At 42.9% G+C, this 72,089-nt stretch overlaps 1 protein-coding gene across 1 annotated transcript; it reads right to left on the bottom strand.

Moving 5' to 3' along the window:
* Nucleotides 1-20,307: 20,307 nt before the first annotated feature.
* PCSK1 (proprotein convertase subtilisin/kexin type 1) lies at nt 20,308-52,156 on the bottom strand. The gene is made up of 14 exons (XM_052778647.1): nt 51,975-52,156; nt 49,234-49,338; nt 45,692-45,802; nt 43,303-43,449; nt 42,763-42,839; nt 40,587-40,675; nt 36,412-36,584; nt 33,897-34,109; nt 32,606-32,706; nt 31,383-31,616; nt 29,710-29,867; nt 27,005-27,138; nt 25,008-25,169; nt 20,308-23,487 (listed from the first exon to the last, which is right to left on the bottom strand). Exons 1-14 carry the CDS (start codon nt 52,152-52,154, stop codon nt 23,125-23,127), a joined length of 2,247 nt encoding a protein of 748 aa, XP_052634607.1. The 5' UTR covers nt 52,155-52,156; the 3' UTR covers nt 20,308-23,124.
* Between the last annotated feature and the right edge of the window lie 19,933 nt (nt 52,157-72,089).

Genomic DNA, 72,089 nt, shown 5'->3' with positions numbered 1-72,089 from the left:
AAACTTGCTTTAATGCCTGGACCTCCATCTCCTGAGATTTAGAAACAAAATCCCAGTGCTTCACCTGCTTGTTGCCTTCTGCCAGCTGTGGAGCAAAAAACTCACATCTGTATCACAGAGAAACAACGCAGACTACTTTTAATGAAATTATTTGTCTTTTTTCTGTGCCAAAGTCAGGACTGTGTCTAGAAACAGAGATATGGCATGAAGATACTGTTTGAAGCCTTCTTGATAGTGCTTCTCCCCAGCTACAAGTTGGACACAGCAATGGGGGGTGTGAAGAGGAAGGTCTGTTAAAAAGAAGAGGCCAACATTTCATTTTCCATTGAACTTAGAAAAACCCTGGTCAGGCAGGAGTCTCTTCTTTAATGATACTGTAGAAGTAACTGCTGGCAGTTTGAATTGAGGGCCTGGGTACTTACATATAAAGAAAACAATACAAAAGAGGAATGGTTCCCCTCCAGCAGATTCCAATTGCAACTTTCTTTGGAGCTGGTCCTGCCTACACCCAGCTCAAGAGGCATCTCCTCTTCTGCCGGCCAAGACATAGACGTCTGGCATGTGCTGCGTGAGAGGGCAAGGGGGTGGGAGGGCACACACGGAGGTGGATGGTGTCTCAGCTATGGGCAGCCATCCACCCTAAAGACTGCTCCTGCAGCTGATCACTTTTCCTTCGTTAGCACACATCTCCACTAATGCAAAATCGGTTTTAGTCACAAAAGTCGTAACTGCAAATACAGCTTTGGCTGTACTTTTGACGACGCTGGGTGCCCACGGGGAGCTGAAGTCTTTCAGGAGAAAGGACTAACGCTGCCTCAGCAGTGGGGAATCTCCCCAGACATCCCAGATGGAGCAGTGCAGTTTTAAACGACAAGTTTTGCAGCCAAGGAGTTCTCTCCACCAATGTCGACAAACGTGGCGGTACTCTAGGAGCACGGTGCCCTCTAGAGCATTTGGACTGAAATAGGAGTTTAGTTCGGATCAAGGGTTTGTGTCTGGCAGGCACCCCTCACTGACCACATTCACACCGAGTGTGTGATTGAAGGTAAAAAGTAATTTACCTGTTGGCAATGTATCTGAGGCTTCTGCACATCAATCACACTGGCCTGCCGAGCCAGTTCATTTTGGAGTTTGCACATTGGCACTGGGTTTTGCGGGGGTCTCTGTTAAAACTGGCTGTCAGGTGCAGATACTTGCACTCTGGGGTTGGCTTGATGGAGTTGAAGCAGGGATTGCATCCAGCCCATGAAAACCTGACAGACAGCAGAGAGGTGGCCTGGCTTGTCAGCTCCCTGCAAGGTCAGCCAGCTTGCCCACCACCTCTTGTGGCTGAGAAAGTGGCTATTAAGAATTTGCCCCTCCACAGAGGATTTAGTACACCAGTTCTGCTGTGTCAGCTGATCATTAAGAGCATCTTGGAAAGGGTCCAGCTGGCTGTTCAGTGAGGGCTTTATTTAGTGCTTGGTCTGTAGCCATACACATCTATATGACATGACAAAATGAGAGCTTTGCTTTCAGAGAGCCCGTGAGCTTTGGTGTGTGAACTTTGTTCCAGCATCTCCTCCAAAATCTGTGTTCTCAAAGGCCCTTGTACCCAGGGAACTGCAGCCAGATGCTGCCAGCTAGATCTGTCCTATGCATTTGCCATGAATCCATTTTTCCATTTATAACCCTTGGCTTCTGCATCCTTGTCAGTGCTGTAGAGGGATGGCTTTCTTTTTCTTTCTTTCTTTTTTTTTTTTTTTTTTTTTTGTAAATAGCTTAGTATGGATTTGTTTAAAGGTTCCATAAAAGAACTACAACCTTTTTAGCTTGACTGTGCTTTAACAATAGGTACTCACCTTGAGATATTGTCTGTCCAGAGGATTAAATTACATATTTTTTTTCCAGCACAGAGTTTCTTTACTGTGGCCATAATGTCCCCAGGTCAGCATTACTCACCACTAGTTTTGTGTTTCTGTCCTGAATATCAACTCAGTTATTTACACCTCTTTTCATCAAAAGATTTCTTATTTCTAGAGTGGGAAGAATTAACAGACAAACTTCCAGCACATGAAGGTATGTCTGTCAGTAACTCCAATGTGGACATTTAAGATCGGTTCAATAGCACCTGCACTGCATTTATCAAAGCGTTAAAAAGTAATAGTACTAAAAAGTGTGACCATTAAAAAGTATGTCCGTATCTCTGACAGCCTGGTTCAGCTCCAGATGCCGAAGAGGTTTGATGGACCTCCGTCAGCATCCCTGGCCAGTGGCCGCTGTTCGTGGCCAGCATCCACGAGGTGGAGCTCCAAACGTTACGATGAGCCCTGTAAGGACACTTCATCTTGCCCGTTACACTCGGATTTTCCCTCTTCCCTCCCGCAGAACTGCAGAGCTGTGGGTGTGTAATCCATTTTCTTATTAAACGAGTGCTTATTTTAAAAGTAAGCTTGAGGGTTTTCTCTTCTGTCTGATTTCACCTAATACCGGTTCGCTCTCTTGTTCAATCACGGGACCTCTTAGATGCCAAATACAAACCCAAGTATCTTAGCAGAAAATGGGGCACAGTTGTGAACAAACAGCGTTAGGCCAGCTTCACTTTCCTCTCACGTTGAAAGCTCCAGAAGGCAGAGATCATCAGTAAATTCAGGTGGTAGATAATGACAGTTAATGGTAATTGACACAGGCAGAACCATGTTCAAGAATTTCAAGTGTTTTGCTGAAAATTTTTAAGTAGTCTCACCTAGCCAATTACTGTAACTGTGGCAGGAATGTAAATGTCTTTCCTGCAGCCCTGGCACAAACAGGTCATGGTAACTTTAGAGGATTTGTAATAAAATTAATAATTAGGGTAATCTTTCCCACCTTTAAAAGGGACGGTTTGTTCAGGAGATTTTTACTTGTTTTTGTCATAAGGTTGAGAGTGGCAGTGCTGATGTCACCTGAGGCAAGCCAGAAAGTTTTCTTTCTTACTGCAGATTACTGAAAAATTCCAGTGTTTCTATGAGCAATATTATGTGTCCTCTCTGTCCCTGTCTAACCTTTGAGACTCAGCCCTGTGAGCATGAGGCAGATGTGCTCCATTTATCAGTGCCTGCCAGGCCTTCTGGGTGGGCTTTGCACCCAGTGCCCCAGCCCTTCGGCATCAGTTCGGAGAGGGGATGCACGTCTGTGTCAACACACTGAACCTGGACCCTGGTAGGTTTTGGGTCAGAAGCTGCCAACTCCAGCTGGGTCTACCCCAAATGTCAGCATTTTAGCAGCATTCTATTGCTCGGTCAAACACCACTGAGCCAAAATCCTCAACTCTTAGCATGTTGCTTTTCCTGACAACTATAATTAAACAAAATAGGAGCCAGTGTGATTAGAGGTTGTTTGAAATCTGGTGGGTAACCACCCATCCTGCTCAGCTCCATCACCCCTTGCAAACCCATACTAAAAGCAGGTGATTTGGAGGAAGCCCCTTGCAGGCTGCTGGGCTGTGGATGCGGGGATGTTCAGTGCCAGTCCGATGCCCTGGGATGCTGGTAGGGACTTGTCCCCCCCAAGGGGGGCCACAGCAGGAGCAAGACCCCTGCTTCTTGCAACAGCCCCGCATGCTGGCGTACCGCCCCACCAGAAGTGCCTAAGTTCCTCTGCTGCTGTTCGGACAGAGGTGATGGTTTTCCTATCACTTTTTGATGAGTTGACTCCTTCAGCTGGAACAGCCACCGCGCTTCTGTCACCCAGCTTTGACCTCCTGTTATGGGAGCAGTGACTCACCGAAGGACAGCAATGCGGTAACACGTGAGACCACGGCGTTACCAGCAGGGTAATGTCCCCATCAGGGCTCATCAATTAGGGTGCTAATTCACTTCCATTTTCAACTGCTTGAAAACATGAAAATTTATTTCAGCCTGTGCAGGAGGGCAGGTTTTTCCCTCTGGACAAGACCTGCTGCCTCTCATGCCCTGGCTCCTCGTCATACCTAATGACCTCTGCTCCTCCGCTGGTGTTTCAGCTCTCATCCGAGTCCTGCCATGTGGTCCAGACCACCTCACTGGCCACTATTTCACCCTGACGCCCATCATCACTCATGGTAGACCTTTGACATCTCCTGTGCCCACTTCCAGGTGCTTTGCTCTCAAGGGTTGGTTTCTGGCCAGAGAATAATAACTCACACCTCGACGGCTCCTGCTGAAGCCCTCCAGCTAAGCCAGTCCTCAGGGACCCAATTCACTCACTGCTGGAGCCTAGCTTCTGGTGTGGTTTTTGGACCCTGGCTAGATGTACTCAGCAGGAGGTGTTCAGGCATCTCAGTAGTGCAAGCTCACCCATACAGGTGCAGGACAAGGTGGAGCATTTCGGGAAGCAAAGCACTGGAGACTTGTGCCTCTGACCTACCAGAGCTGCTCAGAGCATAACTACAAAACTAAGGAAAGGACTGAAAAAGCCTCCACTGAAACCCAAAATAAAATCGGCTAGATGGGACATTAGAGAAGGAAGGCAAAAACTAAAAGCATGGGCATAAGAGATACCCATGTCTCTCACACCTGTATTTTTAATCCTACATCTTATAAGATACATACGATGAAAGAGATGAAATATTTTCTAAATAAGAAGTTACACTATGTGCTTACATCTGAAAAAAAGGTTCCTTGAATTTCAGTAGTGGTCAGTGACATTTAAGCAATGGTACTGAAAAGCTGCCTCTGGCTGCTGTGACCAAAACTGATGGCACCTTCCCCTCCCATACTGGTACCCATGATGTTGATGAGGGCAGGTAGGGCATGTTTTAGCACAGAAAACAGCTCTTTCCCCACATGCACCAGGGATATTGAAGTTGGGGTTAAATGCTCCTAAGACCTTGCTCCTTGCAATGCTCCTTGGTTGCAGCCAAGGTTTAATTGCCACGAGCACAATCAAAGTGCACTTGGACAAGCTGGGGGGCAGGGTCCCTAAGGGGGCCAGGACAGAATAAGTTTTTTTTTCCCCCACCCCAGGCACACACCTCTGCTTTGTACCTCAGGCTGGACCAAGCTGATCCCGCCCCAAGCTGACTCACCCGCAATATTGACAGCAATATTTGGAGCTGCCCCCACACCAGGTGAGGCTCTCGGAGAGGAGGGAGGGAGGGACGAGAGTTTGGATGGTTGAGTGGAGACATCTTGCTTTCTCACAGCTGAAGCTACGCCACCTCGGAGGAGTCACTATTGTCGTTTTTTAGTTCAAGTTTCGGTGTCTCAGCCCCCGGGTTGAGAAGAGGAGGCAGCGCTGACTAGACCCCTCGAGAGCTGAGCTGCCGAAGAGATGGACAGCCTGTTCTGCCTCCAAAGGACCAGCTTGTGCCCCTCGCTGTGACTCTCAGCAGCAGCTCGCTGAGCTACAATTTTGGGCCTGGCTCAACCCATTTGCTGCACGCAACAGCATCTGCCTGTGCACAGGAGCCGGTGCTGGTGCAGCTCTTCTCACACCCAAAATTTGCTCAGGTGACATTAAAAGCACGGCAGGAACAGCAGCAGTTCCTGGCTTTGAGCATAAATACAGAGCGAGGGGTTGTCAGCTTTTCGGGGAATATTTGCTTATTGCTTTGTGTTAACGTGTGTTTTGCGAGGAGGATTCATGCTCTGGTGTGGGAACTTCGCAGTGCCAAGTCCCAGAGTTTCTGACCAGCACCAGGCACCTTCCTCTAGATCAGGATTAAGCGGCTTTGCTCCCTGGCAGCAGGATTTAAGGCTAAACCCTCTCCATGACTTTCTGCTCGGTGTAACAACCCTAAGACGTCCATCCTCTCTGCCCTGATTATCCTCCCGTCTCTAATTTGACGCTGTGGTTTTTGGCTCAGGAGCTGGCTGATGGAGAGTAAGCTGCTGAGCATTTCAACGTGCAGATTCCTAGGATCCAGCTCTAATTTGTCCGATTTATAACTGCCTTGTTTTCATCAGGATTTCTCCTCCTACCAGCTAACTAAGAACAAAACAAATCATTATTTTTCCTACAGAATTCAGAGCAGCACAGCCCTCTGGAAGAAGATGGTTTTTTCTGGAGTGGTTTTTTTGAAAGGTGTATTCAGTGTGATAGTCAGGGCATGTCATTGCTGAGCTCCAGCTTAAAGGTGAACCACCACAAACAGAACTATTAACTTTCAAATTCTCAATAACTGGGTCTTGCTATGGAAACAAAATCTCATGCATTTTGTAGGCAACGGTGGCTATCAATTTTCTGTTTGTTTTGTTCCTGGTTGTTTGCAGTTGTGCTGCAAAATAGCAGCATTTTTTACCTAACTCCATGTATGGAAAACTTCCATAAAATTCTAATTCTCCTTACTTATGAACCTATTTTTGATATACCAAGATGAAGTTTTGAAAGGATAATCTAATAATAGTTGAAGAGATCACTTGTTTAGGAAGAACAGGTTACAGGGCAGAGATAAGAAGTTATTAGTACTGTCTTCATACCTGCCATATTAGTCAGTAAAACAAAGGTTTGATCCAATAAAAGTATGTTAATACATGCAGGGACAAATTTTTTTGCACTCAGAAAATCCTGCTCCAAGGATGAGCACACTTTGTGTGTAACATATACACACAATAGTTCCTTCATAGCCCATTATCCAACCAAATTTTTCCTCTCTCTCATGCAAATAGGATTTCATTTTAACTGCGGTCTGATTAGTTAAAGCATTTGAGAGTTTAGCACATACACAACGAAATAATTGCAAATAAATACGGACTTCTGGTATTGATTCAAATGTACTTTCACACTTTCTTTCACAGTAATGCTAAGAAAAAAGCACCCCTAAGTCCCTATCCTGCAAGTTTTATATCAATTTTACTATTATATGACAAGGAAGCTTTAAATAGCATGGTTTTAGGAATGGGGCACCACAACCCAAGGTAAAGGGAAAAATGTTCCAGCCGGTGGGACACTTGTTGGCTATAGAGAAGTATGGAAGGATTGAATAAATCATGGTATTTATGCACCTAAGGAAGTCAGGAGGAACAGTTATTGCAGCTAATGACAAGGCGGCAGTCATCCTCATTGCGAGGTCATGCTTTAATGAGAAACAAAACATACGGTCTTGGAGAGTGAAAGGAAAATGTGCAATGTTACACAGCAATTCTTTCCAAATGTCACAAGGTGATATGAAAATTAAAAAATAATTTTGCAATTCTTCACAGTAATACTGTTTTTTTTCCTCCATTTAACTGATGGCAAAATCGAGACTACCATTGAACTTGTATGCTGTAATTATTACATCAATAGATAAGATGATTTAGTAAATAAAAAGAGCAAGAGGTTTTCAGGCTATTAGGACTTTATCATTGACTATTTCAAGCTTTTATCAAGTAGTGGTAATCAACCTTTATTTGCTTAATAAATTCTTATCCCAAAGTGTTGATTTTATCAAAATTACCTTCTCGGTAAAGGGTGTAATTTTCCGGTGGTAAAATGAAGGATGTTCTCAATACTGGTAATTGTGCAATTATTTTGTACAATTTTTATGTTTTAACAAGCTCAGTGAGTTTCAAGGCAGCCTGAACACTATGCATGGTTTGTAAGCATGCTAAATAGGAAAGCACCTGGCAGCGTTTTAATTATATACAGCCTTCTTGCTAACTGGGAAAATAAGATCTGAGCACGTTTTTTCTTGCTGAGTGTGAAAAAGACATCCCATTTTCACACACCAGAACACAAAACAAACATTATTCAATTCACTTTCCCCTCCAAAAACCATGTAATTTATTAGTGCCTACCAGAGCACAAAATGAAACACAGTGAAAAGAGCTCCACATAGTTCAGTGGGGACACCAAAAATACGATGATACAGGGCGCAAAGTTAAAACTGGACGCATGGTACCCCTTATATATCATATACATGTGTATCCACAAATATATGCTCTGCTGATGGAGACATCTACCCCTGGGAAGGCTGGTGTTCCCCTGGAGTGGGAGGAAGAAGACTCATACCTTGCTTACAGCATGGTCACTCCCATCAGATTAGCTGCTGGCAAGTACAACAGCAGAAGGAGGAGAAGGGAAAGGGTTGGTAACAGTGAGCTGCGATGCACAAGGCAACACGTAACACCAGCAGCACTAGCAAAAGCTTCACAAAACCTGAGCTGTGAGCACTGGGATGTCCAAGTGCAGAGACAAAACCTTCCTGCATTTATCTGCTCATTCCCAGTCACGTTTCCAGCCTTCCCTTCTCCATTCCCGCCCCAGCTTTTTTTGCATTGTTACCTGGAAATGCGAAGAACATGCGTAAGGGTTTGCAGCTGAACATGATGAAAAATGAACAGCTGTACAAAAAACATGTTGTCCTCTACTCCCATGCTTCTGTGAAATTATTACGTCTGCAGTAGGTTGTGCGTAAGAAACAATACACTGTACCAGATAATCGTACCAGATGATCTTTGTCACTGGAAAGACTAGCTGAATCTTAGCACAGAAGTGTAACACAGATTACGCACGGTGATTTGTACTGCCAGTAATTTAGATGGCCAAAAAGCCCTGAGCAAGGAGAAACAAGCATTGCCTGACAATATTATTGATTTTCTTATTTTGAAAGAGTCACCAAATTAGCACTAGAGGGCAAGGTTGAAGGAGAGCAAAAAACAACTAGATTTGGACTGCAGTGAAACCCTTGACACACTAATGAAATTTCCTTCTGATAAATTAATGTAAATTGGGCTTGGAAGGAACAGTCTCATTTTAAAGTTGGCTGAAAGACCATAAACTAAGTGCTAAGTGACAACATAGCAAACTGGGAAGGGTTTGTTTAATACGATGGAAAAGGGATAGGTGTCAAGGCTCATTCTATTTAACATCCTCATTAATGATCCAGAAGAAGAAACAAGCAGCATGTAATGAGCTTTGACACTTGGGAGGATTAGTTAGCACTGGTGAGAGCTGCAAATTAATGCAAAGCAACAGACACCAGAATCATGGGCAGAGAACAACAAAAGGCAGAAAGCATGTGGGTGGAAAACAATTTTCATAAAGAGAAACCTGAGGAAATTGGAGCCAGAGGAAACATCAGTTCAGTAAGAGGAAACCTAGGAAGCAGTAACATGGGAAGCAATTTCAGCAGGAGAGCAGATGAGTTATCACGCACCAGGCTGCGCTGTGAAGGTGCTGCAGCGAAAGCCAGGGACGTGTAAGGCTTCATCGCCTGGCAGGGAGCTCAGCCGCCTCCACATCTTGGCACCGTTTTGGAGAGCACCATCATGCTCAGCTGCTCCATCCTTCACATCTCTGCCACTGCTAGACTTCAGAAAAGAGCAGTAAAACTGGTGGCGAAGGACCTGGGCAGCTCATTCACGGGGAAAAGCCTGGAGGTGCTGCAGCGTTGCTGCTGTAGCACAGCTTGGAAAGGACGGGGGGCACAGCCGTCACCTACGACTGACGAGGCATGGGAAGGCAAAATGCAGCTCAGAGCACTGAAACCACAGCTTTGCCTGTCAAGCAAGGAAGATGCGACTCCTTCCAAATTATTTGGGCTGTAGCATATATGGAAATTCCCACATCTGAGAATATAAGAGCAATCTGACTAAATTCTAATGAAGGCGAAAACCTATGAAATCTTACATAGTTAGCAAGATGGCAATGATGCAACATTAATACCTGCTTGAAAAAAATCAGCCTTACACAAATAAGGCTTCTAATTCATTTGGGCTCAGACAGGCAGAATGACAGCATGGAAAGAATATTTCTAAGATGGTTACAGACTCTCGTCATACAGCTCGAGTAATGCAAGAGGCATAGTTAATGCCTTCAGATGCCTCGGAGGCAGACTGCAGCCTCCTGCCACACCAGATGAGCAGCTTTTCATTAGCCAGCACTTGCTGAATCCCCTGGAAAACCTGAATCCTCTAGAAAACCTACAAAGGGAGCAGCCCCCTGTAACACGGGTGCTGTTCTTCAGCTTGTCTGCCACCATCTTTTGCAGGGTCAGACCATACTTATCTGCAGGTGATGGCATCCCTCAATGCAGTCTCGTGCTTTGCATGCTGGTTTTCACAAGCACACAGAGAGCAGCAGAGTTTTGACGAGCAGTAAAAGGAAGGGCATTTGGGATCCAAGACCTCATGGGCAATTTGCTGGTTCAGCATTTGAGCCGAAGCAAGAATTAGGTGTTGTTTTCCCATTTTATTAGCCCTAGCCCCTCGTGAAGAACTTTAAAAAAAATCCTGGACAAATTCAGTAACTCCGTCTTGACAGCGCTGTCAGATAATTCAGGTGTATCACAAATTCATTTCCAGTACACCCACCTCTACTTACCCTGCTCTGAATTTCAGCAGGGCCATAGCAGTACAGCAGCATGAAGGGAGTGTCTTTCCAGGTACCCCACGTGTCCATGCAGCTGCAGCAAGACTTTTAAAATTCTTAAAAACTCAGAAAAGAAGGCAGAAAGCCCACAGGGTATTTTTTTTATCTCAACGGAGCCATGTAGAATGGAAAGTGAAGCCCATAAGAAGTAATCTGGTCAAGTTCACAGGAAACTTAGGTACCGCAAAGTGTTATTTCCTCCACATACTATGGGCAAGTAGGAATCCTCTGGTGCTGTAGGCTATTTGTAATGTCAGAAACACATGCCTGACAGTCGCCTGTCCCGAGGCTCAGCTCCCACCAGGACCAACTGGGAAGCTCGGGAGTGATGCCAGCGTGCAGCCTGACCCTCTCCCAGGCTGGATCAGGCTGAGCCCCGTCAGGAGCAGAGCTGCTGTGGCAGAAGCCCAGGTAGCTCAGCAGACCTAATGGATGCTCACCCATCCCTCTGCTTCTCGGTTCAAACTCCCTTCCTTGCTTTCCAGAAGGGAGCAGGAGGCTTGCTGCCTGGGGCAATGCACGTTGGCCCTGCAGCGGCTGCACTTTGGGGAGGTGAGCTGTTGCCTGTCTGGCAACAGTTGTAGGGAGGCTCCTGGGTCTTCTCCAGCTTTGCCACAAGGACTAGGGCTCAATGCAAGCCAGGTCCTCATGGTCACCCAGCTGTGGCAAAACCACGGCTCTGGTGGGCTCTGGGGAAGCAAACACCGTGCTACCATCTTCTTCTTCCCCACTTTACTCTCTCTGTGGGAAACGCTGGAATCCCTTTGTCCATAAGAGGTGCTGCACAGTGTTGGCAAGAAGTGCTTCCTACAGGTGGTCAGAAACCTTCAGCTGTTTCCACGTGTCCTTTTTCAGAGGATCTCTGGAAGTCAAGAAGGGACTCAGGCAGACCTGCTGGCAGAGGGAGCTGCCCATCCAGGACTGCCAACCCTGCAAGGCAGAGCCTGCCCTAGCAGAGGAGCAGCAAAGGTAGTGAGGATCTCTCTGTGTCTGGACGCCAGTGGGATATGGGTTTCTTTGCCTGTCCTGAGCAGAAAGCAGAGCTGTGTTGAGGAAGGGACTGAGCAGCATCCAGGGAGCGGGAGCTTGCAGTCTTTCTGTTTTCAGCAGAAGCAAGCAAGTCACTCTTGCCAAGAAAATTCCTGAGGCTGATTGTGATTCTTCAGAAAAGAAAAACATTTTCTTTGCATGTGAAGGATCACGACAAGAGTGCCAAACATGAATGCCATAATCACAGGTGTGGTCTTTGCCACTCCAAACCATAAAGAACAGCTGTTGAGTAACCAGAGACGAGGAGTTGTGATTAATACAATTACTGTCAGACTGGCTGGATCTATATGCACAGAGAAGTCTCTGCCAAAGCATCCCACCGTTGTCTGACACCCATATCCTGCCTTCACCCTTCATCTCACTGCATTCTGCTCCATCTCCAATCTGCTTGGAGTAGGGACTGTCCTACACAGCCTGTCTGCTAGCTGTCTCATACAGCACAGCTTCATCTTGGTCAGGTTGTGTTTGTCTTGATGAAGCCAGAATATTAAGCAGAGAAAAGCATTGCTGTGGATTCATATATCACCTAAACCTAAAAATAGCATAAATAACATTTTAATCTGGCTGAGGGGCTTCCGAGCAACCAATTTGTCAGTGGCAGTAGTTAGGGCATGCCAAGAATAACCCCAAATCGGAAGGTTTTTGAACGGCAGTCACACAGATGGCACAGCAAGCTACTGAACATGCGATGTGTCTGAAGATGACTCAGCCTTCCCCTCTTTCAGGGTAAACAAAAGGTGATCTTGCCTCTCCTGTGTTACTTTTCGGTTAGCTGAAGTGCTAGAGCTCATCTTTCTCCTGGCCATCTGCAGGCTGGAAAAAATTAAAACCTAGGACAACTGGTGGAACAAGGCAGCTGTGGCACTCTGCTCTCCAGTTGCTGTCTACAAAGGAGCGTGAAACATTGTCACTGAAGGAAAACTGATGCTACCCAAGAGAGGAGTTAACGGTGCTTATCTTTATAAGGTTTATAGTGTTTTATATAGAGAGATACATGCATGCTTGTATGTGTATGTTGTCAGTAATTCTAGAGGAGAATGACCATTATCTTCAGGCTGCGTAGTTCTGTTTCACATCTCACAGCTCTTGGCTAATTTACAGCTCCCTAGTCCTGAAGATGCCCTTATTTCAGGTTGGTTACAATCTGGAGTCTGCTTTGGTACCTATGAAGGAACCAATAAATTCCCACGTATTACTAGACCTGCAAAGCTTGCACACAGTGTGTAGATCCTATTGATGGTAACGAGAATTAAATGCATGAGATACTGTGTTTTGTCGTTAATTTCACTCCACCAAAAATGCACTGGAATCCAAACCACATTTTAAAAATGCACTGGAATCCAGACCACATTTTTTCATGTTTTAAAAGACAAGAAATGTTTGGACTGTTAGAATGTCTTGGTGAAAGCATACTAGAAAAACAAGTGCTTTTCTGGTCTAATGTTTTCTGTTTGGAGAATCAATATGAACTACACTGGCAGCATCATTGTTTTGCTGATAATAACTGCACCTGGACAAGCCATACCAGAAAACACTGCCCAGCACAGATGAAATCTTAGCTGACTGTAGGTAGGGTGGAGATCAGCAGGCAGAAATGACCTTTTATTTGGGCATTTTGGCAGGAGACTTTAGGCTGGGCAGGGCTGAGATGGACCCAGTTGAAATACCAGCCTGCTTCTGTCAGAATTACTCCGGGTTTCACAGGTTATTCAAGCTTTCCCAGGTTAGGGAAAAAGATGTATTTTTGCTAAGCTTTTGTACATCGTGTGATCAGTTCTGTGCAAGTAGCCTCTCATGGAAAATCACCTTCAGCCATTCCCTCAGGGTCAAGGGCAAGGAGGATGCATCCTTGAAGCAAAAAGATCATTCTTTTTTAATCGTATAAAGCCTATGAGGCTGTTAACTCTTTTTTGTGATTTGGTTCTTTGAACAGACTGAGTGACAGCAGTACTGCCTGATGAACATGAGTAGATCAGTTCCATTTGTGCCTCAGGAAAAGACAAGCTGATCAGGCCCTGTAAGAAGACAAGGTGAGCTAGACGTTGGCCTTTTTTATGTGCAAGGTGCAATGCAGTACATTAAATTTCTTCCTCTTCAACTGTTATTTCCACCCGTGCAAAGAAACTAATTGTATGACCGCACACTGCAGATGCAGGCGAACAGAAGACATTTGCAGGCTGAGCCTCGGCTTTGTGCTAACAGAGAATGATTATACCCAGTTTAGTGCATAAACCCCCAGCTACACTTCACCATCCATGCAGGCATATTTTGTTCCAGAGAGGTGCATTATGTGCTGGGGTTTAAAAATATCCTAAGGGATTTAGGTCCTCAGATGCCATTGAAAGGTAAAGGAAGTTGGGCCTCTACTTCTTTCTGTTTCCTTTTAAAATTTCAGCAATGACATGCTCCTTTATCAACAAGCCTTTGCAAGAATAATGTGTTGTGGTCATGCTTCAAATAGGTGTGTGTAGGCTTTTTGAGTAGGGCAACAAGCTGAGCTGACACAACTGCCATTAGCTTTGCTGAGAAGAGTAAACACCGAGCACCTCTAAAGGTAAGCGCATGTTGATGAATGTTCCTAAAAATGGATCATGGCTTATACTCTCAGTTAGTTTAAAATTACAGGGGCAAAGTCAAGAACTGAGCTGATTAACACAAACTGCAGAGCTGATGAACCTTGAATATCTGGAAATGCTGGGCTTTGGATTTTATAATTAGAATTCTGGAAGGAAAGGGAGACATGAGAGATCAAGAAAGCAATGAATTTTGTTACAAAACAAACCATATCTGACTCATCAGCATAAGCAGCAGAAAGATCTTTAAAATTTGTCCTTTGAAGCCAGGGTAATGCAACTGAGAACTGCTTGAATAAAGAGAATGGAAAAGCACAATGTTCACTCTTTCTTGTCTGGGTCTGTTTCCAATATGCCATCTCTTTCTTTTCCTTTCCGCTGCTATAGCATAACACCCGACTCAAGTTATTTTCAGCTAGTTTCATTTCTCAGGTACGTGAGAACATTCAGAGTGAGCCTATAAGGACAGCAGAGTTAGGCAAGATTTACGTCAAAGCAAGTAACAGCACATCTGTCTTCAGACTGTTCTTCAATCCCAATGCATTTCTACAGCACTGCAATATGAAACTAAATTAATTATTGTATTATGCTATGGTCTAGCTGCTTATTAAAGGGATAGCATTCTCTGAATTTCATAAGAAGACTAATGTCACACTGGTTCCAAATGTCCGAACATTTGAAATGTTTAGTACGAACGTGAAGTTAACCTGTATGGAAGTAAGGTCTCCCAAAGTACAGGGCTTGCCTGGGGCTCTTAAGTGTTGTTTCCCTGATGAAGAAGGGCTTGTATGCACTTCCCTGAGGGAAAGTGATTCACCATACCAGGTTGAGACCCAGTACACTGCAGTGTAAGCAACTCATGAAACTCAGTTACACAGTGTATGGAAATCCAGGCATGACTCACGACACTTAATACAGAACTGCAAGCAGACATTTGTAGTAACTGTGCAGAATTTTAACATCACATCCCCTTACTCAGGTGCAGAGTTACCCTGGAGGAGCAATCCTTTCGGGTTCAGTCAAGTCCTCAGTCAGGAACTTGATTCCATACATATGCTTGGACAGGACAGGAGACTGATTTAAGCAAGGGGGTAAGATTAAGCACACCTTTAACAGTTTTACATCAGCTGCAGCATGTGCTTAAATGACTTGCTGAACTGAAGAATGCCCATTGCTTTCTGAGCTGGTTTTCCTCAAGCCTGGGGTGTTATACATGGTCTTCATAGAGAACAATTCTGGACAGAAATGGGAAACCCTGGTAAATTTTCTGTAGAGAACACTGGCCTGGAGACCCCCATTGTCTGAACCGATGCTTAACAGCTTCAGCCTCACTTTTCAAAAGCGCTGAGCAGCTGCACCCAGGTGTGCTCAGCACGGCTTAGCACCAGGCTGGAGCAAGAGGGGGAAAGAGATGAGGACAACATTCACACTAACTTTAGACATGTAAATTAAGCACCTGAATTAGGTGTGTGATTCAGAAGTGAGCTGCTATGTACCCATGAGACAGTCTCCTCCATAGTGTGATTCAGAATAATCTCTGAATCCTATTGATGCTCTGAAGGAGACTATTTCTATTAATTTTAAAGGAAATCTAAAGAAATATTCAGAGTACTAGGAATACCCTTCCCTAAAGAATTTCAAATTCGATGCTCAAAGCCATAAAGGAATTTTGACTGCAGTGTTTTCACAAGAGACCCAAGATAAAGCATTTAAAGAGCCTGATACAATACTTGCCTGTTGTCTTACAAAGCCAGCATTACTTAACTGTCTAAACCATTCAAAACTCCCTACAGAGTTATGGCTATTTTTTGCATAATAAGAGTAGCATTATTTTTCTATTAGTGCAACTGCAGAAATACAGAATTCTTTGGCAAAATGTACCTCAGCTGTTAAAAGGACTGTCAAATGAACAAATGTCCCTTCCTCCTCTGCTGCCCACCAAAACCACCTGCATTATCAATACTACTTTGATGCAAAATCTGAGCTGAAATTTACCTTCAAACTCTGTTCTAGCAAATTAGTGCTGCAGCTCCTTTCTTGCTGTTCCTGCTAAGAGTTGCTATGTTCTGCCATTGAAGAGAGCTTACATGGAGCCACGTAAACATGTATCTACATTTTTTTCACGTAAAAGTATAAACAGTGAATTGCATTGACTTCAGACAGCCTGATGTAAGTCGCTGTTTAAGCCGTGTGTTTAATATCCACATGAGACGGGGAACCAAAGGAACCTTAGTAGATGTAGTAGATATATGAATGTAGATAGGAATTGTTTAATAATTATCTAGCTTATAATGAAATTAAAGAAGTTTCAATAGAGGTAGACATGGCCCAAGGGGATGAGAAGTGATGTTTAACGTTTCCATTGTTGAGGCTGACTGAGACAGGAGATAGTCCCTGATAAGAATCAACAGTGACTCCAAGAACCAGCCAAGACCGACCTTGTGATTTGGACAAATGCCAAGGGACAACTGAGTCTGCGCAGGGACAGAAGGTTAAGAGTTCACTGTGAAGAAGACATACAGCCTTCATCTTCACGACCACCAGACGACCACCATAAGGAGGCACTGCGCAAGCGCAGTTGAAAGGAAACTATGGAAATGACTTCCTAGAGCTAATTATAATATGAAGCGGGGATAGGTAATGCCTATGTATAGGCGTATTGCGAAACTCTATGTATATGTAACACTTGACTGTATAAATTTGGGGTGAACTGCCAAAATCGGGCGCACACGACTTTGGTGGGACTACCCCCCATGCTGCCCAGCGCTGAATGAACATACCTACTTTACAATCTCACTGATTGTGGAGTCTGTTTTCCGCACGTCACACAGGTATTTTCAGAAAAGTTTCATTCAAGTGTGGTGCACCACTCTAAAGTGGGGTAACTGAAATGCAGTGTAAAAGAGGAGAAACTCATGGCTACGAGTTTTTTCTAAATCCTCAGTTTTTAATATGTCCCTCACAAACTGTGAATTAGCATGAAGGTAATCGAGTTCCTTGTTGAACTGTGGTACTGAGCATTGCCTTGACTTCCTGGATGTTTGTGATGCTCTGCACCACACCATCACTATTCTTAAGCACAGGACTAATTCGCTAGGTCTAATGGAGCTGGCATATGGGTCTCCTCTTTGCCTAACCTTTATAGGTCTGTTTCACGCGAGCACTTTGTGCATCAGCGTATGCAAAGCTGCACGTCCTTAGTTCTAAGTGCATTGCCTTATCAGAATACATGGCACTGCATTATGCTGCATGTTTATGATGTGAAACACCAACTGATAATGCGGGCATAGTCAAACGAAATGGTACATGTAACAGCAACCAATTCATTTGTTTTAGGGAAAGAATATGACATCAGAAAGAAAGAGATATATGCTCAGTTACATTTGATTGGAGGTAGTCAAATAGCTGAAATGATATAACCATTAAGATATATTTTCCTGATAACTACCCATATTCACATATTATCTATTTATTTTTTTCTGGTATCTTCGTGGAACTTGGAACATATTTGACCTATTTTTTTTCCAGTGGGCATTTACTGCATTGCTGGAAGCAAAATTTCTCATTCTTTTTGGTTACATCATCATCATAAATTGCAATAAGAGAAGCGATATTTTTAATGAGTACTTGTGTCATTAAATGGAAAAATGTTTACAGAAATTATCTCTATTAGTGCCTAGTAGGGTTGGAATTTGAACCTTTTCAGTCTGCAGTCAGAAATATTAGCTAGCCAAGTAATTGATTCAGAGCAAAATACACATTTCTAGAGTTGTCCCATTCTAAAATGCTGTTGTGAATGGCATGGTTCCTAGGAGCTCTGGAAATGGACTTCCTGAAGGGAAAGATTTGATCAAAGAGAAAGGTTTTAGGCTGTGCAGATATTCTGTATCTGTACAAACACAAATGTGGTGTTGCATAATAATGACCAGTTTTTTTCCTGTAATTTTTAAACTATAATTATTTTCAGAGCTTTCGTGGTTTAATCGCAGCCAGCAACTAAGCACCACACAGCCACTCTATCACTCCCCCTCCTTAACTGGACAGGGGAGAGAAAATATAACGAAGGGCTCGTGGTTCAAGATAAGGACAGGGAGAGATAACTCACCAATTACCGTCACGGGCAAAACAGACTTGACTTAGGGAAAATTAACTTAATTTTTTGTCAATCAACCAGAGTAGGGTAATGAGAAGTAAAACCAAACATTAAAACACCTTCCCCCACCTCTCCCTTCTTCCCGGGCACAGCTTCACTCCCGGATTCTCTACCTACCCCTCCAATGGCACAGGGGAATGAGGAATGGGGGTTGCTCTCAGTTCATCACACATTGCCTCTGCTGCTCCTTCCCCCCCACTCTCTTCCTCTGCTCCAGCATGGGATATCTGCTCCAGGTGGAGAACTGCTCCCCTGTGGACCTCCCTGGGCTGCAGGGGGACAACCTGCCTCACCATGGTCTTCCCCACGGGCTACAGGGGAATCTCTGCTCCAGCGCCTGGAGCATCTCCTCCCCCTCCTTCTGCACTGACCTGGGGGTCTGCAGGGTTGTTTCTCTTACATGTTCTCACTCCTCTGTCCAGCTGCAGTTTCTGTGCCCCAGCAACTTTTTTCCCTTCTTAAATATGTTATCACAGATGCGCTACCACTGTCACTGATGGACTCAGCACTAGCCAGCGGCGGGTCCGTCTTGGAGCTGGCTGGCGTTGGCTCCACTGGACGTGGGGGAGGCTTCTAGCAGCTTCTCACAGAAGCCACCGCTGTAGCCCCCCCCCCACTACCCAAACCTTGCCATGCAAACCCAATACAAGAACAGAACTAATTATTTTCAGAACTGAACTTCCCTTAGGTTTGTAATGTTTGAAGAATTGCAGTGGTAGACATTGGTTTGCTGTTGCAGAAGGAGTCTCTCAGGGGCAGCGCTGCTCCTCCTGTTGCTCTGATGCACATGGCGTTAAGTGTGTGATCTGCATGTAAGATAATCGTAAGGGCTCATAAGCAACACTCAGATGTTTCCCCTTCCCATGAATGTGCTCTTTTCATAAATAGATTAGATTCATTCCTAATTTCAAGGAGATAATTTTAAAGCCAGTATTGTATTTGTAAAGTTCCATTTTCTCTCTTAAAATAGCTTTCTTTTTACTGAAAATGCTTATGATTGTTTTCAGATTGAAGTGACTTTGGGAGAGATAAGAAAGAGGACACTTCTTTTGAAAACTAAATTTCCAAGCTTGGAGCTACAAGATATGACTGATTAGAAACTCTGCTTGAGTAACTCAAAACAGTTAAAGCTAGAAAGTTCAAATGCAGCATGACATTTAAAAACCCAGCCAACTTGAGAGAAAAGCCATTGTTTAGTGTGCAAGCTAGTTAATATTGCTCAAATGTAGACTTAGAATTCTTTCCTTTTTTATGCTACTTCAGAAATCTGTTTTCTATGCACATTTACTACAAGTGTTTCTGCTATGGAAATGTAAATTATTGAAAGCACAGAAAATGTTTTCATTAACCTTAGAACATCTGACAATGCAGGTTTTGTTAATTGAGCAGTAGTTAGTTGAGACTTGAGGAGCAAACTAAATCTAAGTATGATCCATAAGTCCGCAAGAAGTTAAAGCTTTGGAAAGCAGACTGGTTCACCTCTGCACAGTGTTTGCTCAAACATGATGTCCTTTCAGCCTAACAGTAGGAGAAGAGGGTTCCACAGAGACAGCTGCATCTTTCTGTCACATCTGGGCATCAGCATAGGTTAGAGCAGCCCAGGGAACACCCCAAATTGTGCACATGGCTACATGGTCCCCACAGAGCCTGCTCCTCAGTACTGAAAAGCAAACCCTAAAAAGCAGTTCTACACAACCACTTCCAGTCTATAGGGTGGTGTATGTACGTGTGCGTGTATATATATATATATACACACATATATATTCCAGGGTATATAAGGGCTTGTTTCTCTCCTGGCTTGCAATGTGAGTAGTGTGTGAGGAGGGGGGAAACAATAAATATTTTAACTGTTTGCATGCAAGGAAGGGAAGACTTGCATATTTATTTGCCCCCCTGACTCATTCAGCTGTATTATTTCATCATAGTGCTTCTGACACGCATGTCTGCATGTGAAATGGGCAGAATTTTGTAATTCAGAGCCACTGGCTCTGACACTGATGTCCACAGCAAATCTTACTTCAGCTGCAGCTGTGAAAAGTAAGCACTCCAGTGTTCCTGGTGAAGAAATCCTCTGCAAGTCTTCATTTTCAATAAATTACATATTTTGTCCACCCAACCCCTGGTTATTTCCTCAAGCCATTATTTTTAATTCTAAACTGTATTTCCCGGGCCTTTTAAGTCAAAAGCTTGACTTTATCTTACTGTTTTCTTTACAAATGTTAAGACCACACACTGAGCTCTGCTAACACACTGTATTATGCTACTAGTAGACAAATTTTAACATCACATCACATACATGTTGTGGTTGCTGTTGGAACATGCCTTTTAAAAAATAGCTTTATTGGATGAAATTGTCTCTTTCCCAAGAAAATTCTGGTTCTTCAATATAATTTATTATGCCTTTTAAAATTCTGTCTGTTCAATAAAATCTTTGCTATATTATAAATACCTGTAACGAAAATATAATTCAAAATTCTGAGAGAAAACTTTTTTTTTTTCCTTTTACATTTTTCACAAAACCCACACAGGCACCAAGGCAAGACTAACAATAAAAATAATTTACTCCTGTACAATCTACCCTGGGTTGGAAACATTCAAAAGAGAGAGTTTAAACTTGTCCTCTGAGGAAACTTTGGCTACAACATGGGAACTGATCTTAAAACAAAGGAGGGTCCTATGTTTTCCACCCATTTAGTCTGAAAACTTCTTTCAAGGGCTGATTGAGTGTTGCTAGTACTTTCCTTGCAGTAACATACCTGAACGAGGACTGGCTAAAATCGCTGTTATCTGAGGGAACCAGCCTCTGAGCTTCATCGCACAGGACTAAAAGTGGTCCTACCTCACCAGATAGGAATACTTGTTGTGGAGATTAACTCCCAGTTCTGAAAATTAAACATTAGTGGAAATAAGTTAGTGCTCTCACTCTGCAATAGCAGCCATCAGAAACTTTTACGTTTTGCTTGTTCAGTAGTGATATATCGCCAGACAGCTTGTGTGTTGAAGGGACAGCACAGGAAAGCTTTGATTTGGACCACTTGAAGGGGTTTTTTTAACCACTTCTCATTCTAAGCAAATTTATTAGTAAAGAGGGAGCGATTCAGTATAAGAGACATTCAATGGTGGAGTTGTCATCTTTGAAGTATGGACTAGAAATATGGAAGAATTCTTCAAATCAACTAAGCCCAATCTATTTAAAGCTGGCAAAAAAGCAGACTAAGCCCAAGATAGACATGAAACCATCACAAAGAATGAATAAGCAGAGATTTTTAAATTTTAAGTTTGGTAAGACAATTTTCAAAGCTGCCTTTAAGCAGTCCTTTTTTCCATCCATGAAGACTTAAGTACTGTTACAGAAAATAGATTTACCTTTAAATTACAGAATTTAGTGTGCAGTTTGAAAAATCTCTATCCAAACTGATGAATTATGAGCAAAATGCTGAATTCCTGCCTTAGAGACACTTGCATAATTTTAAGGAATAGGCAGTGAAGGAGAATAAAATATTTCTAGAATGTCTGGAAAACACATTTCAATAGTAGATGAGAGAGAAAAAGTAAAAGCCAGTCAGCACTTGTTTGGACTATCTTTAGCACTGCAATGAGATAACTATCCCCTGGGAATCTTCATTCCCTTGTTCTAGATCCCATTCAATTTCTGAGCATCCAACACTGCATTATTTTTTTTAAATTATGAAGTAATATGTTGGTCTTGGCTCTGACTTTAAAGATGTATGTGTGGAAAACTGTTTGTCTAGTACACTGCTAATGTTAGGGAGCCACCCACCCTTGCTGCTTTCTGACAGCCACCTCAGTTTCCTCCTCTTCTGCCTTCTCCTTCCTTCTATTCCTCTCCCTCCTCCACATTCCATGTGTTCTTTCCCTCCATTTCTGAGTCCCTTCTCGTGGTATTTTTTTTCTCTCACACCTGTTCCCATCCATTTTGCCTTAACTTCCTAGGTATTTGGGAAACGTTACAATCTACCACAGACACTCCACGATCCAGTCTTTAAGTGGACTTTTCTGGCACAGTTATCCTTTCTTTTCCACTTTGGTCACAGTCAAGGAAAAGACAAATTGATCCCAGCTTTGTTGTCCTGACTACTGCAGATGTAGGGATCTCAGAAGGCATTTATACTACTTAACTTTAGAAATCGCACTGAGGCTCCGTAGGTTGGAGGTTGGTCCCCCAAGCTCATAGAGTCAATACAAATAGATCAGGACTCCATCAGGTAATTCAGAACCAAGGACTAGCCAATTGCTCTGAAGTAGTATCTATAGGAGACTCTGTCTTCATTAACTACGTATAGCCTAGAAAGACTAGGCTCATAATTCAGGCACTTCGCTTAGGTAGTTAAAGTTAGGCGGCGAGAATGCCATCCCATGGTCTGGGATGCCTCATTTGGGGCTCTTTTACGTTAGTGTATGTCTGTCTGCAGTCTAAATTGTGAATAACTTCATCAGTGTTCACTGATGCTCCAGTCTAACTCCAGCCTCCCAGCTGCTCCTTTACAGGAGAACAGAAGGGTAAGGTAGCATTGCTGTTTGGAGAAGGAACAAAAAACCTATGACAGAAGCAGTACTGGCTGCAAGTGTTAAATCTGGAATAAGTGCCAAATATAAGACTGCAATATTCATTACAAATCCAGGGATGAGAGTATCTCCCCATAGCTTTGGCAGTTCGGTTCAAAACTGCTTGGTAATTCAGGTTTTGATTCCTACTGCATGCTAAGTGAATAGGGTGGAAGAGTAAGTAATGTGAGAATTGTTTAAAATAGAACATTAGGTTTTTCAAGGGAATACTATTACATTTCATGCCTGAGGGGGCAAAACTACTCTGTTGATAATGAAGAAAGGCTTTGAAAAAAGCTATTACTAAAAAGCATCAGTTTACTGCCTTATCCTCCCACACCTGTTTTTTCCCTTCCTTGATATTTGTATTAAATATGAAGCAATCAAAGCAGCAATCACACAACTACAGCATACAACAGACTTCTGAAAAAAACCTACAGGTGGGGTGGGGAGAATGAATATTTCCAACTCAGTGCGATACCCTATAGTTTAGTTTCCTTCATTTATAATATCAACCAAGGCTTGCAGCAGTCTATCATCTCTATGCTTGTATGGTTTGGCATTGTAAAAAAGATCGACGTAGTCACTGTACAGACTTTCTTCTGAGTCTCTCAACTGGGAGGGCTTGTTTAATTTTTCGAGGGCTTGATAGAAGTGTTCATATGGAATATTTAACTTCTCACTTGCAGTCTTCTTTGGCAGTCGCTTCTGAGCCATCTGTCTGCTAAAAGCACTTTGCAGCAAATGTAGCATGGCCTCTGATGGGATTTTATCTTCTGCTTTGTCACTGCTACTACTGGTACCTTCTGTGACTTTGGGTTTTTCACTCAGGTTCTCATGTGTGGTATGGTCCTAGAATACAGATTAGCATAAAAAAGGTTAGGTGTCAATGAAAAACTGACTGGATTAAGATTTGCTCTGATTAGTGATTTCCATCTATGTGTGGGTAGATGCTATTTTTTCATTCAGGAGCCACTTAGCATCTAGAAAAGAATTGGACCATTATACACCAAAACAGACTATCATCAAAAGGACTATATTGTATAAAATATCAAATCCGCACACAATGTAGGAAGTTATAAATTCAGACTCCACATTGGCAGGATACAACATGTCATTTTATAGCAGGATTTGTCCCAGTCTTAAGTGATATTTCTTGTTTTACTATGGGAGACAACTCCACAGCAGTCTAACTGAAGGAAGTATATGCAGTGGTGATGGCAGCTCTGGTTGTGCCACACACCCTTGTGAAAAGGACTGAACCGCTCCTTCCGTATAACCTTCTCTGTAGATGCTCTCACCTGAGAAAAGATGGTGAAGTATGGCTAACGGGTGGCCATGACATGTATCTTGGAAACTTTGGAAGACTAATGCCAGATAAGAAGTACAGAGAAGTCAGTGAGAAGCATGACCTTGTTTCAGCAGTGCCTATTATGCCTTCCATACTGACACATAGCTTCCTCATTTACACTAGGATTGTCTTTCTAACTGAATACTCATTTTATCTTCATCTGTTTTTTACTATGTCCACCAATCTTCTCCCACAGTAACTCCTGAACCCAGTTTTACTTTCTTCCAATTTATTTTCTTGCACGTGGCTGCCACACCTGCAGACACTTATCCAATGTATTTAAAGACCATAACCATGTCTCCCTCACTCTTCTCCTTCATAACTTGGCTGAGGAAGGCTAATCTCTCTGTACTTCATGGATGTCCCAATTACTTAATGGGGAGACAAATTGATGTGATGTGATTAATAAAGTATTCCAAAGATGTTGACATAATCAAGCATTGTGAAAATGTACAATACTACCACCCCATGCACCCAGAAAACCCCTGTCACTCTCAGAAGTCTGGAGTATGTTTAGAGCACACTACCTGAAAGATAAAGAAGGGGTGACAAAGGAGCTAGCAGCAACAGATCCACCTAACCAAACCTTTTGAATCAGTCAGTCCCTGACTTTTGTCATGTCTTTCGTTACTAACTTCCTTCCAAAATCCCTGGAAGCATTCCAGCAGGCATAGCTCCTTTTGGATGCGACACTTGTTCTCACTAGAATTACATAAATTTAATGTCTCTGTCAGAGGTGTCTTCCTCCCTCCTTGTACTACTCAACTGCATTAGCTATTGAGATCACTGCTTTAGTAGCAATATCCTCTTATCATCCCAAAACCCTTAGATGTTGGCATATGGAAACAGAGACTAAGAAAAATATAAGTTGTTGACATGGACAAAATTACAATACCCAACTCAAAAGTGGTCAGGGGCTAGATGAAATGAATACAGAATGAATATGTCTTCTTACTAGGAAAAAATATCATTTTCTTATGAATTGAAAAATATGTAAGGAAAAAAATTAATGTAACACTACCTCTACAAAGTCCGTCATTTTCTCCACTCCTCTTCTGTCATTTTGCACAGCATTGTAGGATGTGTATACACGTGGCTGCTTCATATGTTCAGGCTGTGTAGCAGTCCCATGCAAAATCAATTTCCAATTTACAATCCTTCCTTCATTTTGTATTCTTCTGGACTAAAAGACAAGCATGGCACTAGCTTAGGTTCTCAGGACATAAGAAGAGGAAACAGGACACTTGATTGTAAAGTCAACAGAAGTGACTAAAATAAATGATAAGGCTTTCAGTATCTAAATTTAGACAATGATTTATAAGCACAAACAGACTGATATATTAGAGACAGGGTATATCAGAAAGTGGGATTTGATATAACGGCTTAACTACTCCAAATATTCACATTTTGATGCAACATAACTATTAATTAATCATGTAAGCATCAATGGAATTTTGTGATAACATAGAATACTAAAAATAACAGAAGTAGTATTTTGTGTTATTTGTATTTCTTCACTAAGCCACTCCTTGGCAATTTCCTCACAAAAGTTACCAGTGGAATAGTAATTTGGAATAATATTCTATGGTGGTGCACAACAGCAATCTGAAACACAGCACGTGGAAGTGAGCAATAAATGCTTTGTCCATTAGTTTTGGCGGTAGTATTTAAAGAGAAGAAAGTGGAAGAGACAAGTACAGACAACACCGAAACTTTATTTCACCAAACCTTTTTTCAGAATTTTTTACTCAGTCATTTAGTGACTGAAGATAGCTGCTGAATCTCTTCTTTTCTAACAGAAGCCTACACCAAAGTTTACATACACAACTTACAGGACAACTAAATTATGAGTAACTCTGCACGGGAATCTGTGATTTCAGTCAGGGTCATTAATATGAAAACTTATTTCAGGAATCACAAAACCCTACAAGCTGAGGAAAGAGTGCATTACCTCTTGAGGACAAAAAGCTTGGTTTATTGTAAGTTTCAGGAACCTCTCACTTGAAAAGGGAAAATGAGAGATAATTACAAAGAAAATGCTGCTCTCAACTTCATTCCAAAAAATGCATTATATTAATTACAAAGAGCAGGCTATCTGTAACCATGGGGTTATCTATAAGCCTGCAGTATTAATACTGCACTGTTGATAATAATATTTACTTCTACTGCCTTGTCCATCTGCTTAGTACTTGACATTATCCTCCTGTTTACAATTTGAGGCCCATAGGGTTGGAGGCTCAGTGTCTGAGAGGAAGCATTCCATTTCTGGCAGGATCTGACCCCTAATGACAAGCTTATTAACAGACAACTTCAATTAAATTCTCTAGAGATGAGTGTGCTTGATCACTCTCTCTTTGAAGAGAATGATTTTTCAGTTGCCTATCAAGCAGCTTTATTCTGGTGTCTCACTGTTGTAACCCATATCCCCAGGTGGTTTCAGTAAACTTATGTCATATCTGTAGATTTCTTGACTTTAATCCTTAAACGTTGCTCAGCAGTAATTACTCAAAGAAAGAAGTTAGGGAAAGGCATACATCAGAATAGCTCTCTGAGGTCACCAGAAATTCATTAATTCAAAAGGTTTTGAGTTAATGAAATTATGCACATGCACCAAGAGAAGACTAGATCTCTCCTGTGTTCTTTTCTGCAAAAAACCTAATTTGCAGTTAAACATCTGTTAATTCGATTACATATTTCACTCCATGAATCTCAGAAAACTGTATTAAGTGGTTTCTTTCAGTGGCGTATAATGTGTGGGAAACACAGGCATGAAATTTTTTTGACAGGTACATGTCAGTGAAATAAGGATGGTGCTTTGCATTTATGTAAAAAACAAGAAAATCTGACCCTATCTTTCTTCTTTACTCTTTAATCCAGATGGATATTTAGTTTGAATAAAGTCTTCTTGTGGCCTGCTTGATGAGAAGACTCACTATTCAACATGCTTGGTAGTGGTTAGTGAACATTTTATCTGCATTAGCTTCCAAACATAGCTAGTTAACATACTGACATACTTACCACATCAGTAATTCTTAAAACCCAGGTGCCTGTTGGATTCTCTCCCCATGTGTGAACAGACATGAAGTCCCAGTTCTTAAAGCCATTGGGAGATTTATCTCTCTCTCTCTCAGCCAGTAAGACAGTGCTGGTCCCTGTGTTGGTGCAAGATCAACAGTAGTGATTGTTCATACATGCCCACTTTTACTTTTCACACTGCTCTAGTGTGACTGTACTTTTCACCCTACCTAGTGCATAGGTAACCTGGAAAATACACTATTTAGCAGTAGCTTGTGGAACAGGAAACGTGATATTTCTGATCAGTGTTCCTTTAATTATTTTCACAGCAGTATTTAAGAGCAGAAAAGCTATCACATTGGGTCACTCTAAAAAGGTACATCTTGCTTAGTATTCAATCTCTAACACAAAAAAGTAGTGGATGCACATAAAGAAGCACAAGAAGCAGAGGTCAGACACAACCAGTCTTTTCCACTGATGAACAGTTCAGGAATCTTCTGAGATGGAAGTTTTGAAGGCAAACCAGCTCATGCAGTATTGCGAAACCAAAGCCTTACCCTGCATTCATCACTGTATTTTTTTTCTTTTCATGAGTGGATGTAAATTGTTACAGCCTGGAATTCCAACAGGGTGAAAAGCATTTGCATTGTTATTATTATTACAAAAATGTTGCAGTTCACAAAGTATTTCTGCAGCCGCAGAGATTCTACTGCACAGTAGGAAATTTGTTGTGCTTGTTTGCATATAAGGAGAGAGCAAGGGAGCTATATTTACATAATAAGGAGCAGAGAAACCCCAGGGAGCCTGATAACAAGCTATAAATATATTTAAAGGTAACACCAAAACATAGAAAAGGAATGACATACATTTGGTATGGCATATACATATACATTCCTGTTTTGCAGGAAAGTGGAAAAACAGCAAGAACCAAGGGAAAAACTGTTTAACCATGAAGGCAAAATGATACTATTGTGGAGGCAGCAGCACTTGACTATTGCTACTTCAGTTAAATCCTACATACGAAGATGAAGAACGTATTACTGTTGTCATCTTTCAAAAAGCGGTGTTTTTCTAAGATGAAGCCATGCTTCCTACATATTAGCAGAAGAACAGCGTCTTGGGAGGGAAATACCTCTATAAAAGTAGAATGAGAGCTACTTTTGCTGTGATGTCCATGATGTACCTAGAGAGAGTCCATATACTTACTCCCAAACTAAAACTTAGCTAAGACAAAATTAAATTTGAAAATACCACCAAGAGTCAAGGGTAAAACATCTCACAGCAACATTGCTCCCACAAGACAAAAGGTAAACTCAGAAAAGGAAGAATTAAAGTTAGGCTTAAAAGGAATCCCAGGCAAAGCAGGCTTTGGAAATATACTACATGTACAGTATCTTAACACTCTTCTCTAGTGAGGTCCTGCCATAATAATATGAACAAGGCTCTAGTGGTTTGTTATCTGTGAGTTACTAGATTAGCCTATATTAAAGGCTTAATCCCAGCCAGCAACTAAGCACCATACAGCCACTCGCTCACTTCCCCCCCACCCAGTGGGATGGGGAGAAGAACCGGGAAAAAAAAGTAAAACTCGTGGGTTGAGATAAAGACATTTTAATAGGACAGAAAGGAAAATTATAATAACAACAACAATAACAAAAGGATTGGAATATACAAAACAAGTGATGCACAATGCAATTGCTCACCACTCACCAACCGATGCCCAGTCAGTTCTTGAGCAGCGATCTGTGCCCCCTCAGCCAACTACCCGCAGTTTATATACTGGGCATGATGTCACATGGTATGGAATACCCCTTTGGCCAGTTTGGGTCAGCTGTCCTGGCTGTGTCCCCTCCCAACTTCTTGTGCCCCTCCAGCCTTTTTGCTGGCTGGGCATGAGAAGCTCAAAAGTCCTTGACTTAGTATAAACACTACTTAGCAACAGCTGAAAACATCAGTGTACTATCAACATTATTCTCATCTTAAATCCAAGACATAACACTATACCAGCTACTAGAAAGAAAATTAACTCTATCCCAGCCCAAACCAGGACAATCAGCCTGACGTTTAAACTCATACCTGAGAGCTTGTTGATAGCAGTTGATCTAACAGATCTTACTCTTTACAAAGTTGTTTGTCATTCTCCTTTCTTTTTTTTTCTCCTTACGGTGTTATTTCAGGGCATTGTCAAGATAGCTTGCCATATTCTAGCACATTTAGTATAGTTGTACTAAGGTTCCTAACAGAGACACTGTGTTTTTAAATACACCAATGGGGAGGAGACACAGTTACATGAAATCTAGCGAGTCAGATTTCCTCAGTTTTCCATTAGTTTGTCAAATCACAGTAAGTCTGATAAGCACTATTGAACCGTAATTTGTTGTCTGCCAGGAACTCTCAGTTTTTATAGGTCCTGTTGCCAGAATGAAAATGTATTAGAAACGGTGTCTTCATTTTCTGAAGTATGATTTTCAAACCTCTTCTCACAAAAATAACCCATAACACATGAAGGCTGAAAAGGGGTTTCAGAGAACCAGTTCTCTAGTACCCAGGATGCTTTGTCCTCACATTCTCCTGTTGGAGGTCACTAGATTTGTCTAACAATAAAATTAGCTCTTTTTAAACCACTAAAGAACACAGAGGTGGTTTTTAATGAAATAAATGTTACATGCTACAGCAACACAAACAAAGCATGTCTTTGCCTCCTGTACCTGATGGAGATACCAGAGTGACATGAAGATCACCTCTACGGGAATACTCAATCGTTGCCTCAAGCTGCACATGCTCCAGACATGCAATGGAGTTTTCTTGACCCTTGCAGGCTTTTGTAGGAATTTCAACGATGACTTCCTCATTTGCTCTTAATAATCTGGCAAAATTACAGGAGTTCCTTGATTACTCACAGAAACTTTTGATTCTGTATCATTAAGTGAAGTGCAAATGACACATTTAACACCCATTTTGGAATTATGAGAAAGGAAGAAGTAAAGACAAATTCTACATTCATTGGGTTTTTTGAATGCTCCAGTAAATACCATGGGAAATTCTGGAAGCACAGATAATACTGAATTGGACCAAGTGATAGGCACTGCTTAAGAGAGACTTGTGCAACACACCCTGGAAGCAAGCAAGCAAGTTTGATAATCAAGGGTTTCTGTCAACACTTCGTTGTCCCACAGAGACTACAGAAAAGCAGGCTTTGTAGGCAGCTACATCACACAACTGTGTCATACTTACACTTAATGGCCTCATTCAAATATCCAGAAGAGCTGTTATCATGGAGTTAAAATACTGCAGCAGGCACAGCCGTTTTAACCCTTTGTAGTCAATGCCATTGCAAGAAAAAAAAGCTAACATCTGTGCGTTCTCTGTACAGAGAGCTACATGCATAGCTTTCTCTGCACAATTTCCATTACTTCTAATGAGAATGAGGTATCTAAATCTCCACTTAAATAATTCTAAACTCAGAATCATGGGGTCTTTGTTTTTTATAATGTAACACAGAGGACTGCAATAAAAATACATAAACAGCAACTACTACATACATCAGTACTGGATCAACACTGTGTAGAAAGGAAAGAGCTCATAAAAGCAAACTGATAGTACAATGGCGTAAATAATAAGGTTATCAAGCAATGACACTCCAAAACACTGCAACATGTTTCTACAGACAGATTTTTCGTGCACTCACACAGTATAATTTTGATCTTTGAAACAGCTGTATTTTTTCTAGACAACAAATCCATAAGTGAACAAGTAGAGACAAAAATGGTCTAGATATCCTTGTTGATTAACCAACTTAGTGACTAATTATAACTTACCTGTACGTTGAGCTCAGTTTAGGCTCAATATGCTGGGAGCACTTGTGAATGTGGCTCCTAAGTCCTTTCAGTGAGCCTTTGAGACACTTGTGTTTTGTAAGAGACGTGCTATGGATTTGAGTAAAGCTCAATATATCACCTTGATTTCAACATATTTAGCCTGTCACAGGAGAAGAATTGCTAAGACCAATTACAGATTTTTTTTAAAAAAATCTCTGGGAGACTTTGGTATCTTTTTATTCATCTTCTGATAGCTGTCTAAATATTCATATCTTATCTGATCTGGTTCAGTCTCACAGTATCATCCATCCATATGCTGGCTGCACAAGCAGACATAATAATCTCATTCTTTGTTAAGGCTTCATGCTAGTAATTTCCATCAGTCTTACAATATAAAAAGCAAGCAAACACTCTTTGCCTGCCCCCAAGGAATACAGTAAGGCAAAACCAAATGAATCAGAAGAAATCTCTTAGTCTGGCTAAGAGCAATGTGTGCAGAATACTACCCTTCAGGCTTTACTAAGATAGACATAAGCTTAGTTACTGCTAATGCAAATTCTTACCTTGGTTCAAAGCTTTTGTCTTTGACAATACACTGTCTCTTTTCTGGTACACCTTTCCATCTTTTGGGATCAGCTAAATCTACCAACGCATTGGCATTGAGCAGTCCAAACCCAAATCGGCTGTTGACCATCAATCCCGCTCCATTCTTTTTCCAACCTGGATTTCCAGCCAGTGGATCATATTCTGAGGTCCACACTACCAAGTGCTGCATATCCCTCCATGTTAGATTTGGGCTGTTGAGAAAATGTTCCTGGTTAATTGTTTCAGGGCTATCTATCATTTTTCTCTCAATTATTAGTCTGCAACAGAACATGCTTTGAAAGCATATGGCATCCCATTATTTTAAAATATATGGCATGTGGCATGCTTATCCTCACAATACTTCTCCAGGTAGACAAGATTTCTGTGTAAATGAAGAATGGGTATCTATCTAGCAAGATTAGTGTCCAATTCTTCAAAATTATTCAGGCATTTAAAGTTAATTAGCAAAACTAGTATTTCCCACCCATTTTTATGGGACCTGGGCTTTGAAAATTCACTAGGTATTTGATTCTATCTGTGATTAACTCTACCGTTTAAAATATGGCCCTAAGTGTCTTGGCTTATGTCATCAAAGGAGTATGCAATAGAAAATGGAGGTGAACCTACACCATTCAAATACAAAGCCTATGCCCTAATGCCTGAAATGTTTTCTGGGAAAAAGCCATTGTCCTGTCCTGTCCTGTTCTTTCTTACCCTAAGTCATACATTCTGACTACCAGCCCTACAGGACCTGAACCTACCTGCTCCCTACCTGCTCTGACAGTCAAGCTTGGGTACCGTCCATTTTATATATCTCATCATTGGCAGAAAAGGTTCTATAAATTGACTAAAGACTTAATTTAAACTCCTGCAACCTATTGTCTTCACATTATGTCCTCCTGATACATGTGCAGCCTCACTGCTTTTAAGTGCAACTGACCAAACTCAGGGAACGATTGCTGTCAATGCACAAAATGGGCTAAAATTCCTTGGTCATCACATTTTACTTACGCTGGTTCTGCTTTGCTAGGAAGGTGTTGAGGCAAGTAGATGCTTAGTTTTGTCATCAGGCTGAGCAAGTCTGACTGACAAAAAGTGGAGCTGCAGCATGAGATGGTGCCACTTCAAAGAGACAACATTTCAGGGAAGGTGGTGGGGTGACAGAGAGAGGAGTTTCAAAGGTAATTCTGTGACATCTTACTTTGCTTCCAGTGCTAGAGCAAAAATTCCTGCTGCCAGTGGTGCAGATGCAGAGGTCCCAGTGTGAGTCTCTGTACATTCATTGTGAAGATCAGCACTTGTCTGACAGAAAAAAACAAAAAACAAAAAACAAAAAAAAGCGGATTGCATGAATAAGCAGTTGTAAATAGAGTCACATCCACACTCACAAACATAACCATGTATCCTTTACTTGGTGTGTATTAATGCATTCCTCACCAGCAGAAAAAGTGACGGATGTTTAAATCTGTTCATATTTCAATCCACTCTTTTTACTTCAACTATAATTTTTGTATCAAAATGCTTTGTGTTGGAACAAAATACTCCCACACTGAATATCTTATTTTATTCTAAGGTTTCACAATAAGTGTTTCAGGCTTACTGGTGAATCATAAAAACAGATCATTGTGTTGGGCCTAGAACATTTAAAATTACTGCTTGCTAGAAAATTACTCATAGGATTAGTATTGGTGTTCTGCTCCCTCTTCAGCAGAAGAACTATAATTTGCAATGAAACATGTGCTTTATTTGGAAATTAAATACCAAACTCATCTGCCCATGTAACTAGATCTCAGCTATGAAGAGAAGCCACTTACTTAGAAAGTACTGATCTCCTGGGTAGCTTGGAATGATGATGTTTTAATCCCCGTCAATGCAGTTTATTGTAAAATTTGCATGCACCCGGGCCGAACAGAAATTATAGGTACTTCAACATTATTTTATCACAGCAATTTTCTTCAGTACAAGTTATTTCTTGCACAGTTAATGAAGGCATACAGACTAATATGCCTGCTTGCTGAGTACCTTTTACAGGTTTGGAAGCCCTGTTGTTGCTGTCATAAGTGGGAACTCGGGGGCTGACAATCTTACAAAAGCTAATGGCAAGGTACTGACTCATATGCTACACTAACTTCACAGGTTCTTTCTCCTTTTACTCTAAATTTCTCTTCATCCGCCCTTTCTGAAGAATGGGACCACATCAAACTTCATGCAGAAACCTCTCTCATACACAAACAGCAGACAAATTCAGCATGCTGATTTAACTGCACTTACACAATGATTTTGTTTAGCCATTGCTTTACAGTAGAAGATGTTCCAGGAATACAATCACTTTTTGGATTACAAACCCCTCAGTGTTTCAAGGCAAAAGGACTAAGCATGTAACACATAACGTAAAGCAGGCACTTGAAACCAAGCATTTAAGTGCCTGCACTTGTTATTTGCATATATAATACATTTCTATGTTTGTTCTGAATCTGGTAAAAACAACCTACAATTCTTTGGTCAGTATAATCCCCACTGCTGTATGCTGTGGCCAGAGTTGAAGAGCACTTCTCTGCATACCAGGGAGAAAGGCCTTGCTGAGAAGCACTGCTAATGGAGATAGTGTAGATACTGTCAGTGTAACCGTCACAGTCACAGTTGTCACCCTGACGGCCTCCATTCCCAGAAGCCCATACGAAAATGGAACCTTTCCCATTTCGGCCCTAGAGAAAATGGAGATGAGTGGTTATAAAAGAGATTTCGGTCTCTGTAATGTATTCTTGACAACTGCTTCCCCCCCAAATCTTAATATATTAAACATTTTCTGGTAGAAAAGGACAGTGTTCCATAAGCGCTGTGGAAGACAGACAGAAGAAACCAGGTACTTACGGTATCCTACTTCACACCCTACACTATATCTCTTAGTTTGACCGTTCCAGGTACAGCACCTTTCTGCAGAATAGGTTTTTAAGTTAACAACAGAGTCTGTGTTCAACAGGTAAGTTTTCCCACATGCTGATGTTTTGGTACTGAACAATTCTAGGAAAAATGCCCATTTTTTAAAAGAAATGGCAAGTTTATCAGGGGTTAGTTCACTTGTCTTTCCTGTAATCACAGAAGTATGGGTAAGCAGTATTTATGATGTACGTGATATGACTTTTCCACCAATTTATTTTTTGTAAGGAAGCCTTTCACAGTTGGCATTCACTTATTGAAACACGGTGACCCAGCAAGCACATCTGACTGAAAACCCTCCCTTCTCTCACAGATCTGTGGGCCAGCATCACCACACTCCAGACTCCAGACATAACCACGTTCATTCCCTGCTCTGGTCTCCAGTGTATAATGCAGGAGCAGCAGCTAATAACTGATGCTAGCAACTGACAGCATGTAAACCATCACAGCTATCATAGAGAAAACACATATCACCCTACCCAGTCTTAAGTTGTGCTAGTCCTTCAGAAGAAAAAAAAACACGTTTCGTGTGAAGTGCAAAAGTTCATATGTTGTCCATTATTAATATATGTACAGTCACTGGAAACAGCAGTTGAAATACTGATTTTTATCATCCCACTCAGAGGAGATTCAAAGTTATTCATGCAAGCACTAAGACATTTGCAGCACTTAAAACAAAGCACTTTTTAAAAAAATAAAGAAAAGTAAGATGTACTCTTTGTGATGGAACTGTCAAAATGGCAAGGACAAGTCACGTCAACTGCAGAAAATGAGATAGTATCTTCCTTTGAGAGTAAAGGCTGCAGTCCAGAAAAGCACTGATACATGTAAACACCTGCTTTGATTTCACTTAGAGTGCTGCCAACGCCTCTTAGATGCTTAAGGCTGAGCATACACTTAAGTGCTTTGCCAGGCCAGCAATGAAGGTGCCAGGGATGAAAGTCGTTTGGCAACCCCAGCTCTGGCTGACTTTAAGCAGAATGGAGACCATCCAGATCCTTCCAAAAAGAAGGCTGACAAATGGGTAAATTTTCTCCCCTTGAGAAATAAAACAAATTGTAATAAAAGATACATTTTTCACCAAAGAACTTGCTTTTACAGAGTATGACCACTGAACATTGGCTCCCTAATTATTGCCTTTAATTGTCCCTCTTCTCTTGCTGCCTACCTATGGACTTAGATCTTTTTACCACCAGCCCACTCCTCTCGGTCTCCATTCTTCCCTCAGAGTATGTTTGTCAGCTGTCAGACTCTTCTTTCTTCTTCTCTCCTTCTGTCTGCTAATGTTAACTGCCCTTTTCCCAAAATCCTTTCTCTTTGCTTCTGTCCTTCAAGCTGTCCTCCACTTGTCTCCTCTCCCATCTCTGATTCAGTCTTCCTCTCTGTATTAGTACCTGTCCATCTTTAGATATCTTTTCACCTCACTGGCAAGAGCAAGAGTAGGTTATTAATACATCCCTGGTAGCTCTCAGTTTGCACCCTACTTATCATCCAACCAGATCTAAAGAGGATAATATAAAAAAAGAAAAACTGTAAAAACATCGTTTCCATTACTCTTCATCATGCATTTTTACTATCTTCATTTTAATTGGATCATGATATGCACCAATTTATAAACTAATGCAATTAACAGAATACAAGCCCATCCACAGGGTGCTAAAATGCATCACTATTTCACACAGCAAAATATTCACAAAGCAGAAATATTGTATTAAATTTTATAGGTTTTCAGTGCAGAAATCCAATTACTGTTCAGTGCAAAATAAGCAGCAGAGAAAGGTGGGGGTAGGGCAAGACGAAGGCAGCAAAATTAAGGATAGAAAAAGAAAGCTTACCTGTGGAGAACAGCAGCTTAAAACCAGCTTAGAAAGCTCTAATGGTGCTTTTTTAAAAGTCCTGTTCCGGCTGGTAATTTCTCTGACCTGTACCATTAAAATCTATCATCTCCTCCTTTTCAAATATGTTTCAGCAAAGACAGCACAAACCATTTTCTTTTCTTTCCTGATATCAACCATTTTAAAATTCTGTTCTCTGCCACATTTTATTGTATTGTTCTCTTAAGTATCGTACCTGTTTTATCCCATACTCAAAAGCCTTCTGTGCCAGCCTCCCAGGTCCCTCCACAGTTTTACCATCGTCATTAGGGCCCCAGCTTGCGCTGTAAATATCCACATGTTCTGGATTGAAACCAATTGAACTGGCTTCAATAGCATCGGTGACTATTCCATCCAGCATTCGTATACCTTAACAGAAAAAAAGAAGACGACTGGATTTACTTTCCATTCCCTCCTCTTCATCTTTGTTAACTGTTTGGAAAGTTTCCAGCAAAATTAATCCGTAACTATTGCAACCACAGCCTACTGCTGTTCATGTAAGTAATACTGAGGGCAATTCATGTCAGTGTGATACAGTACACTTACCCTTTATTTGCAGAGCTCAGTGCTCTCTACAAACTTTAAAAAAAACCCTCTTAAAATCTTGGTTGCCTCTTATTTACTTCTCTCTTTCTACGGAGAGCCAAGAAGATGATGTTTTTCTTACTGTTCCTGCTTTTTCTTATTGCATTGAGCTTTTTCTTGACTCTTTATTCGTCTCTGTTAAATCTGTAACAAAGACTTCTCAAACTGCTAGCATGTCACTAAAATTAAATAGGTTTTATCAACATTACTTTTATCTTTAAGAGTTGTAAGAGTTTTAGTTCAAAGATGTAGTTCTGAATGTTCTGACTAACACTTTGTCCTCACAGTCATTAAGGTTTTACTGTCTTGTGACGCTGCTATTTCACTAGCTCTTCAATCTTCACCACAAAAAATTCTCACTGTTTCTTTACTGCCACTTTTTTTCTACTGTGAGCAATCCAGAGATGCTAGAGATTTCTAGCCATTAACATTTTATTAGGAACTGCATGATCTAATCTTCTTCAGAGCAAGCCTGATCTCAGTGGTACTTAAAATTCAGTGGCAGACAGCGGTTCATCTGCACTGGATCTCTCACTCTGCAAAGCCATAGCTCTGCAGTAGGACTGTTACCACTGTCCAGTGCTGGAGGAGGATAGAAATAGCAGAAGTCTGGCAAAATTCCCACTATGGTATGGCTCTCTCAGCAACAGCAGCAATATAAGAGCCACAGCAGTCAGGATTCTGCCTGTGTTTTCAAGCAATAAAAATGTCTGGGTTCTCTTGAACTTGGCAAGTTAGTACTACAGCAGCTGCACCATTACGGGCAGTTGGTGAATTATGATTACTCATTTTCTAGTATTTTCCACAAAATGGGGATTTTTCCAAAGCACAGCGGGCAAAATGTGTTCATGCTATTAAAAAAAAAAAAAAAAGGGGGAAGAAAAAAAAAGCTCAACCTCGCATTTGCAGCTCAGTGTCTTGTTCTTTTCTTATACTATCAAGCAGGAAAAAAAAGACTGGAAGCATAATTCTTCTCCCAAATGGCTGGCGTCTAAGATTCATAATACCTCCGAGATAAAGCTGGGCTTTATTATTTCATCTTAATTAGTGGCAAAAACAGACAAAGGAGTTAATCCGCTCAACCACCCCTACTCTACTATCACTCACAAAGCTGGGAAAAGAATCAAGGTATATCCTGTGCCTCAGGTACTAAAAACACCACTTACCCTGGATAGGATTAAACTTGTAACATTTTGAATACTCATTTTTCAGTTGGCTCAGAATTGTGAGATTGTCTTATACCAGTGAGCTGGGAGCAAAGATCTGCCTTTGTGGAAATGACTGCAAGCTCCGGGTGCGAGCTTGCAACACATAATGAGATACTGGGAATGCAGAGACTAGCATACAGATATTTCCCACAGAAGACGACAAAGCCAACTCTGCAAATAAATAATGTAATCAAGGAAGAAAACAAGAACACTGACAACACACTGATGAAAACAGTTCAAGAAAAAACCCCACTGTCTTGTCTTTGTGATCACCAAAAATCCTGCTTGTTTAAGTCAACTCAGAGATTTTATGACTGCAGTGATATTTCCCTATGCAGATTCCAATTATGTCCTCTTGCATAAACTCTTTCCTATTCTTGCACATGCTTGTTCCCATCATCAGTCCCACAAAATCAAAAGCAGGCAAAGCCCAAGGTAATTTCAGACACATACATGTATCTGCCTGGCAGAAGGCTATTTTTAGCAACACGTCACTGTGCGGGAACTCTCAGCCCAGTCCTTTGTAAAATGGAGCTTCTTAATCATTTGATTTCCATGGCAGCACCAGAGAAATATCGTAGCACGGTGCTATGGTTAGGTATGTGTGAAAATATATACACCCTGCTTTACTTCGAAGGTGATCAATACACACACATTTCTTAGCCCTCTACAGAACAAGAGGTGAACGTTAAAGGACACTGAAAGGTGCCACTTTGAAAACTGGCATTAAGAAGGTTTTTTTTTCACACAGCACACAGAAAAGCCTATGGGATTCACAGCCACAAAGTACTGAAGAGACTAATCAAGGTTTCAGAATAGGGTCAGGCATTGATGTGACTAGTGATAACACTCAGGATTATTAAAGTCAGTATTTTCATGGAAAACAAAAATTTTTAATGGAATGTTTTGTTTCACCCTTCAAGGCAAAGTTAAACCAACCTCTAATGCTGAAGGTTAGATAACAAGGTATTCCAAATGTCATAATTTCTTTCTCTAACACAGCTATTGCTAACTATCAGAGAGAAGGCATTGGCTGTGGACCACTGGATTTATCCAGTATGGCAATTGCTACAAGCAAACAGCCGCTTGAAGAAGTCATCCTGAACTAATGTCAAATAGAAGTGTGTAATGTGTCATTTCATGGATTTAAAAAAAAAAAGAAGGAAAAAAGCCTGTGAAGAAATGAATCCTGTATAGTTTGGAACATCAAAAAAGCCTTCCAGTGTTTAGCCACTCCAAATTTATCTGAATCTTTTGAAGACTTCTCCTATCTTCCACTGCTCTTTGAACATATTTTTGTTATGACCCTATCTTAATCAGGTTGGTCATATATAACAGCTTACAATTTATTTCAACTTTTCCATTCTTTCTCCTCCCCCACCCAGGTATAAGCAGCTTTCTGGGTAATTTGGATTGCTGGACTGCTTTTCCTCCTGTTATTTTCCTTTTCTAGACAAATCACCCCACACAGATCTGTAGTTTGCATTTGCAAATGAACCCAGAGCATATGCAAATAACTGTGGAAGAATTTTCTCTGTACATGCAAGTGCCTTAAAATATGGGCACAGCGGGAGTTCAGACATCTTTGCAGCTTCATCCATTTTGCCCTGCTTTGAAAATTTGGCGTCTTTGTCTTATGAGTGAGGTATTTTATTTAAACAGAGCATGACAGCATAATGCATTATGGCAAAGGCAGACTGCAAAGCTGACATCTGTGACAGCTCAGTAGAGTAAATGGGAACCCAGAAACATAAGACTGAAATGGTGGGAATGGCAGTTATGGGTGTCAATTGCCACTCGTCGTCCCTTCATTTGAAAGGAAAAAAGGGAGTAATGGAAAAACTAGGACTGTACAAGTATCTTCCTCTGAGCTAAATAACCATTTGCAACTGATACTTTGATCATGACTATTTCATAAACCTCTAATGGATTAAACTTTTAGTCACCACTTCAAAAAAAATGGCAGTATTGATTGATGGGCAAGCAAGACTCTACTTATTTTCAAAATTAACTTATGATGATAGTAGAGAAGTATGCTGTTGAAATAAAAACCACAGCACTTTGAATATCTTGACTGACATGACCTTTTGAATGTAATTGTGTAGATGGAAATAATCTGCCATAAGCAAGGGTAGGTATAAATTTGTATATTCTTACTTTCACTCAACTCAAACCCTCTCCTCTGCCATGCCGCCTCCTTCCACGATAACCAATTATTAGAAGTGAGTCCATCATTCCTCAAAAGATACAGTCTTATCTCCGGGTACAATATAGGTTGTTGCTATTTATTATTATCATCATCAACATCACCACCACCTATATTGTTGTTATATATTCTACATATATTCAACTGATAACCAAAGAGTATGTTGACATTCAAGAAATGCTGTCATACAGATGTAACACTCTGCACTATGGCCAGACAGGATTTTGTAGCCTAATACTGCAAGATCGATGTTTTCTGAGAAGGATGAATCATTCATATTTCAGATTAATGGTAGCTGAAAACAGTCAGCACTTCACAGGATCTGTCTGGTTTCCATTCATATCAGACATCTAATTATTTTCGTTTTCTTACCTCCAACTTTGGAATTGTAGGCTACTCCAACTCCACATTTTCTGTTGTTGGCTTGCATGGCAATTTCTCCTGCACACCGTGTCCCATGCCTGAATAAATATAGCAAGAATAAACATCTCATAACTCCTTTGTGTAACATACACAAAGACTCATCACTGACCTTCTTGATTTGGTCCAGTCTTCCTTTAAATGAATGCAATGCAACTATTGAATAGCTTTTGAGTTGTATCTACATGATACAAAAATACTTGTTTCTCTTAGGCTTCAAGCAACATAATTTTACCTACTTAATGATCAAAGGATCATAGTGATGAGATGATAAATACCTAACCTAAGTCACGCTGAAGTCCATAGACCTATTAGATACCAGTATTTTAGTAGAGTGCAAAGGTAGCATAAAATTATGGGGCTAAGAAGCTGCTAAACTTCCTCAGACAAAAATACAAGTCTTTTTTAATCACACATTTCGATACTCTTTTTTAATGGCTGCATTTATTTAGGATTTCAGAAAGTGAGCCTTTAAATTATCCTCAACATTGCTAAATTTTTCTTGCAACCAACTATTTCCCATGCAATGCTTTTTTGCCATAGGTGATTCTTATTCCACAATACAGAAAACTTTCATATAAATGTAATTGTAAAAGAGTTGCATTATTTAATACTACAGATTGTTATTCAATAAAGTGCTTGAATGCTTCTGGGCTGAATTCCATTTGCTTATTAATAAAGATTAGAGGTAATACAGGTAGATTTAAGAGATAATGTCATTGGAACAAGAGGATAATGGCTTCTTGCTCTTAACGCTGTAACAAAGTAGAAATGTCATTTTTCAAATGCCTTATTCATGGAACATTTATACTTTCGTTGATTGTTTTTTTCCCCCCATACACTGATTTATGTTGTGGATGCTATTGTATTGTCTGATAGACAATAGGGAACCAGTGCATCAGTTTCTTACTTTATCTTTATTGAGTAGCGGCATCCTAATTGGTTTAAGGAATTGACTTCTTCTGTATACCAGCTTTTAAAGAGGTCCATTCTCTTCCTGACTGACAAAATTCCTCCCTGAACTACCACGGATACACCCATCAAGATGTTCCACAGATTATCAAAGAGGTAGCTCTAAAGAGGGCATCAGAGAAAATTCCTCTCTCCTTCCAAGACACACAAGTCCACTAAGTGACCTGGCTGGCTGTCTTGTGTTCAAGCCTTTTGAACCTTCCTAGGATATTACCTTGAGGGCATGTAGGCCAAATCTGGTCTAAATAAAGCTTCCATATGCCTCAGAAGGGACAGAAAGACTGTCACAGGAGTGAATGTATGCTTCTCCAGTGTCTAACTGTGTGTCATACCTATATGAGAGGAGGTCAGAAGCATGACTTCACCTGTGATTGCATGCACTGAGCTAGAAGCTATGCTACTGGTCCAAAAGGTACTGCCAGAACTGGAAAAGAGTGACCTTAGCTACAAAAGCTGACCTGAAGGGATGGGTTTCTTGGTAAGTTCCTCTAAGACACAGTCTGTTCCAGAGCCCTTCCTAGGAGATATCTTCTTTTAAAATTCCCAGTGCAAAGCAGAGAACTGAAGTCAAAATCTGCTTAGGGAGGTATCATTCTAGACACACACACGGTGACATGAACACATTGTTCCCTTCAGCTTACAGAAACATATCAGTACCTTACTTATACAGAGATATAACGAAATTCAGGACGTTATAGGGAGATTACAATTATGAAGCTCTTCAGCTGGGAATTTAATTTCCTTAGTTTCCAGTGTTTGTGCCAATGTTATGTGCAAATGTTTGTGCAAACTGAAACACAAGAGGTTCCTTCCGAACATCAAAAAACACTTTTTTACTGTGAGGGTGACTGAGGACTGGCACAGGTTGCCCAGGGAGGTTGTGGAGTCTCCCCCCTTGGAAATATTTAAAAGCCGTCTGGATGTGGACCTGGGCAACTGGCTTTAGGTGTCCCTGCCTGAGCAGAGGCTTGGACCAGATGACCTCCAGAGGTCCCTTCCAACCTCAGCCACCCTGTGATTCTGTTATACAAATACCTCCTTTTAGTATATAATTGTCATGGGGGACATACATAGACATTTCTGCATTCGGATGTTGTAACACACAAATTAATAACGTACTGTTTTGTTCTCTTTACACAACTGGGAGGCTACTCACTTGTTTTCATTTGTGGGGTCATATCTAGGAAAGGGATCATGATCGTTGTCATTGAAATCATAACTTGCCTTTGGATCCTACATTAAAAAAGAAAAAAAAACAGAATTAATTTGGACAACTAGAAAATGCATTTTAAAATGTATAACAAAATGGGTTCTAGAGTCTGTATTTATTTATTTGGTGTGCCTTATGTTGACAGCAATCAAGTTTGTAGAATTTGATGGACATTAACAATTCCATAAATTTTTCACAGAGCTTCAATAATTCAGCATTAAACCACTGTATACACACACGCCTGGGAACTAAATCCACTGAGCGAAAAAAAAACCCAACAAAAAAACCCACCCCACTATCATTGCTAAGTAACATTCAGCTTCCTGTGACACAGACCAGGTTCCAAATTACGCCTAAGGCAAATATTTCAGTCTCTGTACTGTAGCAGCTGACTTACAGAACAGACAGCAAGCCAGAGAAGAGTGTCTGTATATCAAATTTACAATTGATTGATTTATTCAGTAGCATTCTAATGCCCAAACTTACATAGTTGGCGTAGATGTCAGTGTGATTCCACTCCAAGCCATCATCTAGTACTGTGATGACAACACCCTTGCCTGTAATCCCTTTTTGCCATACAGGAATAACATGGAGATCCAGTTTGGGCAGGGATGGAGTTATTCTTGTATCTTGCTGGAGGACAGAAAAGATTAAAATATGTCAAAGTTTTTATCCATTTATACTTCACAGATACAAAGTAATATTTTAAAGGTGCTTTAAACCATCCCAGCCTGAACTTGTATACTTTGCTCAAATTTTGCAAAGATAGAACAAAAATTAGTTTCTTCAAATACTTGTAGCACTGAAAGATTTACCCCATTACTTGAATATCCCTGAAGAACACCTCTGAACAAAGAGCGTCTTGTATTTATTGGAGGTAAGCAGCAGAAACATGGGAATGGTAGGGAAGTACCAATGAACCTTGGAACGTTGAGTTAATAATCAGACCTGCTAATGTTTGTTCTTTTCACTTGATGAGAAGCCGAGACAGTACCCCACAGTACAGTGAGCTGTGTTTTCTCCAAATGTGTTTTCTCCTTTGACATTCAAGTTAGCCAGAGCAAAATAATTAATGGATAAAACAATTAGGGTAGTCGTTTGGTTAGGAGCAACTGTGCTGAATCACAACTTTCTGTTTACTACCCTCATTACTGTTCCTGTGGTAAATCAACTGGAAGCATGAATCATCTATAGCCTTCTCTTCCACAGCAAGTTCTTTGAAGAGTAGCTCCTAAATGGGTCATTCTTCCTCTCTAATATTAAACGTGCAGTACATACATCTAATTTAGAAAACTTGCTTATAACCACCATAAAAACATAGATGTAAAAAAAGCATTTTCTTTCTGTTTCTCTGTGTATAATTACATTAGTTGATCCCAGGTTTTTCATTTCCTTTCCAAAGGAATGCTGCATAAAATAAGAGGCTTAGAAAAAGAAATTTGTTATGGGAATGACCTTTCTTTCATTTTATGCTTTCTTTTCTGACTGCTGCCGTTCAGGGAGTTATTTGAGGTTCCAAGTTTTGTTCTCTAGAATCCATCAAATAATCATTTTTTCTGGTGATGTTTGAAGGTACACTGAATAGAGCTAGAAGCTGTTGCCATCAAATCGTAATAATAAGTTTTTTATTACAAGGCAAGGAACATATTTTGGAAGAAAATATTTAGCACATTTACGCATTTAATCAGAAAAAATTCAATGTACACTGCAAACAAGGGTAAGCATCATGTTTCTGTTTCTCATGTGGGAAAACTAGAGGGAAAAGAAGTGAAAACCATAGAAAGGTGGAAAAAGGAACTATGTCTCCTGGAGAGCAGGACATTGCTTTTTTCACAAAACTGCTTTTTTGAATTCTGTGTGTGTTTGTGTATTCGTCCAATACAGACATCTCAGAAATTTCCTGCTTCCTATTGGAAACCAGCAAAGGACCAAACAGGTATTCAGCTTCAAAGAAAAGTTAAATTCTTAAAGATAACATTTTTTATGTTGAAAAGAGCTCTGCAGAACTCTTCATGGAAATATTTTATGCTATGCCATTTATAATTTATTTTCCTAGCTCAAACAAAGGCAAGCGAGGGCAAAGCATTATACAAACAGCCTAGAGTTTGGTCTGTTTTCTCCAAGCTGAATGGAAGAAGAGAAAGGTATTTCCAGCCACTTGGGCCACACTTGTGCTTGACACTCCTTCCTGATTTGTTATATCCATCTCTAATGCTCTCCCTATGCTAAGTGAAAGCAATGAAGCCTAGACTGAAGGTACAGCTAGATGCATATTGGAAATACAGACTCTCGAAAGAGACCATATAAAACATAAATGATCAACTGTATTTCTCAGTTGTCACATGCAGACAGAAACTATAGACCTCAGGAAATTTCTTTTCCTTGAGGTTTTGAACATGTGAGCTGTAAAGACCCTCTTCTATTTAAATCCTAGTTCAAGAGGCTGAAGGTGCTTGTCACACACACATATGCTTTTTTTTTTGTCTGGAGTATGCACTCTGCACTACCAATTCTAATAAAGAAATACATGGCCAGCTTCAGACATGATAAGGGACTTCTTATATGCCAACAGCAAATATTTTAAAATTATCATAAAGGTAGCTTTTAAGTGTTATACTTTCTAACATCAACTCCCATTCTAAGCAGCAGCCTGAATTGGCTTTTAGAATGTTTGTACAAACGACACTTCAGAGAAAATAGAAGATTGCCTGGAAATATTATGCACAGAGATCTCTCATTTTTATAGCATATGGTAATGAGAGGGGCTCATCATTTACTCCCTTCAGTCCAATTGCTCTGATACTAGTAAAATAATGGAGCTGAAAGCACAACTGAAATTCACCATCCCCGGTTCCCCAGTGAAACAACTTCTTACCAGATACCACTGCTGATTCCACATAGGATCATTGAAAAGATTTTCTGCTGAGTCTCTCACGGTGGCACGCTTAGTTCTCTTTTTTTCATATTGCTGCTCTGCCCATGACACCTACAATTATTTGTATAAATATGACAAGTAAGCCTCTACAAGTTAGGACTTTCTTAACCTAGAGGATAAGGGTTTTCCTCACACAGCAAAACTTTGATGCACAGAGGAGGATTACTTATACTGTAGTACAGTGTACTTTGGGGAAGAGGACTTGGTGAAATCACGATACTATAGAATCAATTCATAGAAAATCATTAAGTACAAGTTAACAGTAGAACTCCTGTGAATGTCACACAATGCAGGTTTTATACCAAATGTGCAGTATGTTTAGAAGGTTATCTAAGCAGTGGTGGTTACTGAAACAAGCAGAACCACAGCCTACTTCTTTCTCCTACCTACATTTTAACCCCCATCTATTTCTATTGGGAGTTAAAAGGAAAGAAGAAAGATTATCTCTGCCTTTAGCCTAGCAATCATAATGACACTGTTACTTATAGCCCACCTGGACATTCAAGTCTCCTTCCCAGTGGTGTTTTGAAGTGTGATCAATTAGTAAGCTATGAATATTGGACTAACTTCATCACTGGCATAATTCTATTTAAGGCAACTGAAAGACAAAATGCTTCAGCGTGTTTTGCTAAAGCATCGATACAATGAGTTGCATAGCATTTGTGCATGGACACAGCAAGCTCTAAGTCACTAGGATGCATTTTAAAAGTGTATCCCACTTAGTTCCCTTGAATGTATTACTAAACCCAGTTCAAATCAAATCCTGATTCTGATACCACTCTGGGCTGTGTGCTCGTTTTGGAAATGGGGATAAAATGTTATTTGTTGCTAGTACCTGGGCGGTCACTTTGATACAGATCGAGTTGGTCCTTTTCATTCCAATTTCCCAACGAGCAAAGCAAACTCAGGTTCAGTAGATTGCCAAGATCCTACTATAAGCCTCAAGTGGAGGATACCTTGGACCTAACCTTTTGCTTTAAACGTCTGAATAGATTTAATTATTTTTCTCTACTGTCATCCAATGGATTTATGGTCCTTATAGCTATCATCATATATCAAACAATAAGAAGAGTGACTCAGAAATTATAGTGATAAAAAAGTACTGATTTGATTAAAATATGATTTCCTAGGGAGAGCCTAATGAAAATTCACTACAGGAACATAAACCCTTAAAAATGGTAGCTACACCAGGCACGTTTACTGAAAGCTCTCTAATACTATTCCCTTTGCTCTATATTTAGTGCTAAAACTCCTACAAACCATAGTTACTCACAGAAGATGAATATACTCATGCAAGTGTAAGTATTTTAAACTGCCCTACTGATATCCAGGGCCATACATACTTATGCACAGGTTAGAGCAATTACCTTTATCTCTCTTCCCAGCCCACAGCAAAGCTCAGCCTTTTCGTCACACAACAGTAATTAACAATTGACAACTTCCATGCTTGTTATTTTTTTCAATGTGGACAACTGCACTGAGGGAAATGAGCTGAAACTACCAAGCACATGTCTCAGACAAACAAGCCAAATGTTTGTCACTCAGCAGCTGGGTGAGGTTCCAACCATCTATCTATGGCAAAAGCTGAAGGCCCTGTGCCAAATCTCCAGTCACTGATATATAAAGCAGTGAAAATAATCTTGATTCAGGTCTGTTGCAAGAAGGTAGATTTGGAAACTAGTGCAAATACTGGAAGAAGTTAAGGAACCAGGTAATTATATCCCTTCAATATATTCACAGCCTTTATCTGTTTTACAACAAACGCCGAGACATCTATAGGAAGGAGATAAATACTCAGATTAGAGCCAAGTTTTACTCCAGCTTTCATATTTAACATACTGTAAAATTCATGAAGGCATTATACAAACAAAAGCAGGATTCCCTTCTCTCTCCCTTTTTAAAGATTGAATTAAAATCTTTTTAAATACGCTGTTGCTGAACAAGAATAGCTCTTCAGAGCAAAGGTCCGTGTATAACTACACAGCATTACATGATTGCTTTGTGTTTATATACTCACATAATGACATAATTACATCTCATTCATTCACATAGTTAATTTGCATACTAGATAGTAAATAAAAGGGAAATCGGAATAAATTTAGCAAATCACCTGCAGCACTTTGAAGCTCTGGTTTTGGATCTAAGTATGTAAGTCTGCAATAATGTTTGGCAGTAATGTGTATAACACAATTGCTTCCACTCTCCTTATGACATTAGAATTTGTTATATTGAACACGGTCATGCTTCCCCATGTAAGAGATGCATTTGATGTAATAAGTCCAAAAAAGGAAGGAACTGCAACCAAACCTCTGTTCCTGAACATCATGCTATGATGGCATTGAACATCTGATCATAGGTATGTATATAAATTAGAACACTAATTTGCACTAAAGCTGTGGTCTTGAACTTCCCAAGTTTAAAATAATTTCACCCAGAAGACTTTAACCGTTAAAACCAATGTTTGCAAGGAGATAGATGGGAGTGTACAGTTTTGAAACAGAACAGACAAAACAAATACCCTTGTCTCACCCCCTTTATTTCTTCTAGCCACATATAGAATATTTCCTCCTAGATGACATTTGCAGCTAAACCCTCCAGATAACCAACTACTCGTTCTCAAGTGAGTCGCCCTTATATCATAAAGTGCCGGTTTTCACAACTAGGTTACTTCATGTTTTGGACTGCTCGTATTTTTACAATGATTGCTGCAATAATACTGATTTGAAATTCAAATTTCATTGTTCTGAAATTTGCCAGAAATTGGTTTTAAGAGGGGCTGACAGCATTCTGGTCTGTTCCTTAAATCCACCACCCACGCCAGTTTTTCAGTGTGTTTACAAACAGATATGCTTCTCTCCTCAATAAAGTCAAATAAATGGGGAGTCTGCTTCACCAGTGGATCGTACCTTAGATCCCTGGCTCTCCAGTGTGCTTGTTCTCTGACTGCAGTGGGATTCCAGTATACCAAAAGACTGCAAGTCTAGAACATGTGATGGATCCTTTGAGAAGGGCTTTCAGCTTGTCATAGAAAAAGTGAATCCAGCCAAACCTCAGCCCTTTTCCCCTACTTTTTTTTTTTTTTAATATTCAGTCACTTTAAATCAAACCTAATTCCCATGGTAATTGCACAGACATGGCCTGATTAAACTTACTGTATCCAGGGATTTTTACTTTAAGCTGAGTCCTGTGGTTCCTCATTCATATTTTCATCAGAGACAAATCGACATCTAAAATTCCAAGCCTCTGCAATGCTGCATATCTTAAATCTTAATTTGGAAAGCACTTGCAAAATATACGGTAAGAGAGGGTCAGATTCTGCCTGTTAATGACAGAATAATAAAGTATTATTCAGCATGAGTGTGGATGGCTGAATATATTAGACTTGCAAAACGAGGAAAGCCTGCCTGTGACCTCATTACAAAGCTAGCAATAAGGAGACAGAATAAACAGAAAGCATGAAAAAGAATAAATGTAACACTCACCCGCTCATCATCAGAAAGTCTTTTAGTGATATGAATGGCACTTCTTCGAGACCGTCTTGGATGACTTTTATGTCTGAATAGGTAGTGATTTTTGAGTGATCCAATCTGTAGGACAGAGTCATACTTTAACTATTGAGAGGTATTTCCCCACTGCAAACAAATACCAACACTCACAACCTGACTGAATTTAGTCTGTTTAAAAGACAAAAGAAAAGATCAAGAAACTAGCCTTTCAATATTTTAATCTGAACTAAAAAACATTCTTCAAGTAACAAGTGCTTATCACCGCCTGTGTGCTGCTAGAAGAAATTGGGGGAATAATTTCATTTAAGCTGCTGAAGTAGCAGTCGTTACTACTACAGTAGTCAGTAACACAGTGCTTGTAGTAGTGACCAGTATACTCATGGACACCTTGACACGGGCACAGTTTGAAGGACAGCTTTTACGTATGGCCACACACCAGTTTTATCTGCTCTTCCCGGGGTTCAGCTGAACAGGTGTAAAAAGCTTCGTGTGGCTTCAGAAACCTCACTGCGGAGTTTGTTTGTTGTACAGGGCACCCACCGAACTGGCATTTTCACTTGCGCAGCGGCTGGTCACCCCGAGAGCTGGGTGCATCCCCCCCAGCTTTAAACATCCCTCTTCCCTAAGGAGGGGCGGGGGGGAAGCGGCTCCCCGGCGCTGCCAGACGCCGTGCCTGGCACAGGACCCCCGTCTGGAGGTGGGACGAGGCTGTTACCTCAAGGCGGTTACTCATCCCTGACAACGCTGACGTCACGGCATCCCAAAAAAGCGCCAGGAGGGCCTGCTGGAGAGAAGCCCCGCGGTGGCGACGGAGCCTCCGGGGAGGGGGAGGGGGCGGCGGGATGGCGGGGGGCGAGGTCGGGGGCGGAGCGGGGCCGGAGCCAGGGCTGCCCGCATCCCCCTCCTGCCCGGTCCCCTCAGGGAGAGCGGGGTACGCTGCCCGACCCTGCCCCGTCCCCCTCAGGGACAGCGGGGTGACCTGCCCGGTCCCCTCAGGAAAAGTGGGGTGCACTGCCCGACACTGCCCGGTCCGCCCCAGGGAAAGCAGGGTGCCCTGCCGACCCTCTCAGGGACAGCGGGGTGCCCTACCCGACCCTGCCCGGTTCCCCTCAGAGACAGCGGGGTGACCTGCCCGACCCTGCCCAGTCTCCTCAGGGAGAGCGGGGTGCCCTGCCCGACGCTGCCCGGTCCCCCTCAGAGACAGCGGGGTGCCCTGCCCGACCCTGCCCGGTCCCCCTCAGGGACAACGGGGTGCCTCTGCCCGACACTGCCCGGTCCCCACAAGAAAAGCGGGGTCCTCTGCCCGACCCTGCCCAGTCCCCCTCAGGGACAGCGGGGTGCCCTGCCCGACCCTGCCCGGTCCCCCTCAGAGACAGCGGGGTGCCCTGCCCGACCCTGCCCGGTCCCCCTCAGAGACAGCGGGGTGACCTGCCCGACCCTGCCCGGTCCCCCTCAGGGACAGCGGGGTGCCCTGCCCGACCCTGCCCGGTCCCCACAAGGAAAGCGGGGTGCACTGCCGACCCTGCCCGGTCCCCCTCAGGGACAGCGGGGTGCCCTGCCCGACCCTGCCCAGTCCCCCTCAGAGACAGCGGGGTGACCTGCCCGACCCTGCCCGGTCCCCACAAGGAAAGCGGGGTGCCCTGCCGACCCTGCCCGGTCCCCCTCAGGGACAGCGGGGTGACCTGCCCGACACTGCCTGGTCCCCTCAGGGAAAGCGGGGTGCCCTACCCGACCCTGCCCAGTCTCCTCAGGGAGAGCGGGGTGCCCTGCCGACCCTGCCCGGTCCCCCTCAGGGACAGCGGGGTGCCCTGCCCGACCCTGCCCGGTTCCCCTCAGAGACAGCGGGGTGACCTGCCCGACCCTGCCCGGTCCCCACAAGGAAAGCGGGGTGCACTGCCGACCCTGCCCGGTCCCCCTCAGGGACAGCGGGGTGCCCTGCCGACCCTGCCCGCTCCCCCTCAGGGACAGCGGGGTGCCTCTGCCCGACACTGCCCGGTCCCCCTCAGGGACAGCGGGGTGCCTCTGCCCGACCCTGCCCGCTGCCCCTCAGGGACAGCGGGGTGCCCTGCCCGACCCTGCCCGGTCCCCACAAGGAAAGCGGGGTCCTCTGCCCGACCCTGCCCGCTGCCCCTCAGGGACAGCGGGGTGCCCTGCCCGACACTGTCCGGTCCCCCTCAGGGACAGCGGGGTGACCTGCCCGACACTGCCTGGTCCCCTCAGGGAAAGCGGGGTGCCCTGCCCGGTCCCCCTCAGGGACAGCGGAGTGCCCTGCCCGACACTGCCCGGTCCCCTCAGACAGAGGTGGAGCGCCTTGCCTGATCCCTGCCCGGTCTCCTGACGGAAAGCCAGATGCCCTGCCTGGACCTCCTCCGGGAAAGCGGGGTGCCCTGCCCGACCCTGCCCGACGGCCTCAGGGAGGGCGGGAGCGCCCTTGCCTGGTCCCTGCCCGGTCCCCGCAGCAAAGAGCCGTCCGCGGCCGGGCTCCGCGGTGGCGGGGCTCGCCGCCCGGTGGGGACCCCTGGCCGGGGGTGGAGGGGTGGGGTGGGGGGTGTCGGCAGGTGGAGAAGGCGTTCCAAACTCCCCGGAGCCCCGCCAGCGGCAGCCGGGCACAAGTTTCGGGGCAGCCCCGAGGAAGGAGGGAGGGAGGGAAAGGAGCTCCCGGCGCGGGTCAGCTCCCCGCCGGGCCGCGCTGCGGTCCGCCCCACGCCCGTCCGTACCTGCCCCACGAGGTCGTAGTCCAGCTCCTCTGCGATGGCTCTGGCGGCGTCGGGGCCCGCCGGGATCTCCGCCGCCCACTCGTTGAGGAACTGCCGCTCGGCGCTGCCGCCGCGGGCCAGACAGCAGGCGGCCAGCAGCGTTAGGGCCGCGCACCGGCCGGCCCAGCGGTGACCGTCCATGGCCGGGGCTTGGGGGGGTACAGGCGGCCGGCGGAGAGGCTGGCGGGGGCCGGCGGGGCTCCGCGTTGCTAGGCGAGCGCAGAGGAACGGGCGGCGGCGGCGGCCCGGCGTGGGTCCGTGCCTTGCGGCGAGGCGCGGCTGCCCGGGGCTGCGCGGCTCCCAGACCCTCCGGAGCCGGAATGGAAATGAGTGTTTACACGTCAAAACGACGACAGCCATCCCTGACGTCAAGTGTACCTGGCCCCCGAGCCGGGGAGGGTGGGGTGGTAATTCCCCGGGGCGGGCGGCGTGAGTGGAAAGGAGCGGGAGGGAAAGAGGGGCGGCGGGGGCAAAGCCCGGCCCGGCTTGCGGGAGGGTCCCGGGGGACGGGGGCGGCCCTTCCCCGCGGCGGCAACTTCGCGGACTCCTCGACCCACGCCCCTCCCCCCCACACACACTCCCCGCCCCGGGACGGGGGTCGTGGGGGGGGTGGGGGGTGGCGGACAGCGAGCGGACGGCGGCGCGGGGCTTGGCTTTGTGATAGTTACCGTAATTACCGGTAATCGGTAGGAATCACCCCGAGCCGAAGGTAGAGGCAGGAGCCCGGACCTCGCCCCCCCGCCCCTCCCCGCCGCCGAAGATCCCTTGGCGGGTGGGTTTCCTCCCGCCAGCCCCGCGATGTCGCCGGCAGGAGCAGCAGCGAGGGGAGAGCTGGGCGAATGAAACATTCTTTTCAATTAAGCTAATAACCCGGGACCTACTGCGGGGTAATGCTTGGTTAATGCACATCATCCCCTGATACTTCCGACACACCATAGGTATGCTGCGTTAATCGGCACCGCGACCCGGTCTGACTACATAACGAATATCTTTGTCCTGAAGTACAGTTATTCATTTTAAAATAATTTTAAATCACATCCAGTGGTCTGCAGGTTGCACTTTCTCAGCAAATACTGCGATTTGTTAAATACTCGCTCATTTCCATATTTTCATTTTGCCTCTGCGTTTCCCCGGCTCCTTCTGTTTTCCTTAGCTTTGCTACTACCATTTCGTTGTCTTTCCTCACATGTTGGAAAACGCCTCTAAAAATTTCCTAATGTTCCCTCAACGCTCTTGCCTCTACCTCTGAAACTGAACCTTTGCGCAGCTTCAGTTTATAGTTACCTATATTTCACTGCTCGATTCTTCCAACTTTTAAACTGGAAATTTTAGTGAGTTGCTCGTAGGTATCATCAGGGCTGTGTTGCAATACTGCTTTCCTTCTTCTGTTTATTATGGAGTGACAGATATGCCTGCCCTACTCTTCATTGGCTTCTAAAATAGGAAGACAGTGGAAAACATAAAAACAAAACAGTGAGGACTGGAGAATACTGTAAAAGGCCAGTGTTTCAGTGTCTGAAATCTCAGCCTCGGACATCGTTGTGCCAGGATGGGTACAGTTCTGAGAGCCTCCCGGGGACCCGTGTGTTCCCATAGGGATCGGGGGATTGTAACCACTGCAGTGGAAGTACTGGCCATGACATGTACAGGAGCCCAAAATAATAGGAATGTGAATGGATCAGGGGAGGGGAAAAAGCGTAAGAATGTAATAAGGATAACAGAAACCTCAACAGAATATCAATAAATACCCATAGAGAGTAGAATACCAATAAAATGACACTACAGCACCATCCTGGTATTCACCCATACTCACTTTCTGCAACATGGTATAACAACAGGACAGGGTTTGTCAAAGTCAAGCCCGCAACTAGGACATGTGTTTTCTGTTCATTTTAATTTATTGTATTCGCTGCACGATTTTCTCAGTGTTCGCTGCCAAAAATGTATTTTCTTCACTTTCCTGGACAGATGCCTTAAAGATCCCTTTGTTCCATTTTTAGCAATGTTTCTAAGGCTTTCTTTAAATGTGGTTGTCTTGCCGAGCAATTGCTGGGTCCACACAGGTTTTTCCTGTGTCGGTTTTACCACTACTGTTCTACTCAGAACACGAAGGGCTTTTTACCTCTCATTTCTCATCACTGAGACTGCCACTTGGCTTGAATTTTACATTTTGTATTAAGCAACTGTGCAGAAACATTATCTGCATACAGAAATGAAATGAGAGCCATATGTATGGATAATGACAATTTATATTCCCAAGTCTTAAGTAGTGGTTAGAACATCTGCATCCCTAAGAGTGATTTGAAAATCTTGGTACTCTTTTCTAAATGATTAATTCATTCACATGTGCTTATTTATTGGGATATCCTTCTGGGCAGGACTTCAGTTAGATGGGCTGTGTACAGAGTCTTGAGCTGTGTTAGAGAATGAGCTGTGTGCTACACAAACTTGGTTATCCCATCCATTAATGAAGGATGCGGTCCAACCCACTACATTACCATCTAATAATAGCACAACAAAAAGGAACAGCTTGCTCAGCAGCATCAGGTGGAGTCAACAATAATTGTTTCATGCTCCATAAACAATTCAGGTTTGTTGTTTATCAGTGAAACATTTATTTAGTCCCTAGTGCACCCCGTGATATTCTGCCTGAGTGTAAAATCAGCAACAAACACAAGACCAATTATAAAAATATTCTTTCTAGTGTATGGCTTTAGTTTAACGTAATATTCAAGATAGACATGCTTCTAGGGGATCTACATTCTGGTAAGGACCTCTGTGCATCTGGTGGAGAACTGTTAGTAAAGCAGCTCTTGAGGTTTTTTTTTTTTAGTGTGTGGTAGCTGAGTGGGAATCATTACATTTCCCAAGCTGAAGTGTCTTCTTGTAGAGGAAGTGCAGAATGTTTCCTGGCACGTGGGTAAGATGTCCGTCAATACAGTGTGTGGTACTGAGTATGAAATCCTAACCCTCAAAGGACTGTGGCCACAGTTGCAGGAGAGCTGTGAATGAAGCCCCTTAGTCCTGATTTTGACCTAACGAGGGTGTAAATCAGCAGTAATTCTACTAAAATATTTTTTTATTAAGAAAAGTATATTACAGCAGCGTAAGTGAACTCAAAATCAGAACCCCTGGGGCAGGAGTCTCTTCTCAAATCTCGTATTACTTCAGCAAGTATAAATACATCTCTTCACCTGTTTATGTTCTGGATGCCTCCCCTCTAGCACACTTAGCTCACAGGGGGACACTGAAGAACTTTGTGTTAATGTTCGGTAACTTGCTCCAGGACATCTGGATGAAAATCCTACTAGAAATGTCCTTGCCCACCCAAGTGAAAACTTACCCCCATTATAGCCAAAGGCAGTGTTCCAGCTCTCACATGCCTAGGAGTTCAACTGATTGGCTTTTTCTTCCTCATTGTCAAAAGGCATGTAAAGGTTTCAGGCCATAGCTTTATTTTTGTATCTGCATTTCTGATCCTTCAAAGAGATGTCCATGAAAAAGTGAGACGGACTGGTTTTGAAGAGCCAAGTGGTTACACACAACACCCTATTTCCTTGCTCGTTAGTAAGGCTAACACATTGAAACCTAACAATTCTTATTCAAGGCTCAAGCCTGTATTTTTGAGCCTAACTCTCTGCTTAACTGCTGTGGCATCACTCCTGACACCCGCTCCTGACTGCTGGGGGCTGTACGGGAAACAGGGGCCCGGGAGGAGCAGCGGGGGCTGAGCCTGGCATGGGAATTGCTCTCTGCAGCTGGTACCCTGTAGCTTCACCACATCCACACTGGCCACAAATCCGTCCCATCAGTCAGAACCATGCAGTCTGGCAAAATCTGCCATGCGGGGGAAAGCTGGGGAGTTCAAAAGCTTCACTGCTTCTGCATGGCAGTCGGTATCCTGAGAAATACATTGATTGCAAGGTGGGAAGCACAGGCATGAAACCCTGCAACTCGTGAAGTGAGAAAGCTGTCACTGAAATGAAAGCACCCCAGGAAGCTATAAAGATCTAAAGTCGCATTCCTTCATCTTCGTGCACCTTGTAGAAGAGGAGCAATTGTCTTTCTTGCTGAGGCAAATAATGACAGAGCAGAGATAAACAGGAACAGAGCATAAGGAAAATGAAAGGCAGGTAAGAGAATTAAGTTTATCTGCAGAAAAAATCAAAAGGTTTCAGGGGAATGCCATCATTTTATCATATTATTTTGAAATAATATTTTTGATGAAGGCAGCGATTGTGTAATGACATTTCATTTTGAATCAGTCACAAGGTAAAAGCCAGAAAGCAAATTCATTTCTGATGTCACTTCATGAAGTCAACCCATTTGATTTTGCAAAATGAAACTAAGCATTTTTTCTCTACCCACAGAGCTTTCTTTCAACATGTAAACTGAATTAAGTTAGAGGATTGGTTGTTCTTGATGGGTAAACGATAAACGCTCTCTGTGGGAAGCCAGAAGAGGCACGCTTACGAAGCAGGAGGAACACATCCTGAACGTGTTACTGTGTCCATCCACTCTGCCACTGAATTGACAGAGAAAGATGAGACCAGGTCTCGGTGCCAGGCATCTTCCACCACCACAGACGGCTGAAGCAGAGACCCGTCCGCTGCAAGCCTTACTCTGAAAGAAATAGTGATGCAAAGACAGAGACACGTGTTTGGGGGAAGAGATCAATGCGCAGGGATCAAAGATCAACCCGATCCTAGACTAAGTGTTTTGGCTACTGCATATCACCAGCGTTCACGATCGGAGGGTGGCTGTCGGGCTGCTCTGCCAGCTGAGTGTGCTTGGGGCAGCTCCTGGGCCAGGCTCGCTGCCAGTTTCGGAGAATACCTTTGACTTTCACCCTGACTGCTGAGGAGCTGCTCTGTGCTATCATCTGTGAGGAACAATGCCTTCTTCCTTCTTTTATTTCTCCTCCAAGTGCATTCACCTAGAAGAACAATGCCTTGTAGAAAACTTGTTATATAAAGTCACCGCTGATATTTCTGCCTGCATCTCATTATAAAATCTGCCCATTATTAACAGTGCAAGATCAGTAGCTCTTACACAACTGTTGGGAGCTAAATGCTTTTGCAAGATAAAACTTCAGGTTGTAAAGTATAAAACCAACCGGTTACACAGGTGTCGATATTTTACTGATTCTATTTGAAAGGTCCAATTTGAGAATGTTAACACCATTCAAATGGGAATTTGTGTTACATGTAGCTTTAATTTGCTAAGTCAGAGCACCACATTATAAAATGAGAGTAGCTGGAAACACAGTTTGATGGCTAAAGTGGATGTGGTAGCTGCTGTAGTTTAATTATTTAAATACTAAAAAGGGCTGTGCTACTTATATTTAATTTGGCTGTGGACCAAAGAACACTCTTGAAACCCACTCTTTTTTGGTAACATTATTTCTTTTTCTGCAGGAGCCAACACTACAAAGTAATTGAAGGATAGTATAAAAGAAGCCATATGTGTAGGCAATCACACAGAATATGGGAAACACCTGTTTTTCCGTCAATTACTGCCTGCAAACCAGTGGGGCATGTTTGTTTTGGGGGCATTACATTTGCTTGGGTAATAGCGCATGACACATTTTCAGTTTTACGGCAGACGAACACTGAGAACAGCTAATCATATCTGTATAAATGAAACACAAACATGCCCTCCCAGCCATACGTGCAGTTAAATAGGGGCCTAATGACACCAGGCATTACTCTCTGCACGCTCTCAGGCAAGCAGGAAGCAGTTGGTGAACAATCGTCCATTTGTAGCAACCTGGCTAATTCTGTTTACTCTATGGCTCAAACGAATTCAAGCAAAAAGCCTGGAAAATGCATAGGCAGGACTGTAGGAGAGTTGGAAAACCCCAGAAAAACAGCAATAATGTCATTACTGGGAAGAGACAAAGTCCCCCCGAAGTATTTTACTGCTGGCAATAGAAAGAGGCACAGTTGCAAGTTCATATCCTGTTTGTTCCTAGTCCCGGTAATAGAGGTCATCAAAGAAAGGAAACATTTTAGGGCAACATTTTATCAACTTCAGCTACATACATATAAACACCAACATTTTTAAATTCTATGTCTTTGGGTTATACTTTTAATAATATTTTACTTACAGTAAAGGACTTTGTTGTCCTCTTTATTGCAAGCTCTTCAATAAATCCCTAAGTGAGGACCAATAAATTCATAAATTGTTGATGTATTTTAATAGCAGCATAAATTATATTTAGCATTGATGAAAACACTGCTGAGAATTCAAAGTTGCTATTTTCGTTACACGTTTAATTTAAAGGGGGCAGTTTTATAGAAGTCTTTTTAGAAGACTGAGTACATTGATTAATTATTTTCAAATGGCTCTTACACAGTGTTCTTCCTCTTCATGTTCCATTTCAAGTGTGATGAAAAAGAGAAAAGACTGGAAAGAACAGAGAGCATGAATACATGAGAGGAGAGTAAAAATACATGGGCAAACATATTAAACCCCACTCAGAGCTATAAAAAAAAAATTGTCTATTCTTTCTCTCTTTCTTAGTTTTTGGAACTTCTGAGTAAGCAACAAAAAGTGACAATAAAAAATGATTTTAGGTTAAAATTTCAGGAAAGTTTTCTTGTGTGAGGAAAGGGCAGTGTCACTGAAGAAAACTGAGAAACTAAATTACAAGTGCTTCCTACCAAAGTCAGTGCTGAGCCCATAAGCTACACATGTAAGGGCAAAAAATCGTAGAACAGAATAAAATCATAGGATCCTTGAGGTTGGAAAAGACCCTTAAGAACTTTGAGTCCAGCCATTAACCCAGCACTGCCAAGTCCACCACTAAACCATGTCCCTAAGCGCCATGTCTGCATGTCTTTTAAATACCTCCAGGGATGGTGACTCCACCACTTCCCTGGGCAGCCTGTTCCAGTGCTTGACAACCCTTTCTGTGGCAAATAATGGCTGACATCAGATGGTCAGCCTGTTGCAGAGAGGAGAGCAGCGCCTGTCACCTACAAAGCTCCTTTTGGTGCTTACCCCAAGCGCAGGTGAACACGGGGTGAGTGGAAGCATGTGGCTTTCACGTCCACCTTCCCAGGGCATTTCTTTGTGTTCCACCTGACTGGGTGGGATGGTACCCGACTGCCCTTCTGAGGCCACGTCGATGTCCAAGGTCACCTCGCCAGGAGATGCACCTACCCTCTGTAAAACTTGCCTGGGATCAGGCTGGTTTGTTCAAACAGGAGAAAATTCCTCTCATCCTTTTTTCAGCTTAAAACACTTAACTTCAGCTTGCATTAGGTCAATGAAGAATAAATTTAAGTCTAACCGGTCTTAAACTGAAATTAAAATGTCCCCATGTTGGTTTGACCAATGCAGCCAAAGCAGCATCAGGCTGTGGATAGGCAAGGGTTGTGCCTGTGCTTTGCTCCTCCTTGGGTCAGTATTTCAGGTGTCTGTGCTATACATCCTGCACTGCTGAGTGATACTCAGCCACACGTTGTGCTTTTGGATGCTTTCCAGGGCTACCTGTGTACTTTCATCCTATAACTCAAGTGCTGATTTATATCAAATGATTAAAATCCAGCTTGAAAGTTGCAAGTGTTTGAGCTACTGGAGCACCACTGACAGTTGGAAAAGAGTTTTTAAATGTTCTTCGAGCTGAAGTTCAGCTATAGTAAAGGAATGGCATTTCAAAGGAAATCACTCGCCCCTGACCGAAGCGGCTGTTTAAATACAGAGCCAGCCCTTCTACGCACGCGTGTCATGCATGTTATTGGAAGCACTTTTGCTGGTGCTGAGCTGTGCGATAGCCAAAGCAAATACAATTTTAGGGATAGGGTGTGCATTTCAGAAAATGCTTTAAAGGCTCAGTAATAAAATCAGAGGATTTCCACAGTGGATTCACATAGGCATACACCCCCTCCATCTAATACTGTCCAATAACGGGTCAGTCCGCCTACCCAGTGCTGCGTGGGACTGCACTGTCTGCTCATTAGAGACTTTTCTGGGTCCCAGAAGGGAAGGCTGAGTAACATGATTCTCTTATCTCATATACAAACTCAGCCAGCTAAAGATGCCTGGATCTTGCTGTGCTAGGCTCTGCATCTGTTGTACTGATTAATTCATTCTCCAGAGGATTTTTAGCGGGGTTTTCAAAAACCTTCTGCACTTCAGAAAATATAATTCCAAAATAACAAAACCAAGATGTCACCCTAAATAAAAAGAGTATGAAGTATTAAGGGTGAAAGTTATTAAGTATCTTCATATGTGTGTCTTTATATTGACCCGTGAGCTTTTCTGTCTCATTTCTCCCCTGCCCCATTGAAGAAAGGGAGCGAGAGGGTGGCTGGGTTGGTATCTGGCAGTCAACTGAGGTCAACCCACCACAGTCCTTTTTGGTGCCAGTACTGGGTCTGGCTGGGATGGAGGTCACTTTCCTCATAGTACCCTGTATGGTGCTGTGCTTCGTGTTTGTGGCTAAACCAGTGTTGGTAACACACTGGTGTTTTGGCTATCGCTGATCAGTGCTCACACGGCGTCAAGGCTTTCTCTATCTCTTCTAGCCTGCCCCAAAGAAAGGAGGCTGGGAGTGGGGTGGAGGTTGGGAGGGGACATGGAGATATTCCAGCTGACCAAAGGGATATCCCATGCCATATGACGTCATGGTCAGCAGTACGAGCTCGGGGAATGGAGGAGGAAGGGGGGACCTTAGTGATTGTGGCATTTGTCTTCGCAAGTAGCCATTAACTGAGCTGAGGCTTCACTTCCCAGGAAGCAGCTGGACATCTGCCTGCTGATGGGATGTAGTGAATGAATTCTTTGTTTTGCTTTGCTTACGTGTGCAGCTTTTGCTTTCCTTATTAAATTCCATTATCTCAACCCACGAGTCTTTTTGCCTTCCTTTGATTTTTTTCTCCCCATCCCCCAGGAAAGGAGAGCAAGTGAAAGGCAGGGTGGATGCATGGCTGCTGGCCAAGGACAGCCCACTACAATATGCCATTGACATACATAAATTATTGCAAAGGTATTGTACATGTTGAGATTTGGGACTTTTAACATTTGCAGTTAAAGACAGGGGAGCCAAGAAGAGATACAAGGCCCCTTCCCCACTTTTACTGTCTCAGCATTGCATGCTGGCATATGAAAGAGCTGATCTCTGCAAGCAGTGCAGAACCAGTAGTCATCCAAGGAGCCATGAGCTGGGCTGGTGGGGCACCGAGGCTGCATTCTATAAACGGGCAGAAAACTACCCGTAGGCACATGTCAGGATTACTGAACTAAGCATGTAACCTGAGCCCAGCTGTGTAACTTATTTCTAAGATTAAATGCCATAAGGTGACTGCCGGTTCTTTGAAGAACTATTTCCTTTATAATTTATAAAAATACCAGCTTCAAATGTCACTGGATGATTTATTCTCATCCTGTATTTGGGGGAAACCACAAAAGAAGAAGGGTGTATGTCTTAAAAGCAATATTCCCTAAATCACCTTTCTCATGCCAAACAGAGCAATTTTTTGCTCCTGCTTACAAAAGGCATATTCTGATTTCCCTAGCTACCACTCCTGGGTCCAGGGAAAAGCAATCTTCCAGCCTCTTCTCTAAGAAACGATAATTCAGGCAGAAGACAGTGCCATGGGATGGGGGACACAGGAGAGAGGACCATGCAGGGCAAATGAGGCTGATCATGTAAGCAAAGAAAATTCAGCTCCCAACAAGATAAACTTAATTTCAGTGACAGCTAAAAACATTAAGCATCTTCCAGGATGATAGTGTCTAGCCACAGGCAAAAATGTGCTTTCTGAGGAATACACTCAATCGAGTATCATTAGAAAGGAGACATAAAAGGTTAGCAAAATCAAAGCAAATGCATTTGAAACTTCAGGCCAATAGTCTTGAATAAATGTTTCAGTAGTCCTGTGACAGCCATCAGATTGGGTGTTATTTATAATCAGAATAACCTAGGCCAAAAGGTATGCTACCATAACATTGCTGGGAAGTTGCATGGAACTACATAAACAGAAATACTTGTTTTGTCTTGAAATTTTATATAATGCTTAATAAACCCTCTTCTCTGAAATACGCCATTACAGACAGCCTGCTTTTCTAAGCTGCTTTCCATCAACCCGCCTTCTTTGTCTTCTGTCTTCTGTTGTCTGTGATATGTTTGAACAGGACTCTATATAAAGATTTATTTAATCAAATTAAAGACAAAGCCTTTTTCAGATACAAGCAAGTGCTTCCAGTTAGTTCCCCACAGATCAAATACTTTGGCTTTGTATTTTTTTGTTCGAATCTTCCAAGTTAATAACAATTCCATCTAAGATTAATACCAGCGACATTTCTAGATCAGGTTATCCTAAATAATTTTGTTGGGTGTTTTTGCAACAGCAAGAGAATATTTGCAGGTTTCTCTGCATTTTTATACAACCAGCATGAAATCCTGTTGCTAAGCAGAAAGCAAAATCAATATAGAAGGCAAGCCATACCAGCTGATCTTTAAATTGCTGTAGACATTTCACTTTCTTGGAACATCTTCTCTTTTAATGGTTTTCTTCTGTAAAAATCTGACATGACTTTGTGACTAGTATTTTGTATTTCACCATATTCTAGAATAAATCACGTGAAAAGTTGTGGTATTTGACTAAAAGGTACCATTTTGATAAAACTGCTAAGACAGCCTCCACTATTAAATGACCACCTTTGAATAATGAGTGAAACGGGCTGAATTTTAAGTAGAGATTCCTTCCACTAATCTGCCAATCATTGTACGGCTCTTTCTTTTCCAGTCAAATCATAGCAAATGAAACATTTGCTGAAATGCTATATTGTAAAAAATTCCTTCTGTTCACTGTTGCAAGAACAGCTTAAAAGCTTACTCTTCTTGTAAGGAAAAAAAAAGAAATAAAATATCCTTTTACTTGCACTTAATTTCATTTTATTTAGTAGGAAGGACTCGGTGAGCCATCAGTCTCCTGCCTCGTAGCTGCAAGAGACCGGGAGGGCTCACGATGCCTGGCACGTGCCTGGGAAGGGTCATGCAGACGCGTGGGGCTCTTTCTCGGTGGTTCATCCTTTCTCCTTGCGGCAGGTCTGGCAGAGGTGCCCTGTTCAGGTCAACTCAGCATGCACATCAGGTGTATTTGCCAATACCCCCAGTAGCTTTAGCGGCGTCTCCTTTAGTGGCAAAGCTGTATTTCTTACAAGCCACTGCACTTCTGGAATTGGATATTTTTTGTATGCCTTTTTCCTCCCATCCCAGGCAGACCAGTCATGTGAACCTATGTCCATGTCAGTGGGCTGAGATATACACCCCTGTTTCCCACGATGGGCTTGGAGGTCCCCTGACATTTGCGCATCAGTCAGACAGCATCGCTGACTTCCCTCTAGCAATTTCCTTGCTGCCTGAGCGCAGTTCGGGAACAGGAACCAAACTGGCACATTTACCCAGCGCTCAGAAACCCTGTTGAGAAGGTGTACGCCAACTGTTTATGGCGATGGATGGGGACGTTCAGATGGCACTGGCTATGCCATGTGCACCTGCCTGACTCATCCTTACCCACGGCTCTCTGCACTGCACTCTGCGCTACAGACCTGTCTTAAATGGCCTGCCAAAATTCATACCAGCACGGCCCCGCATGGCCAACAGCATGACCAAAATGGTCAACGGCAGCCCAGCACCAGGGCTGGTGCCGGCAAGGCTGTGCTGCTCGCTCTCAGCCACACCAAGAAGGAGATGCGATGGAGTAAAGGTCTTTATCTGGTGTGTGCGTCCAAACTCTGAGCTGCAGGTCACTTGTGCTGTTTTACTTGCATGCTTCGATGTTGGGTGAAGCACTGGACTAACCCCACCAAACAGAAAGAGCCCCAGTCTACCCTCTCCCGAGGATAACCATTCTGCTAAAACTTCTCTGTGCTGCTGACTGCCAATCTGTGCAAAAATCAACTGCTTTACTTCTTTAAGCTGGAAATTACTCTTGGCACTTGTGAAAAAAAGAAAATACAAAAATATTCCATCCTGAATACCCAGGACAGAAATAAATATCTCGTGATTGACCAGATATAGCACAGCTTTTGCTGGATTAAAAGGATGATTAATTCATACACTTTATACTTATAAAAGTCATTTTGGAAAGAGTGTGAGCAATATATGCCTGGAAATTCCCAATTAGATTCAAGAGCATGTTGGAGTGGGTAAGCTCACACCCACTGGAGCAGATGTTTGTTTGCACTATCACAGTGCGTGTATCACCTACCCAACTGACTTCAGAGGCAAGAGGGGGTGGTTGAAAGATGCTGCTGAATTCAAAGTGACCATGTCATTCATTTCATTATCGCACTCCTTAGAATAAAAAATTCTTGGAGGAAATTTCGGAACAGAAGGTAGATGAGAGAGAGAAGATGGCTCTAAAACCATTTCCCTGAGCAGGGATTTCTGGGCTGGCGCCTGTCTCTGAGCTAAAAAAAAGGAAAGAAAAAAAAAAAGAAGAAAAGGAAACAGCCCTGGAGTTCTCCAGCAGCAGGGTAAAGTGTCAGAGACATTCAAGCAATCAAGCAGGGTGTCAGCCATCTGACATTTTTCTAATTATTTCTGTGGGATTCTCTGTGCTGTTGCTTTAGCAGGTCAGAGATGGTCTCTGCTGCAATTCCCCAGCCTTGCACCCAGTTGCCCTTCTGGATTTTGGGACACTTGTGTGGCTGCTCCTTGGTCTGTGCACTGCTTCTTGCCTTGCCTTGCCTTGCCTTGCCTTCCCTGCCCTTCCCTCCCCACCTTTTACTGATGAAATTTAAGAGATTTTTAATCAGAATCTTGATATTTTACCAGGTTGCTTCCTTCAACAAAAATCCACCCTGTTCCCAGAATAATAAATGTTTCCAGACAGGCAGCTTAGGATCTCGTTTGCCTGTGCCATGCTCGTCAGGCACTCGTGTGCCCACGCCGTGGACACCGTGCCCCACCAGTGTCCCTCTGCCTGGGTGCCTCATCAGCTGCAGATCCAGGGCAGCTGATGGTCTTCAGAAAGGCAGAGGTGGGAGAGGTTGTCAATCTCCATTTCTACCTCTCCTTTTGGCTCGTGCAAACAATGAAAGGGGACTAAGCACAGTAAAACACAAAGCTGCCACGTGGAAGTCTTACACTGGTGTTCAAGTTAAAAGTAAAAAACAAAAAGCCGTAAATCTATTCAGATGAGGTTCCACCACCATTTCTAACACTAGCTTGTCAGCTCTTCGTTTGGAAAGACAGCCAAAAATTGTAGATCTGTTTCAGCTGAAGGCAATAATGACATGTTTGGATTTTATAGATGCAAAGAAAATCATGAGAAGAAATCCCAATTTTTTTTTTTAATATGTACTCTGACTCTCTCACATAATTTCCTTTGGGAGAATGGTAAGTTAACAGATCTAGCATTAATACAGCATGATTCATCAGCTTACGCTTTACAATGAGGAACGGAATTGTTATTTCTTTTTTATGCAAACTGGAGGATCAGGGAGATGCAGTGACTTACCAGGGACCATGCAGCAAGGCAGACAAAACCTAGGCATCCGAAGTGCCAGGCCAGTGCTCTATACAGACAGTGAGTTAACAAAAAATCCAGAGTACTTTTGACTCCTCATATCCATTGGAAGTTAGTTTTCAAGCACTGAAATAGCTTACTTTTAGAACGTTCTTAATTTTTCCTCTTGGAGAAAATTACCTTTGCCCTTCAAAGAGAGGAAAAAGTGGGTAAGATATTTACTGATAAACAGCAATCACCATTGTTCACAGGGTTTAAATCCCGTTCTCTACAGTGCACATTGCTGATATACCAAACAAAAGTGAACATATGTCCACAAAACAGCAGCAACAAATTCTACTTTGGGCAAAAAAAGCCTTAGTACCTATTGAATGTGTTAAGAGATAACTTAATTTGCAGAAAGACACAACATTTGTTATGATATACAGAAAGTTTATACATAACCTGAATTTGTTCTTATTACACCATGTCCTCAGCATAAATTGCACTGACGCCATTGCATTTATGCTGAGCTTTACTTGCGACTGAGGTGAATAATGGACGGGGACCTTGCAAACCTTGCCGCCGCGGTGGTAGGCATCATGGCTCGGCTAGACGTCTGCCCCAGCCCCGTGGTGGAGTTTATCTCTCCTGGCACTGGGGAATGTGCATTCCTGCCTCACTTCAGGGCAAAGCTGAATTAAAGCCTCGGATTAAACTCCTGGACAGACTCTGTCTGAAGGGAACGCCAGACTTCATATTTATGTGGGCAAGGAGCATTTGTAAGTTCCCCCCACTGTTCATGCAGGCAAAGTGGCAGAGGAGGGGGATGATAATGTATTGTACAGCTGTTATGGTATAGCTTGATGCTACAGCTCCTTGCCAAGGGAGAGCAAGTCAGAGGTCTGAGTCAGCTCACGCTTGAGACGACCATGATCGCCCGGGTCACTAAAACACCCTCTTCCCTGTGCCGCAGTGAACAGACGTACACGGGAACCACAGACACTACCCTGGCTGGGGACATACGTCGGGTATGAATATGAGGATTCATTTGCCAAACATAAATCCAGTTTTGATTCCTGTTTTAAGTACATCTGCATCCTAATTTCTATGATTCCTTAAAAATATTCTTTAAGCTTTATTGAGGGGAGGAGATAAAATATTGTAGATATGTCAAGCCCCATCTCTGTCTACAATTGTGTTGGCATCATTTCAGGAAAAAAGCAACACTGGATTTGATTTACCCCTCCAAATGTGTATGTCTCTTAAACAAAAGAAAGCAGGAAAATTCATGACTCTGTCACTTCAACAGGAATCCCTGCCTGGTTTTTTCTTGTGTGGCCCCAGGCGCTGCCCATGTGTGTGGGTCTGTGCTCCAAGGAGAGGACAGAAACCCCCTTCCCCATCCCCTGGGGACATAGCAGCAAGAATGCCGGCAGGTTTTTGGGAATGTATGGCCCCTCACCTGCCTGCAGTACCCCGGCATCCCCTCCCCGGGGTCTGCCACAGGGGCTGCTGTAGTGGTCGTTCCCTGCATGCGACAAGGGGCCAGGACAATGCTGGGTTGGGGTCTCTGCTTGAGGTAGCTGCGAAATTATCAGCCCACTTTCTATCTGCTGCACTGCTCTGACATGAAGAGGTGCTTGATCCTGGCTTTTTTTTTTAAAGGACCTTTTGTGATCCATCCAGGCGCTGCTGTTAAGTCTTCTTTTTCTCTTCCCTTTGATCTGAAATAGATGAGAATCAAGACTGCTCGCTGGCTCCTTGTCTGTGAGAGGACCCAGTACTGCTGTATGAATAAGGGCTGGAGAATACAGCACGAGTAGAAAGGAAATTAAAAAAAAATTGCATGTGAAAAAGCAGAAGCCCTGAAGGCAAGTTTTTCTTGTCAAAACACTTGTTGGCTGCTTGTTTTGAGGGTTCCAATTTAAACAATATACGAAAGGCATCGGCCTGAATCCTTCCACTTGGAGCTTTGGGGACATCAAGGAAAGTGCCACAGCTGCTGCTGCACTGTGCTACTAACATGCTCTCACGATGCTCTTGTTTGAATTTATTTTTAGAGATGGAAACCTCTGCTTTTCTACGATACTCAGCATTGCTGCACCAGGAAGGCTGTCAGAAGTAATTCAGATTCTGTGCTCCCTTTTCCTGTGACCTTAACATCTACAGCTCTGAGCTCTGCTCGGCATTTCCAGCAAAACCTTCTTCTCCAGATTGTCTGGATTTTTTTTAAGCATTGACGCCACTCATAAAATTTCAGAAAAATAAGATAATTAGTGCTGCTTGTAAGGAACTTTTAGGGAAATGTCAGCTGCTCTGCATTCAGCATATGCTGAAGCAGTATTCTTCAAATACTTGAAATTTCATCTCCAGCTTCCTGTAGATGAGCAGGTCACATCCAAGCTGTGTTACGACTGAAGTGGCATCAGAAAATTATAGATATCAGGAACCTGCAGACTGTGTTATATATGGAAGATTAAAATTACCACTGAAGGAAATAAGAAGGTGAAGTGAGATTTCTGATGAGAGCTTTGTACTAGCAAAGGACGCCTTCTGTCACTGATTTTGGGAAGAGTTTATTTATGAGAAATTTTGGCAATAGCCCTGATCTCAGTTGTCATCTGCCATGACTAAATAGTTAACACTTGTCCTCCTCCCCCATTCCTAGGTGTGAGCACTGGGTGAGCAGCACCTCTGAGACTTTTTCATTTCCAAGCTGGTTGACCACTTTTGAGAGGAAAGGTCCAGGTGAAGGAAGCAAGCCAGGGATGGCAGCCATCCTCATGGCGTGGGGTCACCGCCAGCACCTCCACCACCCCACTGGGACTGCTGGCCTGGGAGAGCATCTGCCCAACAGACCATTAACTTCCACTGCTGGGTTCCTAAATATTGTCTCATCCCTCTCAAATGTTGCAGTGGCCTCATGGTCCTCCAAGAACCTCTGAAAATTATAGAAGCAGTTAAAAATTATGTTCCCAACATGAAGGTAAGAGAAAAATAACAGTTGTTTATTGCTAAGCAAGATACCAGATTAATAATATTAATTTATTTTTTTCAGTGAGCCCTGATTCCATTGAAATCAGTTGCAAGCTTGAAGGAGGAGATTTCTGTCCGTATATTGAGTTTTCTGTTTAACTGATAACAGCTAGCCCATTTCAAGCAGGCTGCCTTTCCCACCCTCCATGCTTCCCTTGAGAGAAGCACCAGCTTGTTCTTATGAAAAAGCATTTCTCTTGATCTCTGTAGTACCTCTCATCCTAATTGCAGCTATCTTGTTTTAAATGTCTCATTGTCTTTCCAATTAGAAGTCAGCCCCAGGGTTTGATTTCCATCCTCCTTGCTCCTCGGCAGGAGCTGGGGGCTTGCAATCATGGTTTGAGCCTTGTTCCCTGTCTCCTGAGCCGTCAGGCTGGTTCAGAGGATCTGATGAAGGCGGAAGATATTCTTTGTGCAAGGTTCCTATCAGCAAACCCAAGATGCAACCGGCAGACACCCGCCTGTCAGCGCGACAGCTGACAGGCTGTGGCATAATAGCTGCTCAGTGTTACAGTGCTCTCCGGCTCTCTAATTAAAAAAAAAAAAAAAAAGGGAAAAAAAGAAGAAAAAGAAGGGACGTTTTCTGCATACTAAACACCCTCCATTTCTCAGCGTGGATGCAAATATGTTCCTAGCTGTTCTCCAGGGATGGGGAGCAGAAGTGTTGCCAGACACAGCCGTGGGAGCGGAGCCTTTCCAAAGTCACCGGGACATCATGCCTTGGACATCTGCGGGGTGAAGGGTTTGCCCATCGGTTTCGCCCAGCAGAGCTGGTGGTACCCACAGTGAGAAGTGCTTCCCCAAGCAGGGGCATCCTCAGAGGGGGCTGAGCCACAGTATAAATCCAAGGGGAATGATCCCAGAGTGAAATCAGAGAGAGGGTAAGCTAACATAAAGTTCAAGACTCTTGTAAAAAGTGTGCTGGCTTGGTACAAACTCTTTTCTAATTCTCGGTTCATTCTGTGGATTTGCTTCTGATACACGGTGGTGCAAATGAAAGGAGCCCTGGGCACTCTCATGTTAATGCCAATGCCACTGATACAGGTTAACAGAACTGGATGTGGGTGATAGAGATTCAGCACTGTCTTCCAGGAGGTGAAAAAAGCTTGAACATTCTGGCTCCAAGGGCTGGTGGGACAGACCACACTTCTCTGAGCCTTAGGCAAGAGATTACACATCCATTTCAGCCCAGAGCTGCCTTTTCTCTTCCTCCCAATTTCCCCTTGGAGTCCGACTTGTCAGGCCAGTTGTCTCATTGCAAGTCTGGCTAGATGATTTCTTTTTAAAAAAAAACCAGAGCAATTTATTTGAAATATACACGCAAGTGCAAGATTTACATATAACCCCAACTGCCAAGAAAAAGAAAAAAAAAGCATTTAAAATCAGCCCTTTTCATTGATGAGAACACGGTGCTTAGTATTCAGGACACTGCATCTGAATACATTGAGTAAATTATATGTGCCAAACTATTCACACATCGCCTGACTACAAGATTTACTCACACAAACAGCCACAGAAACGACATAATAAGAAACCTTCAGCGTATTTCCAGAATACAGATATCCTAGCTGTGGAGGGAGCCTGACAAGAGGGTTTGTGCTCCAGGAGAGGAGGGATCCACTTCTCCTTTAGGTGCTCGATGGGACTCCAAAATTTGGAGTCCAAGGCAGCTCTGGTGTGTCCTGCCTATATGATCCAGGCAACCCAGCTCTCTCTGCCTTCAGAAATACCACTTTTTCCTTTCTCCCACCCTTTTTTCTACCCAAACTGGCTCCAGAGGATTAACTTGGATCTGCAGGGGAGGTCTGAGTATGTGTACCATTTTCCACAGAGCTGGTATAGGTAAGCTGGGGTGATTGGATGCCTGTACAAACACCCCGTTGGTGCACTTCAGGTCCATGGTCATGCAAATAAAATATTCCATACAGTGGGTACTAAAGGAAACTAAGGAAGAGCAGAGTTTTCAAGTAGCTTTCACAAAAATAGCCAGCAAAACCCTACCTGAAATATTCAGGTTATTTATGGTTAAAGCTTGTACTCTGCATTGAAGTGTTTTTCTAGCTCATGGCCTTGCAGGAGCGCCTGCAGATTTGCTCTCTCTGGTAAGTGTCCGACACAAGTGACCCCAAACAGAGATTTAGGCTTGCTTTGAAGTTGTGAGTCTCTTTAAACTGAAATCAGACTGAATGAGGGACTGAATCTCTTTCTGCTCTGCTTCATGGTGGTGATGACCTGAACCAGCCTCTACATGCACATTGCCTACCAGAGTTTCGATGTGGAAGAGGTGGGTTTATCAGAAGCTCTTCAGGGATGGCAGCTCTGTTTCAATACTAACCCATGTTCCACATATTCTGATAAACCACATTTTCCCTTCTGAACCATTATACTGGTATGTAGCTTTGGAGAAGGCTCAAAACCTGGATTGAAGCAGACTGGCCACCCAAGTCCTTGCCTGCGTCCTACCATTGAGCTTGTTGCCTTCTGCCACCCATCCATCTGGCACCAGGAAGCTTGAGAGGAGCCCACCATCAGTGGGCAGATGGGAGACGGATGCCAGCAAGATCAAGAGCAAACAGACGGGGTATCCCAGTGAGTTATGGTTCAGAGAGAAGGTCCAGGCAGAGGCAGCTGGTCAGGACCAAGGGTTCATGCAGCACCACATCTTTGCTGCAAAAAGTGGCACAACAGAGAGGACTTGAAAGTGTTGGGTTGCAAGTCCGTTGTGTGGTGTGGCCCGCAGCATCCAGGAAGCATCATCTCACCCATATGAGAAATGTATGAAGGTTGGATGGTGGAAAAGAGCTGGTGAAGGCGGTGTGGAAATGGGGATGAACGCCCCTGGGGAGAGCAGAGCAGGGTTTGTATCACAGGTGATGGCAAGTCTGCATCACTGCCTCAGGCTAGTGAAGCTACAGAGCATTCAGTCCAGTCTCAGATAACGGGGAAGAAGAATAAGAACCTTATTTCTATACATACACTCTGCATACACTGTGTATCACACTTTTTGCATTTATTGAAGCACGATTTTGGTGAAATTTGCTGCCCTGCAGGGAAGCAGAGACTAAAGCTCAGATCATTAATCCTTAATACTGAGTAGATGCAGCTTGTTAGTTTTCATTTCACCATGTAATTATCGCTGCTGTGAAACGTTCTCAGAAATGCTGGGCTGCAATTCTTCTGCACATCCAACCCAGAAAGTCTGCAAGAGGATGTCTAGAGGGGACAGAGGCCACCGGCATGGTGCTGGGAGCAATGGTCTCTGGTTTGCGGGGTGAAAGCTCACCCATAGACATTTCCTGCAGAAGCCTCCTTCATGTCTCTGTCCAGGAGGATGAAGATGCACTGTCAGCAGCTCTGAAAACCAACAGCAGATTGGGGCAATTAGTTTGAATTTAAATATAATGTGTTCAAGGATTTCATAAGTAAATTACGATCCTAAATCTAATCTTCCCAAATGAGGTCCCAGTCAATCCCTTTGGGATGCCCAGCCATAACATCCCTTTGGTGGGTCCATGGCTGTAGCACCTGGGTTTGACTCTTTTGATCTTTTTCTACAGACCCATTTGCTCAT

Source organism: Harpia harpyja, chromosome Z, assembly GCF_026419915.1.
Source record: "Harpia harpyja isolate bHarHar1 chromosome Z, bHarHar1 primary haplotype, whole genome shotgun sequence".
Lineage (NCBI taxonomy): Eukaryota > Metazoa > Chordata > Aves > Accipitriformes > Accipitridae > Harpia > Harpia harpyja.
This window is presented reverse-complemented; position numbering and strand designations above follow the sequence as displayed.

Excerpts from the sequence above, each read along its gene's own strand:
- PCSK1 (XM_052778647.1), bottom strand. The coding sequence starts at position 52,154 with ATGGACGGTCACCGCTGGGCCGGCCGGTGCGCGGCCCTAACGCTGCTG. Across the intron at positions 42,840-43,302 it reads CTGACATCTACGCCAACTAT|GATCCAAAGGCAAGTTATGA; the intron begins GTAAGTTTGGGC and ends TTTTTAATGTAG. Across the intron at positions 34,110-36,411 it reads TTGAGTATGGGATAAAACAG|GGCCGAAATGGGAAAGGTTC; the intron begins GTACGATACTTA and ends CATTTTCTCTAG.